The following is a 71,096-nucleotide window of genomic DNA, read 5'->3' as shown; positions in this document are numbered from 1 at the left end:
CATTTCTTCCAGGTTGTCCAATTTCTTGACATATAATCATTCATAGTAGTCTCTTATAGTCCTTTGTACTTCTGTGGTATCAATTGCAACATTTCCTCTTTCATTTTTTTTGGTGAGTCTAGCTAAAGGTTTGTCAATTTTGTCCATCTTTTCAAAGAACCAGCTCTTAGTTTCATTGATCTTTTCTATTGTCCTTTTAGACTCTGTTTCATTTATTTCTGCTCTGATCTTTGTTATTTCCTTCCTTATACTAACTTTAGGCTTTGTTCTTTTATTTTTTTCTAGTTCTTTGAGATGTAAAGTTAAGTTGTTTGAGACTTTTGTTGTTTCTTGGGGAAGGGATTTATTGCTATGAACTTACCTCTTAGAACTGCTTTTTCTGTTTCCCATAAGTTTTAGTATGTTGCATTTCCATTTTCATTTGTCTCAAGGTATTTTTTGATATCTCTTTTCATTAATTCTCTGACTCATTTGTTGTTTAGTAGCATGTTGTTTAATCTCTGCATATTTGTGAATTTTCCAGTATTTCTTCATGTAATTAATTTGCAGTTTCATAGTAGTCAGAAAAGATGCTTGATGTACTTTCAAGGCTTTTACATTTATTAAGACTTGTTTTGTGGCCTAGTGTATGATCTATCTTGGAAAACATTCCACACGCACTTGAGAAGAATATATATTCTGTTGCTTTGGATGAAATGTTCTATAAATGTCTGTTAAGTCCATCTGGTCTAAGAAGTCATTTAATGCCAATGTTTCCCTATTGATTTTCTGTCTGGATGATCTATCCATTGATACAAGTGGGGTATTTTTTTTTTCAAGTGGGGTATTAAAGCCCCTTACTATTATTGTATTGCTGTCAATTTCTCCCTTTAGGTCTAATAATTTTTGCTTTATGTATTTAGGTGCTACTATGTTATACTTTCTTGTTGTATTGACCCCTCTCTCATTACGTAACACCCTTTTCATCTCTTGTTACAGTCTTTCTTTGTTTTAAAGTCTATTTGTTTGATATAAGTATAGCTACCCCAGCTTTCTTTTGGTTTTCATTTGCATGGAATATTTTTTTCCATTCCTTCACTTTCAGTCTATATGTGTCCTTACATCTAAAGTGGATCTCTTGTTGGCAGCATATAGATGGGTCTTATTTTTTTAAATGCATTCAGCCACTCTATGTCTTTTGATTGGAGAATTTAATCTTTATACATTTAAAGTAATTAATGATAGGTATGTGCTTATTACTATTTTAAAAATTGTTTTCTGCCCGTTTTTGTATTTTCTCTCTGTTTCTTTCTTCTCTTGCTCTCTTCCTTTGTGGTTTGATGACTTTCTTTAGTGGTATGCTTATATTCCTTTCTCTTTCTCTTTTGTGGATTTGCTATAGGTTTTTGCTTTGTGGTTGCCATAAGGTTTACATATAACAACTTATACCTATAATAGTCTATTTTAAGTTGATAACAACTTAAGTTTGATCCCATTCTAGAGTTCAATATTATTACTCTTCTCTCTACACGTTTTCTGTTTTTGATGTCACATTTTACTTCTGTAACCTCATGCTTTAAAAACAAAATGTGAATTTCCTAGCTCTTGCCTCCGAAAAGGATGGAAATGTATGCTTACCCAGCTGCAACAAGCACTGAGAGTACCTAGATTCTGGTCTCTAAATTCCTTGCCCCAATTTTTAAAAGCTCATGGCCAAAAGGTTGATTTCACATCAGAGGCAGGCAATATTCAAGGTGAGCCTGAGACCATCCTGTGCTAAAAGTGAAGGAAGGCATCACAGACTACTGAGGTCATACTAAAAGGACACAGGGGCCTTTCACTGGCCAACACCAGGCAAGTCATCAGAGAAAGCAGTGACTACACTTGACTGAAACACCTTTCAGATATAAAAATCCATTTGTTTCTAATGACCCTAAAAAAGAAAGTAAAAATAAATGTTTAAATCACACTTGTTACCATTGGAAGTCATTGTTGTACCAACTCCTTACTCTGAAAATTAATAATTAAAGGGTAAAAGGGAAATAATTAAGTATTTATCTTATCTTTCCTATACAACCTATATTTTGGGATAACCAAATAGCCCTAGTTGATACAGTGAAAAGCTCTTTTTTTTTTTTTTGGCTGCGCCGCGCGGCATGCAAGATCTTAGTCCCCGACCAGGGATGGAACCCGTGCTCCCTGCGGTGGAAGCGCAGAGTCTTAACCACTGTACCACCAGAAAGTCCTGAAAAAGCTCTTCTTTACAAAAGAATTCCAGCTAATAAATCTCGAATGAATGTTGGAATATGGAAAATCGGTACTTTGCAAGTTCTTACGAAACAACGACCCAAGCAACCCTCACCAGCAGACTCTAAAGCCATTAGGTAAAGGCCACCAGGAGCCTGGATATTCATGGTGCCCACAGGCCCTTGCTGGTCGAAGGGGGAGCTTGCAGCTGTATGGTGGAGGGACCAGGCTGCCACTGCAAGCATCACCGGTTAGTCCTAGCATCCTTGCGGCCAAACAGCAAGATGCCTTCTGAGCAATGTAACATCTGTGAAGTTCTCCTGCCAAAAATGATGAGCCCAAGTCTAATGGAGCCTTTAGATCTAAATTCTCATTTACACAGGGAAAGGGAGATGGAGGACAGTTCAACGTCATCACAACAAGCAGAGACATCCTGAATGAGGGACTTTTGACCTGGTTTCTTGAATAAGCCTTGGCATGAAAGAAAAAAAGGGAGGGACTGTTTACAGATTAAAAGAAACGTAGGAGACATAAAAGCAAATGCAGGGTGGGGACTTTGTATCATTATTCAAACAAACCAGCTGTGAAATAGAATCTGGGGGACTGTGGGAAATTTAAATGTGGGCTACCACTGGACGGCATGGAGCTGCCTCTGGTTAGCTGTGGTGGTAGCATAGATAGCGTATGAGAAGTCGTTTGTGTCTGTCAAAGATTCATCTAAAATAGAGAGGTGCAATGCCATGATGCGTGTGATTTCCTTTAACACATTTCACATGCACACAAACAATAAAGCAAATGGGTCAAAAGGTCAATAACTGTTTGTTGATGGAGATGAGGGATATTATACCTAGTCCTGTATGTCTGAACATTTTCACGATAGAAAGGATTTAAGACTCCGGGAAGGAAGGGCCCTGTCTCCCACAGCTCTTGGTGGTCCTGGGTAGGTTGGTGAAAGCACAAGGAAGTCTGGGCCCCAGGGGTCTCCCTCGGTTTACAGACAACCAAGTGGGACAGTTTACCAAGAAACTAGGGCTAGGGCTTTTGGGGGTCTTAGAGTTCTCTGTGTGCACTGTGCCACAAACGCCCTCCTTTTACACAATCCAAAGTCTCATGGCCAGAGAGCAAAGGAATGCACCCAGGGCCACCCATGTCCCGCGGCAGCTGCGCTCCCAGCAAGGACAGCAGTGTCGGCAGGCGGCTGGGCGACCTGGCAAACTGGTGTGTGCGGGAGGTCACTCCAAAGACATTTCCCAGGCCTGACCCTTCCAGGCTCGGCGCTGCACTCTATAGTGACACAGCCTGGGATCTCTGGGTCCCTCTTGGCCTTGGGGCCTGTGAGAGGGGAGGGACAGGTCAGAGTCTGAAAGCAACAAGGGGGCATGAAGGCCTCTGTGGATTTCACTTGGAAATTTCGCCTTAGGAAATGATCTTGCAAACACACAGATTATTTTCTAATGATATTAATGACAATTGTTATAAATCTATGATAGTGAAAAATGGAAAACAATCCAAATTTCCTAAAGGACAGTTTCAAAGGACAGCAGCAATACAGTATGGTCCCGATTTTTAATTATACTGTATTATATTGATAAGATGGAAGAGAATAAACTGAAACTTCTCAGAATGCATGAGTGATGGATGGTAGAATTGAAGGTGACTTTTGAGCTGTGGGATTTCCCGTATTTACTTTATGGCAGCAGTATTATTTATTTGATACCTGTTGTAGTCCCAGCACCACACCTAGGGCTTTAGGTGCAGACTGTGTGTATTATTGACACTTTGCAGACGAGGAAACTGAAGTGCAAAAACATTGAAGCGACGTAGCTGGTGATGGTAGAGCCAGGGTCCCAGACTAGAACACAGAGCCCAGAAGAACTGCAAATTCTGGGCCTTGTTAAAGATGCAGCTTCCTGGGCCCCAGCCCGCCTTCTGACGGGCTCTGTCTGGGCAGAGCCCAGGAATCTGCATTGACTGGCTCCCGGGTGATAGGGTTCTGCTTAGCATCGAGGTCAGACGGGGCCCAGAGTGCCCACCTGGCATGGTTGCAGGGGCGTGGCTCCCAGGAGCTGGAAGATCCAGGGCTTGAAACCCACCCACCCCCGAAACTCACCTTGCTGGCTAAGTGCCCGCTCCCTTGCCTTGGTGTCTGTGCATACGAACCTCCCTAGAGAGCATTCAAGCCTGTGGTCTCCCTGACCCTCAGCAGCCTGTTTCACCGACAGGGAGGTGGGGGCCTAGGCTGGGGATGGGCCCAGGAGGGGGCAGGATCTGAACTCAGATCTGTCCACTCAAAGCCCGGTGAGTTCCCAGGAGCAATGGAACCAGGAGCAAAAGGAGCACGGAGACCGAGGGATGACAGTGTCAGAAACAGGCCATGACCCGAAGGGTCGGGTTCCAGAAGGTTCCCTGGAGACCGGATCAGAGCCTGACTCTAAGTTGGGGGATGGGAGGGGTAGCTCCCTGCCCTGCTTGGCCTGACGCGTTGACCCAACTTTGCTCCCAGGTGGTCACCCCAGGTCACGCTAGCTCTGCCCTTGTTGGGGGAGGTCCCCCGGCCAGGCCAGAATGTTTGCTGCCCTTCAGGGGAGGGTGGAGGGGCTGCTTCATGACCCACCCCGAGAATTTCACTGGGCAATAAGGGCGTTTTAGCCCTTCTCGTTCAGAGCTGCAGCGTCCCCAGTGCCAGCAGCGGCCCGGCCGTAGACAGACTCTCCGGATGCCGGCTCCAGGTTTCCTGTCCGGAAGGCCGGGCTGACGTCAGGCTGTGTGCAGGCAGGGGCGGGCCCAGAACTGGCGGTGCTGGGAACCTGTCCCCTGAACCCGGGGTGAGCCCTGGGCCTGGGACCACGTGGGCACGCCTGGGAGCCCCTGGCCCACACCTGGTAGTGTCCTGGCAGGTTCAAGGAGAGAAAGCTGACATCAACAATCCCGGGGAAAAGGGAGGCTCTTCCAGCCCCAGACGGGAAGCCGGCCGGACAGGACAGTGAGGGCTCTGGGCTGGTAAGCTGGCCGCTCAGGCACGGCTGGAAGTCCAGTCCCGGGGGGCACTGCCCCCTCCAGCTCCTGCCCCCGCTCCTTCTCACCTTCCCCCTTTGGCTCCCCTTCCGCATGCTTCCCCTCCTGCCCCTCCTCCTGGGTTTCAAGCCCATGGGGTAAAAAGTTATAATAAACCTCAAGACTGCCTGCCCACTGCCCAGATGAGCAAGGGGAGCCCCTCCCTCCTCCGGAGGTTCTCCACCTGAGCCCGCCGGAGGGCCCGGCTGGAGAGCCCAGAGGGATCGACCCGCCTCCTTACTCCCACAGGACAGCCTGGCTCAGAGGGAAGCGAGACTGGACCCCAGGCGGCTCTCAGCGCAGGCTCTTGTGCGGGCACCCGGTCTGGGTGGAAGGAGGCTTCTAAGGGTGGGGCCTGCCTGCTCACGGCCCGGCAGGTGCCCAGCCCGAGGCGAGCCATCCATCACCACCATGCGCGCTGCCAGCAGGTGGTTTTATCCTCCAGGCAGCCCTGGGTCCAGCACAGCCCCTGCAGGCCCCCTTGGGACAGAGGAGGACTGTGGAGGGGCTGGGAGTGGGCTTGGAGGCCCCCCCAGGCTCCTGCGGCTCCGTGAAGCATGCGACACCCCACGCCGTTTGTAAGGTGCAGGCGCAACGTGTGGAGACCCCGAGGGTGGTCGGAGGCCTCCTGACGCTTTTCAGGGCCCTGGCACGTTCGTGTCGCAGTCACCTGTCCAGAGCATGGATGGCAGGACCTATCTGAGCCTGGGAACCACCGTCAAGGAAAGCTCTTTGCTCAGATCACGCCGCCAGGTGTGTGGCTGTGGGTGCGTGTGTTTCTGTGGTGTGTGTCTGTGTGTGAGTGGAGGCTGTCTGGTGTGTGAGTGTGTGTGCATCTGTGTGTGTACACCCTTCCTCTCAGTGTGGACAGGGAAGACCTTGGGGCCTCACAGCCCTGCCTGGGCCAAGAGGGCAGGTCCACGTGGACACCGACGGGCCTTGGAGAAACACACCCTGCACACGCATGCACACGCATGCACACGCTTGCACAAGCTTGTCCAGAGCCTGTGGATGGTGGCGACCCATAGGGATGACAATGACCTGAGGCCTTGAGAGCAGCAGGAATGGGGACACTTAAATCCCTGTCACTTCCTTCAGGTGGAACTCCTGGCCCCCGCTGGAGGCCGCGCGGTGTGACCCTGGGCCGGGGGAGAGAGCCAGCGCCCAAGAGGCTGCAGTCATCCAGGGACATCGGGGGCCTGCAGACGCTGCCCACAGTCAGGGCCTTCGGTCTCAGGCCAGCCTCAGGTCTGCAGGGCGGGGAACGGGTCACCGGGGCCCTTCTCTGGGGGCAGGAGGGGCCGCTGGTTAGAGGGGCTCAGAGCCCCAGCATCCGCAGGCTCCAACGGTGCGGTTTGTGGGGCTCCTGGGCCCTGTATACACCTGGCCTCGGCAGACGGAGGCAGACGGAGCTTGAGCAGCCCACAGGGAGGGCCCCTGTGATCAGAGAGCAGGCTGAGCCATGGGGCTGCCCGCCAGGGAACGCCGGCCGAGACAGGGAGGGACCCTCCCCTGGAGCCTTGGGAGGGAGCCTGGCCCTGCCGACACCTTGATTTCAGGCTTCTGGCCTCCAGACTGCGAGACAATAGATTTCGGTTGTCCTAAGGGCCCCCCAAAACACACACACCTGCTTTGTTTGGTTTGGTTTGGGGTGGCTTAGCGAGAGCCACCTGCCCCTGTGGTGTGCAGTCTTTGCAGGAGGGGTGGCTCTTTTATTAGGGGTGGGGCCCGGGACTCCCACTCTGTGGGGCTGAAGCTCCTAAACCCGGTGTAGAACAGCATGGCCCCAACAAGACCAGGGCCAGGGCCAGTCCTTGGGAAGGGGACGTCCAGGATGGAGCCCCCGGCTCAGCTCACGTCCCGGGGCTTCTCCCAGGGCAGCTCCTGGGATCCCACCCTCCTGGGGCCATCCCACTGTCTCTCATGTTTCCACCCAAGACCCATCCCGGCCTGAGTGAGCAGAACGGCCCCAGGCTCCTCCAGCACAGACAAGCTGGGGCCTCGCATGGACCGGGCCCCCTGTTGAGCTGCAGGCCATCTGGGGCTCTCTCGCTGGAGAGGAGCTTAGAGGTCATTCATGGCCTGTGGCTAGAGGGCTCTTCCCTCTGGCCTCCTCCTTCTTGAGTGCCACCCCCTCCGAGCAGTCCTCCCTGACTATCTCACCTAAAGCGGCACCAGTCACTGTTTTCCGTATCACACTCTTGAGCACTCTGCACAGTGCTTGTCCCGGTGGGCAGGGTGGCATAGTGGTCAGGGCATGTGCTCGGCGTCCAGGGCGCCGGCTTTTGAGTCCGGCTCCTGTGTGACCTTGGGAAAGTTGCCTAACTTCTCTGTGCCTCTGGATTATGGTGGCCCCTGCTTCATGGGGCGGTTTAGAGAACTAAGGAGCTCAGAACAGCGCTGGGAAAAGGAAGTTCAGCAGGCGCAATTACCTCAGGGGCAAAGTCTGCCTCTGCTCTAGACGGCGAACTCATCGAGAGTGGGGACGCTGCGTCCGGCACCCCGGCCTGAAGCTGCTGCCCTGAAGGAGAATGTGGATGGGTGAACGGCCTGGTCTGCTGCTTCCCAGCCCTGCTGCATGTCCGTCCCCCCAGGGGATCCAGAAAACTACCTGGAAATGTAACCCTCCAGCCCCCGCAGGGTCTCAGGCCTGGGCCCCCAACTCTGTGTTAGCAGTTCCCACCTGACTCCTGTGGACAGACCCACTGCCCATTCCAGGGGCCAGCGTTCCAGGGTCGCTGGCCCAGTGCAAAGCCAGTGGGTGCAGAGGGTGGGCCCGGCCTCTGGCCACATGGGCATGTGCCTGTGCATCCCCATGAAACTGCCGGAATGATGGCGAGGCCAGGAAGAGAGCAGGCACCCCTCAGACAGAGAGCAGGGGGCCCATCCCCCAGCCCTCCTTCCCTCCCACTCAGCTCTGACTGCGCTCTAAACGCAACTGCACCAGGGGGTCCTCTTGAGCTTTGGGGACTCAGGCCCACCCAGGCTGTGGTGGTACAGTTGGTTTGTATTCTTTTCTTTTTTTTTTAACATCTTTACTGGAGTATAATTGCTTTACAATGTTGTGTTAGTTGCTGCTGTATAACAAAGTGAATCAGCTATATGTATACATATATCCCCATATCTCCTCCCTCTTGCGTAGTTGGTTTGTATTTGCAGCTCAGAAAATACTGAGAGAAGCCACTGAAAAGGCAGCAAGGTGACGCCCCCGTGCTCCCGGCATCCCCTTCCCTCAGGAAAGGGGGGCAGCATCTGTCTCAGGCTGGTCCCCCAGGGCGGCGGGAAGCCCCACAGCTGACATGCTGTCTGAATGACCGACATGTGTCCCCTCAGCAGCCAAGCTGGCTGGCTGTGACAGCAAAGCCAGGCCAGCAGAGCTGACCGTTAAAAAGCGGTCCGGAGGCACTTGCCCGCAGCCCTGGGCAGGTGAGCCTGAACTTGGCGACGCAGGCCACTCGCTTCTTAGCAGAGCCCACAGGCCTCCTGTCCTCGTTAGCCGGCTGCAGCGGGGACTGGACGTTTAGGGTCTGATGGGCGGGGGCAGACGGGACTGAGTCATGGCAGATAAGAGGTCACGTTCCGAGGAGAAAGTAGGTGACCCGCATTGTCCCCAGGGTCCCCTCCGCTTGGTAGAAGGCGCCAAGGACCCTTCCCACACTAGCCCCTCCCCTTTCCTCCACGGCCTCTGGACGGCCGTGGAGCCGGGCAGTGATGCAAGGCCGTGGGGGCAGGGAACGGCGTATGGAAAACAACAGTGAGAGCAGTGTGGTGCGTGACAGAGGGCCTGCAGGCCTGGCTGTGCACCGCGGGGCCGTGGCTCTGGACGCCTGGACCCAGTATAAGGCAGTGAGATGACTGGGGGCTTGGAGAGAGAAAACACACAGGAGGGTCTGTCCTCTACGTGTGTCACCCCAGGCCTCCGAACCACAGAACCCAGAGGTAGAGCCAGGAACGTGGATTTAGAGGCACTGCCGAGGCTGTGGTTTAGCCTCCACCTCCAGGGAGCTAATGGGCCACAAGTCCCCATGGCTACACTGAGACCACGCTCCCCAAGGGCTGCTGTCCAGTGTCCGTGGGACACACGTGGGGATGCCAAGGCGGGCCCACTCCTAGGAGACCCAGCACCCCCAAGCTGGCCAAGCACAGATCGAGGCCGCCCTGGGGCCCTCCCTCCCTCTGCCCTGCACTGGGGTCAGAGCTGCTCCGCCATCTCAGGCCCTCCCAGCTTTCCCCAGAACCCCCTCACTTCCTGCCACACGGGTGTTTCCCTTAACACATCCACCTTGGTGTCTGCTTCTCCGTTGCCCAGACTAACATCCCCCCAAGCATTTTAGGCCCGGCCAGTCTCAGACCAGAGTCTGCTGGTCCTCTGACGGGGCGATGAGGTGGCTGGAAAAGGTCACTGGCTTGGGCAGAAGGAGACCCGGGCTCCAGGCCAGCCCTTCCATTGACCAGCTTTTTGTCTTTGGACAACACTGGACCCATCTCCAGGCCTTGTTTTCTGGAGAAAAGGGGGAAGCAGGACCAGATGTTCCCCAAGAACCCTCTGGCACTCGGCACGGCATAACCTGTGCCCTGGTTTCTGGCCTGGGACCGGGGCTCTGCCTGCAGCACTGAGCACACGTGGAGTCAAGGTCAGGAGCTGCTCCATGTGAGTCTGTGCACCCTCCTCACCCCCGGCTCATGTGGTCCTCCCCACCCTGCACCGTCGCCAATGTCTGGAGGGCCTGTTAGGGAAAATGGTCAGCTACAGGTTGAGTCAGGCAAGAATAATCTCTATGCCTGCGACTTTGAGACCCCGTCAGTCTGCCCCTATCTTGGAAACCTTGTTTGTATTTTTTTTTTTTTTTTTTTTAATTCATGGCTGCGTTGGGTCTTCATTGCTGCGCGCGGGCTTTCTCTAGTTGTGGCGAACAGGGGTTACTCTTCGTTGTGGTGCACGGGCTTCTCATTGCGGTGGCTTCTCTTGTCGCGGAGCACGGGCTCTAGGCGCACGGGCTTTGGTAGCTGCAGAACACAGGCTCAGTAGTTGTGGCACACGGGATTAGTTGCTCCACAGCATGTGGGATCTTCCCGGACCAGGGATCAAATCCATGTCCCCTGCATTGGCAGGCGGAATCTTAACCACTGCACCACGAGGGAAGTTCCCTTGTTTGTATTTTTGATTCATGAGAGTCATGAAGATAAGACTGGCTCTGAATCTACTCAACCGGGGTCAATGGAATAGAGCCACCACCTCCTGTCTGGTTTCCATGGGTATCAGAAAGAAATGTGCTTTGCTGCAAGTTAGTGGTAGGGAGGAACCTGGAATAACTAAACAAATAAGGTTCTTTTTTTAAAAATCACATTGTGAGAAACCAGAGACAGACAATTGTTATCTGTGGTTCACAGCTCAATGAACCATTGCTGAAGTCTCTGCCATATTCTTGACCTTCACCTCACTAATGCAAGATGGCTGCTGTGGCACCAGCTATCCCATCTGCTTTCTGGTGACAGAGTTAGGGGAGGGTTTATATGTGGGGGATGGAAGAAGGCCTGTATCAGGGAAACCACAGCTTGCCAGGACCTCCTAGTAGACTCTTCTTAGGTCTCACTGGCCAAAATGTATCAATGGGGGAGGTTGTGAATGAGGAAACCCTTGTGTTCACCCCACCAACACACCAGGTCTCGGCCCTCCTTCTTGGGAGTAACCCTTACCCAGATCTCATGTGAACACAAATCAAGTCTGTGAGGCTGAACTTCATAGATTTCAGTGCTGACTCATCTCCAGCCCCCTCATCACCCAGGACATGTGCTGGCCTGGTCCTAGCTGTGGGTCTGGTAAAAGCAGTGGTGGGGGTCTGCCCCCAGCTCTCCCTGCTTGCTGTGTGACTTTGGGTAACTTTTAAGCTCCCTAAGCATTGAGTTCCAACTGTAAGTTTGGGGTAACTAGACCTACAAATAATATTCTACTCCCTTGGTTCCAAGACACCATCACTGTGACATGCGCTGTCACTGTTAAAAACAGACTTTGGGGAAAACTGCGGGTCTGTCTGAGAAGCTTCCCAACTTCAGTAATGTAAAAATGAGAAGAATATCTGCAAACTCAGGGAAGAGCAGGCCAGCAGCAGCAAGTATTGCCTGAGGGAGCCTGGCGTGTGCAGGGGTCTGAGGGCCGTGGGTGTCGGCCCTGATGCAGCCACCTGGGCTGGACCCCGCTGCAGCCACTTCCTGGCTGGTAATCTCTGTGCCTCAGTTTCCTCATCTGTTAAGAGGGGGAGGTTAGCAGTGCCTCATGTCCAGCTGCGAGGGCCAGTGGGCTGACACACACCAGCCCTCAGCCCGGCCCATGGAACGTTCCCATGGTCACCATGTCCCGGGGTAGTGCCCGGGGCTCCCCACATCTTGGCCACGGAACCCTCCCCTCAGTCCTCCCTGGGAAGCGTGCCAAGGCCCATCTCGGAGACCAGAAGCCTGATCCCTGGGAAGAGTCCTTCTGGGGCCCGGGGCCCTGTGCACATGCACTTTGCAATGACCCTCTCCCCCGGGCCTCCTCTGGTCCCTAAACTAGTGAGGCCGGTGGGTCCTGACTCTGCAGCGGGTGGATACCATGGATGCAACTGATCGAAGTACAGGAGTGTGAATTTAGGCGCCAAGGCTCCAGTGAAATCTAGGAACGTTAGAGGATTTGAGCAACTGAGCTGGGACCATCCCCAGGCGGGGTCAGCCCCGTGACCGTGTCTCCAGATGGCCTGCGGGACAGTTGTGCTGGCCACCCAGACAGGGCCTGGTCCCTCCGTGGTGCCCTGGCCCGCGCCCCTGCTGCCTGCGGGCACCTTGCCCTGAGCCCTGGGTGATGGGCTGTCACCCTCCCCCGTGAACCGGGACGCTTGCCATGCAGCCAGACCCCATTCCAAATGCCCGCACAGCACCCCCAGCCGACACGTCATGGACACGGTCACCCCAACGTGTCCTGTTGGCTCTGAACCCACTCGACTCGGTCCCTGCCAGCGCCGTCCCTTTGGTAAGTCCGCCCAAACCCTGAGGGCCGTCTGCCTCCTCGATTCCCCTCCCTCCCCACCGGCAGGAGGCCCCACCTTCTCACCCACGGGGCAGCTGGTCATTCTCACCTGTGCCCCTGCCCTGCTCTGAGGGGCCGTCACCCTCCCCAGGCTGTTGAGGTCGACTCCTGACAGGTGTGCTGTCCCACCCTTGCTTCCGGCTGGTCACCTCGCTGTCAGCACAGCAAAGACAGCCTTTCACAGTGGAATCAGGTCTTTCCCCAGCGCCAACCCCATCCCGGCTGCCCTGGCTCTGAGGGCCAAGGCCCAGGGGTCTGCCTGTGCCCCTTCCTCCCTGGCTCCTCCTCCCACCCGCCCACACCCAGCAGGTGCCCCCTTGCTAGTGACCTTGCCTGGGAAGCTTCTCCCCGACGACGTCTGCCCGCCCACGCTGCCAGCGCTGAGCCGCCGTGGTCCGTGCGGCTCCTTTGTTCGGCCTGAAAGAGGCGGCCTGGCCGGGGGGGAGAATGGACGCTGCTTTTTCCTTCCTTAAGTCCACAGACTGTTTGAACCTGAGCGCCCTTAGTTCACGCTGGCTTGTCCGCTGTCCTTGAGCCTTGGGTCTCCACCCCTGCAGAGGGGCCTTCACCGGGGCCGTGGACAGACAGACAGAGTGGGGAGAAGACCCACGAGCTCTGCTCCTAAATAGACCAGAGGTGATGACTGCCGGACTTGGAGGGCATTTCTGGAATCGGCTGGCTGCTCTGAATGGGCTGTGATTTACTTTAAAGTGTGCATCTTCAATGTCAAGGCTGCCAATTGTCCAGAGCCAGAGTCACGCTGGGGAGGTGGGCGGGGTGATGGCCAACAACACGTAACCCGACACGGAAGGGGGGTGGGTGTCAGGGTGTCCTGGCGGCCGGTGCTCCCGCCTTGGGGAGCTGTGGCCCACCCCATGGTGGCTGGATCACCCACACGACAGATTGCCGGAGGGATGGCTGCGGCCGCGGAACAGGTCAGTCTTATTTCTCATCTGCTCTCCAACACAGGCCGGTTCACAAAGCATCTCTAGTCAGACAGGGAGGTTGCGGAGGTCACTAAGCCTCAGTCGCTCCACCCTCTGGGGCCACTGTCACCACGAGACTTGTCCTGGCAAAACCAGCGCAGGTCAGTTCACACCACCATTGTCACCATTCTCACCTGGGGGAGTCCCTGAGGAGGAGGAAGGGGAACTGGCTGAGCCCTGGAGGCCGAGCCCGAGGGAGGAAAGGTCTCGGGGCGCCACGGGCCGGTGGGCCTGAGCCGGGGGCTTCATCCGGAGGGCTCCCTCGTCTCCCTGTGTTGGAGAGAAAGTAGGGGCCCTGCCTGTGGCGGGAAGGAGCCATCAGGCAGCTCAGGCGGTAGGAGGACGCACGGACACCTGGCCTCCCAGAGCTGACACTGACACCCCCTCCTCCTCCCTCCCCCCCACCCGTGATCTCCAGGGTCTGCTTGAGCTCTCCAGACTCTGCTACAGGATGCTCGCACCTGGCAGGTCCCCGTGTCACATCCCGCTGTCTGCAGCGACACCCTATCCCTTCCCCACCCACTTGGCCCTTGGGGGCCCGCAGCTCTCAGCGCAACAGCTGGCATCCAGGCTCTGTGATACGTGTCCTCACCCTGGAGAGATCCCAGGACTGTCCTATCTCAGTCACGCTGCCCACTGTCGCATAGCTGACTTTCCCCTCAAACGCTGCCATCCGATCCCCAGGCTGGACCTCTGAGGCCACCGGTCATCGTATTGGCCCAGCCACCGCTTGTCCTGCAGAAAGCCCGGCCCCCACCCGGTGCCCTGAAACCTCCCCAGCCAGGCGGCCACACGCAGGGGACACTGCCAAGGGCGGAGGGCCTGTGGGGAGCTGGCACCCACTGACAGCTGCAGCTTCTGGCTGGTCCCCAGGGCTGGCCCCTCGGAGGACAAAAGCCAGGCGCTGGGTTGTCCCGAAGTGTGAGAACCCCGCCCTGGGCTCCTGTGCGGGGACCGGGGCCTGGAGGCTAAGACGCAGGGGCAGGCCAGCCCACCGGCCCCTCTCGGCCCAGCCAGCTCCATCCGCCAGCCCCGGCCCTTACACTTGCCGCCACATCTGTGCTCCACCCGCCGACCGGAGACGAGGGGCACAGCCGGGAGGGGCCCAGGCAGGCCTGCACGGGTGGGAGGCCCTGAGGCAGAGACCAGAGTGTAGTCAGAGCAGGGGGTGGGAAAGGAGGGCCCGGGCCCCAGCCAGCATCCGCCTGGCCCCGTGGGAAAGAGGGGGTCTCTGGAGCTCGGACCCAGGCCCCACGAGCCAGTTCTAAGGGAGGGGCCGCTGTGATGGCTCTTGGGGACATGGAGGCCTGACGGCCTCTGTCCTCCGTAAAGGGGATCATCGGGAAGGGTGCTCTCACAGCGCTGAAGGTGCCCGGGCAAGCTCGGCAGCCTCCGGAACTCACTAAGGGCCCTGGGGTATTTGCAGAGACGGCCCTGGGCCTCCGAGGAGAGACAGCTAGGGACACTCCGGAGCCAGCGGCCCCTCTATGCTCCCCCCACCTCACTCCCCCAGATAAGTGCACTCAGAAAACAAGGCCAGGATGGCCTTGGCTGGGCGCAGGGCAGGTGAGGAAAGGGGGCCTCGGCTGGGATTGGGGCGCTGGGAGCTCCAGAGGACCCCAGGCTCCCCATCCTCCACAGGGGGTCTCCAAAGTCAGAAATGCTGGGGACAAAGTCTCTGTCTGAGGTTTCCAGGGGCAGCGGGGGGAGTGACCTAACGGAGGTCGTGGAGGCAATGGGAACACTGAATCGTCACCCGGCCCCCGGGGCTGAGCGACCGACCATAACCCACAGCGATGACCAGGAGCCCTGGGCACTAGCAGGACCCTGGGGTGGGCTCTCTTGGGGCCAGGTGGCCGGATCCCAGAGAATGGACCTGGTAACACATCCAGGCTGGGGGAGGGTCCCGGGGCTGCCGTGACAAACCCCACAGTCCGAGCGGCCCAAACCACAGAAATGTGTTATTGTCTCACAGTCTGGAGTCTGGACCCCAAGATCAAAGTGTGGGCAGGACTGGTGCCTTCCGAAGGCTGTGAGGGTTTCACGCCTCTCCCGGCTTCTGGAAGGCTCAGTGGCCCCTTGCAGACGGCCATCTTCTGTGTCTTCACAGCATCTTCGCTCTGTGTGTGTCTGTGTGTCCAAACGTCCCCTTTTTATATAGACTCCAGTCATACTGGATTAGGCCCCTCCCTAGTGACCTCATCTTATGTTGATCATCTGCAAAGACCCTACTTCCACATAAGGTCACATCCACAGGTACTGCGGGTTAGGACTGCAGCATCTTTTGGGGACACAATTCAACCCCTCGCCTGGGGGAAGGTGCAGGAAGCCGCAGGGCCACCTGTGGGGGGAGAACTGAGTCCTGTACCGCCTAGAATGAGCCTGTTGTGCTATGGCTACTTCCCCTCTCCCACCAACCCCGCTCCCAGCGCCTCTCTCCCCCCGCCGCTGCCACACGCGAGCATAAACTTGCATCTAGTTTTACGAGCTGGAAATTTAACATCAAATCCTTCCTGCTACTTCGATTTCTACATTAGGACCTGGCAGGATGGGCATATTTATTTCCCTGTTTTACGCTGGGCTGATTCAAGTGGGCACGGGGCCAGGGAGAGCACTAATGACAGTGAGCCTTTCTCCCTGCCTCGGGAAGACACAGCGTCATTCTACATCCTTCTCCATCTGGCCAAGCACAGCCCTGAACACTCTGATGGTGAGCCAGGGGGCATGGTCTCCTTGGTTTCCTCTGGGGGTGGAGCTTTCTGGAATGGCATAGAGCAGACACTGAAAACATCACAGGGCTAGCACTCCCCTGACATCTTTTATTGTTTTAGTATATAAATTGGTTATTTTAAGAAACGAGCCACAAATCTCATGGTGTGCCCCTTTTACGCGCATGAGCGCTGATTACTTGATATTCTGTAAGTGCCTGAAAAATTATATTTCTAATTCCTCCCAAGGCCCGTCAAGAAAGAGCTTATTATAACCGCTGGCCCTTCCCCCAGGATTCAGGTGCCGCTGAGGGCAATAAAGATGCGCAGGGCTCCTTGCAAGGATGGGCCTTGCAGCCTTCCGCATTTACAGCTAAACACAATGTGTCCACTAAGGATATCTGTGTGTATTTGCATCGGTGATGTTTGCAGGCCGTGGCGGGCAAGGACCACCTCACCACCCACAATTTCATCATTGCAGGATTGGGTCACATCACCAGGCCCAGAGCAGAAAAAGAACTGCCCCCCTCACCTCCAGCTCTGGTGTGCAGAAACGGGGTAAGGGGGTTTGGGGGGGAGCCCGCAGAGCAGGCTGAGCCATCTGGAAACCCCTGGCTGCCGAGGAATGGCTGGGGGCTGTGTCCCTCCCTGCTCCCCATTTCTTGTCCCCTCCTGGGGCTGTGTGTCTGCCCTTTATGGCCTTCTCCCAGCTCTGGACAGTGCTTGGCTGTTAAATGTCTCAAGAATGCCAGAGAGTGAAACTTGCTGCTGGGCAAAACGTTCCTTCCATGTGGGATTTATTAGAAAGAGTTCTGAAACCTTACAGAGGGGAGCCAGGCTCATAAAACTGTGAAATTGGAGGAGACTTGAGGAAGGAAAAGGCATTAGAACAGCGTGGTAGGTTACCTCAAGGTCAGACGGTAACTGCCGGCCGCTGCTTCCCGATTCCACAGCGGGTGCAACTCAACTTCAGCTCAGCAAACAAATGCTAGGCCAGTGATTCCTGTTGCTTACTAGCTGGCAGTCCACATCTGCAAGGAATAGAAGAAAAGCTGTGACTCGTGCACTTGGGAAGCTTGCGGTGTAGACTTAGCAGAGATGGATTCTGAACAGGTTATTTCGGAACACGAGGGCACTATTATACATCAAGCTCTAGATCAGATCCTTTAGGGAACCAAGAAGGTGGATGAAGAAAAGACTGCAAGCTACCCCCAACATCCTTTCCTTCCTTCTCCCTTAGTAATTAGAACCCCAACTTTTAGCTGGATACACTGCATTCAGATAAAAGACTACATTCCCCACACTACATTATGACTAAGTGAGGAATGTCCTCTTGGTTGGAATGCAGAGGAGGTGGCTGCCACTGAAGCAGCCATTTTGGACCACGAGGTGGCATGGTCAGGATGAAGGAGCAACATGGGAAGAAGTCTGAATCCCAACTCTTATCTGAGCACATTGTAAAATTAATCCCCCAAATTAGTTGGGCATATTCCCCATTCTCTTTTGCAGCTAGATGTGGCCATGCGCCTAAATTTTGGCCAACAAATTTTAGACAAACATGTTGTATGCAACTTCCAGAAAACATCCTTAATGGGAAGGGCCATGCCCTCCACTACGAACTGAATTGTGTCCCCCACAAAATGTGTAAGTTGAAGCCCTACCCCCTCAACGTATTCGGAGGTGGGGCCTTTGAGAGATGCTTAGGTTTGGATGAAGTCATGAGGGTGGAGCCCCCATGATGGGATTTAGTGTCTCTATAAGAAGAGGAAGAGACACCAGAGCCCTCTCTCTGCCATGTGAGGGCACAGTGAGAAGACGGCCATCTGCAAGCCAAGAAGAGAGCCCTCACCAGAACCCTACCTGGCGGGCACTCTGATCATGAACTTCCAGCCTCCAGAACTGTGAGAAATAAATGTCAGTTGTTTAAGCCCCTGGTCTGTGGCATTTTGTTACAGCAGCCTGAGCACACTGAGATATCCTCCTTCGTTCCATCCCTGCTGGCTGGGTTGCCCAGGCAGCCATGCTGGTCCTGATGAGAGCCTGCTTATGACGGAGCAGTTACAGAACCAGACGTTGCTCTGTGTGGGCCAGGTCACCCCCCCAACAAGTTACCTTTGATTTGCAATATATTCTGAGACAGAACATACATCTAAAACCTGAACTTGAGTATGGCTTTTGCTTTGGTTTTCCGATGAAAGAAAAACCAATTATTTGCCTGAAAATTCTCACCCCACAAGCTAATACACGTTTTCCTGCTCTCCTCTTCCCCAAATAGGCAATGTTGCCTGAGGTTGCCCCAATAAGTTATCACACGCATGGTGGCTTAAAACAACAGAAATTTATTTTCTCACAGTCCTAGAGGCCAGAAGTCTGAAATCAAGGTGAAATCAAGGTGGCAGAGCCATGCTCCCTCCGGAGGCTCTGGGGGAGGGTCCTCCCTACCTCTTCCAGCTTTTGGGGCTCCAGGCGTCCCTTGCTTGCGGCCGCATCCCTCCAGCCTCTGCCTCCGTCCTCGAATGAGCTTCATCTCTTTTCTCTGTCTCTCCCTGTGTGTCTCTTATAAGAACACTTGTCATTGGATTTAGGGCCCATCTGGATAATCCGGGATGGTCTCACATTGAGATTCTTAACTCAATTACATCTACAAAGACCATTTTCCCAAATAAGGTCACAGGTACGGAGTCCGGAGATTTGACACGGACATACCTGTTGGGGGGCCTCTTATTGGCCCATCACCATGAGTAATTGCAAACAGAACACAAATGCCCTTGGAGAAGGCCTTCAAGACCCTGAGAAGTCTCCAGCCAGCACGTGGCAGCCCTGGGAGGCTCCCAGTCTTCTTCCCGTGGCTCTGAAGCCCCTTGGCCTGGTGGGCCTGGTGTCACCTGGGGCCACACACCTGGACCCTGCCTCCCCGCCTGGCTGAGTGGGGTCAGCCAGTCACCTGTGCTGGCTTCATGGACTGAAATATATCCTTCTGGGCTTTTCCTCGGCACCCCAGCTCCCCTCCTGCTGCCCCCCTCCGACTCCGAGTTCTGCAAAGCTGTTGGAGACTCCGCTGGTCTCAAGTCCCGGGCTCCCTTTTGCCTGGGAGGGACTCCTGATGGCATCCCTGATGTCCTGGCCCCCTCCTACCTGTGCGCTCTCCCACCGTCTGGGGTCCTGTGCCCCCGCTGGCTCTCTTCCCCCAACGCTTGGAAGACTGGCGTGGGCAGCGTTTCCTTTCCAGGGCTCTTCTCATCCTTCCCACTGCTTGGGACCCCAGGGGGCAGAGGAGTGGAGGGGATAAGAACCCCAGCTTGACAGGCAGGCCAGCCCTGGATTCCTGACCGCCCCCCGACCCCAGGCAGTGTGAGCAGACCTCGAGCACGAGGGAAGGGTCCCCTGATGTGGGAAAGCTTTCTCCCTGCCCCCTCCCCATGGCCAGCACCGCCCAGCCCTGTCCCCCCAGCCTCCCTGCGGCAGCCTCATAACCTTCGCCAGCAGTGCCCCCTGCAGTTGTGTAAGGGGACGCTTCTCACCAAGGCCACTGTAAAGCCTCTCCCTCTCTCCCTGGCCCCATTCTCCCTCCCATCCTCCTCCTCCTGACCGCCAGCCCAAGGTGCCTCTGACAGCCACTCGGGATCACCCTGGGGACCACCGCTCAGGAGCCCTGCTTGAGGTCCAGCCCTCTGGTGGAGTATTCTCCTGTCCCCGGGGTCACACGACCTTCTTGTCCCAGGCTGCAGCCATCCCATCCGGCCTGTCACTTCTGGAAGCCACTCCCTGGCACCCTCGCTGTGCCCTGTGCACCTGCCACCTGCATGCCTTCATTCCCACCCCCTTACCTGAGCTCCTAGGGCCTGGCCCTCCACTTTGCGACCAACCAGGTACCTCAGAAATCTCCCTGCCTCCTGCATCGTGTCCCTGCAACAAGCAGGACCCCACCCAGGTGGAAACGCTTCCAGGGGAGCTCCTGCAGGGGAAGCTCCAGGCGTCAGCAGCGGAGGTGATATCACCCCAGGGATGCAAGGCAGGGCACCCAAGCCCACCCTGACCTCCCACCCTCCGACCTCCCACAGTCCTCCCAGCAGCCGATTGCCACGGAGAGTCGCCCTGCTCGGGGCCCTGGGTGACTGGCCGGAGGAAGAGACCCCTGGGGATGAACCACAGAGCCGGCGAATGAAGACAGGCCAAGGGCACCACCCAGATTCCCCTGGAGAAGGCGCAGGGGAGGAAGGAAGCCGCTCTCCATCAGCAGCTCCTGGCTTTCCATGGGGGCAAAGTCAGGGGTTCCTGTGTTGGCTGTTGCCGGGTGATGCGCACATGGCCTTAGCCACGGCTGGGAGCAGAGCCTCCAGCCCGCCCTGAGACAGGCCCCCAGTCCTGTCTGCTCTGGGAGATGCTGCCTTCCCCCACCCCGCCCCGGCCCGCTGCCCCTTTGCTGGGCCAGGACTGGGAGAGGCTGAGGAAAACCTGCACTGCTTTGGAGGGGGCTGCAAACCACAACCTCAGGTTCCCTGATCGCTACCTGGGCGGCCTCTCCCAGACAGCCCGGGGGGGCCACGGTCCACGGCAGGCCCGCTCCAGGGACTCCCTTTAGGGCAGTGGTCCCCAACCTCTTTGGCACCAGGGACCGGTTTCGCGGAAGACAGTTTTCCCACTGATGTGGGGTGGGGGCTGGTCCAGGTGGTGATGCCAGTGACGGGGAACGATGGGGAGAGGCAGACGAAGCTTCGCTCGCTCGCCCGCCGCTCACCTCCTGCTGTGCGGCCCGGTTCCTAACAGGCCGCGAACCGGTACCAGTCCTCAGCCCGGGGGGTTGGGGACCCCTGCTTTAGGGCAAGAGTCAGGAGTACCTTGTGTAGCGCGCTGTCACGCATCCGCACCCCGCGTGGACGGCTCCTGCCGCCATTGGGATCAGCCCCATTGCTATCCCTGTTAGTACCAGACCACCCTCCGGGTCAGCCCAGTAACCATTACTACCAGTACCCAGCCCTACTGGTCAGGGCCGACCTGCCAGCTGGTCTGTAATCCTTGAGCAGGAAGGGGCACCTGCCGCTCGATGAGCAGGGCCCGGACTGGCCAGAGGACCCGGGAGAGCGACACAGTGACGCGTACCTCCCTGGTGTCAGCGCCCCCCAACCAGGTAAGAGCCCCCCATCTTCCCCCTTCAGGAAGAGGGGAAGAGAAGCACAGCAGGTGGGGAGCAGACCTCAGAGTCAGGGAGGGATGAGGGCGCAGAAGGGACCGCGCGGGCAAAGGGTCTTGGCTGGTCTCCCGCGTGGTGGCCCCCTTCCTCGGGCCGCGTGCAGAGTGCGTCCCCGAGAGACGACCAGCCACCAGAGTGGGCGCTCGCAGGCGCTCGCAGGCGCTCTCCCCTGGGAGGGTCCCCAGAAGGGGTACATCCTCTCACACTCCCAGGAGACGGTGGTTCCTCCGAAGGGCTTGTCTTACAGGCGCGCAGGCTCTCCCCTGATGTCCGTGGAAGGAAAATCAAGCTGAAGTCGGTGTTGCTCAGAGAGCCTCTCAAACGGAGCCAGGAGGCCACTGAGGACGGACTTTACGCTCATCTCAGCCCGGACGGAATCTGACCCTGTGACCACGTCCTGTCCTGACAAAGGCATCCAGGACACCTGCCAGAAACTCAAGATGCCTGTGGGACCCTGACCCTAAAACAACTCGTGACAGCCATCCCTTAAGGACAAATATCTCCTTTCTTGCGTCAGAGCTCAGCCTCGTGGCTTTCGCCTTTATTATGAAGCCCCGGACTCTCTTCCCCAGACAGCTCTGTGCCTCCGGGATTGTAATTCTTAGGGCCCCAAGTAAAGCTCTTCTGCTCTTCGCAGCCTCCATACTGATTACTGGTTGGCATGCCTTTAACACCTGCCCTGATGCTCGTGTGTCTGTCTCAGTACAGGTCAGGGTTTCTCCACGCAGCCCTCTGAACATTCGGGGCCAGAACATCCTCTGTGTGGGGCGTGTATGTATGGTGTATATGCGTGTGTGTGTGGCATGTATGTATGGTGTATATGCATGTGTGTGTGTGGCGTGTATGTATGGTGTATATGTGTGTGTGGCGTGTATGTATGGTGTATATGTGTGTGTGTGTGGCGTGTATGTATGGTGTATATGCATGTGTGTGTGTGGCGTGTATGTATGGTGTATATGCATGTGTGTGTGGCGTGTATGTATGGTGTATGTGCATGTGTGTGTGTGTGGCGTGTATGTATGGTGTATATGTGTGTGTGGCGTGTATGTATGGTGTATATGCGTGTGTGTGTGTGGCGTGTATGTATGGTGTATATGCATGTGTGTGTGTGGCGTGTATGTATGCTGTATATGCATGTGTGTGTGTGTGGTGTGTGTGTGGTGTATATGCGTGTGTGTGTGTGGTGTGTGTAGGTGTGTGTGGTGTGTGTTTGGAGCTGGAGCTCAGCTAAAACAAGAGATGAGTAAGTCAATATAAAATGGAAAAGTGTTTGAATTAATGAATATTCGTATTGTTAAAAACAAGAGATTTAAGTAAAACACGTACATTTGAAAAGAGGTGGCCCCACACTGCGATGTGAGGGCAGCGCCCCAGCAGAGGAGGCAGCCTGCACGCACCAGCTGTCCTCGGGGCTCGCGGCCTGTCCTGAGCCTCAGTGACGCCGCCGCCTCTCCTCCGTCAGGAGAAGCCAGGACGGCCCGGAGGATTCCGCACAGACCTCCTCAACACCAGAGGCATTTTTACCTACTGATATTGATAATAGGTAATTCTAAGACACGACGTGAAATCCCAAAGAGAATGCCTTTATCTTTCCTCAGTTTCCAGCCGTAGTGGGTGGAATGGTGGCCCCCAAAAGACGGGTCCACTCAGAACCTATAAATGTGACCTCATCGGAAAAAGGGTCTCTGCAGATGTCTGGATGAGGTCATCCTGGGTTAGGGTGGGCCCTAAATCCTGTGAAGTGTCCTTAGAGGAGCAGATAAGGGAAGAGACACACAGGGAGGAGGCCACGTGGAGACGGAGGCGGAGGTTGGAGGGATGCGGCCATAAGCCAAGGGTGTCTGACGCCACCAGGGGCTGCAAGAGGCGAACACGCATCCTCCCCTAGAGCCCGGAGCGGGTGGGGCCCTGCTGACACCTTGGTTTCTGGGCTTCCGGCATCCAGAACCATGAGAGAATAAATGTCTCTTTAGTCACCCAGTTTGTGACACTTTGTTACGGCGGCCCCAGGACACCTGCACACCAGCCGTCTCCAGAGCTGCTGCTCCTGCGGTGTTCTGTGTGTCCCCAGGAGCACGCCACATGCCCCTCGGGGTTCCGTGTGTCCCCCAGTCCCTGTTCTGCACCTCGCTTTTTGCATTTGGCAGGTAATAAGGGGATGCATTGTCTATACGGAATTTTAAAACAATAGTAAAACCAACTATTACTACCACGTGCTGTCAACTCTGAATCGTCCGTGAAAGAATGCAGCCCCTCCTGAGAGGACCCCTGTTGGCACACCACCGTTGGGACATCATGGGAGCTCACCCTCCTCCACAAGCCAACACAAACCCCGAACCTCTGCCAGGGACCAGGGCCTGGTCTCAGAGCTGGGTTAGTATGCATTTACACCGTCTTCAAATCGTATAATTTATCCCCCCAGAATGAGAAAATAGAGGACAAGAATTTTTGTCATATTAGTTGTGAGACATTATCATAAAAGTATTAGGGAAACTTCCAGAGAAACCCCAAACCTTCATAAAAGTTAAGCATGACAGTTCCTCAAAAAATTAAGCATAGAACTACCATATTATCCAGCAATTCCATTTACCGGTATAGACCCAAAAGAATTGAAAGCAGGAACTCAAACCCATATTTGTACATCTGTGTTCGCAGCAGCATTATTCACAATAGCCAAAGGGCAGAAGCAGATGAATGAATATGACAAATTGTGGTCCATCCATACAATGGAATATTACTGAACCTGGAAAAGGGAGGAGATTGATACCTGCTACGACGTGAGTGAACCTTGAGGACATAACGCTTGGTGACATAAGCCAGACACAGAAGAACAAACACTGTGTGATTCCACTTATATGAGGTCCCTGGAGGAATCAGATTCATAGGGACAGAAAGCAGGACGGTGGGGGCCAGGGGCTGGGGGAGGGGATGGGGAGTGAGTGCTTCATGGGGACAGAGTTTCAGTTTGGGAAGATGGAAAGTTCTGGAGATGGACAGTGGTGATGGCTGCACAACGTGAATGAACTTAATGCCACTGAGCTGTGCACTTAAAAATTGTTCAGATGATACATTTTATGTTGTGTATTTTACTACAATTAAACAAACAGTCCTCTGACTTTTTAAAAAGGAAACAGAAAAGTTGTTGTTAGAAACAAATTTTTAATTAAAAGGCAAGAAGACGTCGGCAAGGTAAGAGCCGGGGCTGTCGGGATCGTGTCTGTGACGGGGACACCTGGACACGTGGTGTCTGAGACGCGGACTACATCCTGGCCGGCCACCCCACTCCCCGCACACACCCTCTGCTGGAACCCAACCAGAGAAGCTTGCAAGGAGCCTCCCAGCTTCCCGCACCTGGTTCTGTGTGGCCCGTCGTGTTCCTAGCAGATCTTTCTTCCACTGGCGGGACGCTAAGCTGACCTCTTTCTGGACCTTTCCACCAACACCATCTTATCAGAATCTTCACCTTTGGCCTTGTCTCATAAATGCACGCGCTCTGGGGTTACTCTGCCCTGAGAAACCCTGAGAAACGGGGTGCTTTCTGCTCAGGATGAGGATCCTCATCAAGAAGAGGTGTGGCCACCCTGGAGAACGTCCTTCCAGGCTGGCGGGTCCCCGGACAGTCCCCAGAAGGGCCCAGGAGCCGTTGGGCAGCCCCACGGAGGCCTGAGCTCCCACCTGCAGCAACAGGCCGGTCTCATTCCCAAAGGGTGGGGCTGGATCAGAAAGAAATCAGCACAGAGCCTCCGCGTGCAGCACACAAGGTCCTACTCGCGTTTACACACACGTCGCCTCCCCACACTCAGGAAGCGAGGTGGATGGTCATGGTGCAGACGAGCCCCACGCCCAGCTGTCTGAAGAACTCAGACACTAGAACAAGCAATGCCTCCGTTCCCAGTCCTGCCCACTTAACCGTGCTCTTCGTTTCATAAACAGAGTCCCTGAAACAGCTCTTTCCCAGCCCAGGCATGGGGAGAGGAAAGCCGGGGCAGACTAAACATTTACGGAGCCTGTAAGATCACTCAGCGCTGACACGCTGTGGAAGAGAATCTGGCACGTGAGGTGTGAAAAACCCAAGATGGGTATTTCCTTTGCAGAATTTTCTTACATCGGGAAGGTAAGAGGGTCTGCAGGTGCTTTGGGTGATCACACCAGGAACAGCTTCCTATGTCACTGGGCTGAATTCCAAAGCGCATCTTAGAAATGTCGTTTAGACATTGCAAACAATACACTGGAGGTGGAAATGAAGACGCGTGGGCGTTCTGAAATCTGCAGCCTGTTCCTCTCATCTCCTGATGCCAGCGTGCCTGAGGCTGTGCGTCTCCATCACGCCGTCACGGGTGGCCAAGGTGAAGTGGCGGTGGGGAGGGACGAGAGCTCTCAGCTGTGTGCCGGAGACTTGCAGGCGCATTCTGAACGCACTTAACTGTTTCACAGCTGCTGTCCTCCCTCGGGTCAATATACACACACTGGCACGTGGACAGACGATTGGCCGGCCCCTGGACCTGTGTTAATTACTGCTGCACCCCGTCTGCCTTATTAGCCTTCAGTCACCAGCCCGCAGCAGGCGGACCCCAGTCCCCACGCCAACAGGCGACCCCCTGTACGGTCAAGCTCGACATCCAGCCAAGCCTGCTCTGTTCAAAGGAGGGTTCCCATGAGGGCCTCTCCCCACAGCTGCCCGGCGGCCACTGTGAAGCTCACACCCGCGCAGGAGCTTCCGGGTTTCCGGGCCCGAGGGCAGGGCTCCCCCATCAGTCAGGCGGAGGACTCCACCTCCTGGTCCCTCCTGCCCCGGAAACACCAGGGGCCCCCCCTTCCTGCAGTGAGCAATGATCCTCCCAGGGCCACTGCCCACTGCTTCCTCTGAAGGAGGCTCCCCCTGTCCTGGGGGCTGGGGAGCAGACGGAGAAACGCTTCTCCCTCAGGGACGTCCCCCTCCCCTGCTGTCCTCGCCTCTCTTCCGCCAGCCCCACCCCAGTTGCCCAAGGCCTGGGATGCCAGCGCGTCCGTGTAGCAGGGAACCTCTGCCCCTGCGCCCACGTGGGCCCTGGGGGAGCGGCTGGTGCTGCCCCTCTGCAGTCTGGCTGGTCCAGCTCTGGGCCTCACATATGCAGGTGGAAAACAGGCCCACCGTGGGGGGTTCCCCAGTCGGCCGTGCCTGGATGGGCAAGAGAGGTCCAAGGGGCTGGTGGAGGGAGCAGCTGTCCCGTGGGCCTGTTAGAAGCTGGGTCTCATTAATCGGGGACGCCACACCCCTCCCTACCTTCCTCCAAAAATCAGACAGAAAGGGCTGACTCTGAGGCAGGGGGACTTCCCGTGGCAGCTGTGTCAACGCGCAGGGGCTGCCAGCTCCGGGCTGTGGCTGGACCGTGGCTGGACGCCCTTCCCTTTTCTCGGGCAGGGCCATTTGCATTCCCGGTACAGCCTGTTCGGTTTCTGTCCCGCCCGGTCCTGGCTCAGGAGCGCTCTGCAGGGTGTGACGGCGAGGTCTGGGAGCGAGCTCAGGAGGACATCCGGGTGCCGGGTGGGGAATGGGGTCCACCCCCCGGGCTCAGCAAACGCCCAGTCCCCTCCTGGCTGGGAGTCAGTTTCCTGCGCAGCCTCGATTCCAGGTCAGCTGGGATGCGGCACGTGGTCCTGCAGCCCGGTGGCCACGCGGTTTTATCAGCGATGATCGCACGCGTCTACGAGGCGCCTCCCTTGCACGGGCATCTCACCCGCTGCTCCATATGCGTCCGCTGAAGATCTAGCCGCGCTGGGAATCGGGCATCTTCGCGTCCACATTAAAGATGAGGAAGTACTTTGCGTGTGACCCACCTGGGAGCCTCTCACACCCGCCCTAGTTTCCCAAGGGAGCGTTTGCAGGGAGATGTCCCTACTGGGTGGTGCTGGAGCTGGTGTCTGCCTGCAGTGGGGCGCGCCCAGGGCCCCGGCTTCCTGGGGCTCGGAGGTCCTTCTGATAGACCAGGCTGCTGGCGATGAAGAGGCAACAGCCACGCTTGGGTGCCCCGCCGAGCCTGCCTTCAGGGCGCTGGTGGGAGGAAGGAGGGAGGCACCCTCAGAGCCCCACCCCCTGCGTCAGACAATGCGGTGCCCCCCGGGCAGTGGGCTCGCACCCTTCCCTGGCGTCCATCAGGCCGTCCCTCACTGCATGAACTGATGGGAATGTGCTCAGGACACGTGGCCAGCTGCCTGCAGGGACCTGCTTCCACCCTCCCTGTTGGGGGCCGGGATGGGGTCCCTCGGTGAATCGGCAGTGCACTGGCGACAGAGCCCCCAGGGCAGACAGAGCTGACCCTGCCCACGCTCGTGCGGGCCGTGCTTGTCCATCAGTTGGTAGAGGGATGGCCATAGGTGCCTGGGCTGTACCTGCCCCGTATTCCCCTGCGGGGCCTCCTCTTCCTCTTCTGCATGAGACGTCCGAACTCTGTCAGCCCGGCCACGCCGCAGGGCCTCCGAAGTCCCAGTCGGCATCCCCCCATCTGCCTGGTGTCAGGTCTGTGTCACTGCATTCTGATGGTTTCCCCGGGCACTCCTCGTGGCCCCCGCTGGCTGCACAGGGACCGGGCACCCCTGGCCGGGCTTGGGAGTCAGCACCCTCCTTGCCAAGGCTGCCCCGTGTAGTGCCTTGGCTTGGCCTGTTCCTCTCAGGCCTGTGGAGCCTCGGGAAGCCCGTGCAGTGGACGTTCCTCAGTGCCCACGTGACACAAACACTGCCCGTGTCCTCACAAAGGCACAGAAATGGGCAGCCCCGGGGACCCTCGGATTAGCCATGCAGCATGGGGCCAGGACGACTGTACCGATATCCCCAGGGTGGAAACAGCTGGCACAGTCCACGTCTGGTGACCGGCAGCAAGGACTGAGCCACAGGCCACGTCCCCATGGCCCACCTTCTGCGTTTCCCCCCCCCAGACCGGCTCTTTAAAGGGAGGGGATCACTTTGCCATCTCTTGTGGGTTGCACTGTGTGTCCCCCAAAAGATATGTCCACGTCCTAACTCTGCACCCTGGCTGTCCATGTCCTAACCTCTGTACCGTGACTGTAACCCTCTGTGGAAATGGGTCTTTGCAGGTGTAATTAGTTAAGATGAGGTCATACTGGGGTCAGGTGGGTTCTCGTAGGAAGAGAAGAGACAGACACAGGAGAAAACAGGCCTGCCGTGGCCGAGGCTGTGCTGGGAGTGATGTGTCCACAAGCCGGGAAGACGAGGATTCCAGCAATACCCGACGCTGAGGGACGTGGAACAGATTGTCCCCTAGACATTTAGGAGGGAGCACAGTCCTCTGACGCCTTGATTTTGGACTTCTGGCCTCTAAAACTGTGATAGAAAACGTTTCTGTTGCTTTAAGCAACCCCATCTGTTGTCATTTGTTTCTGCAGCCACAGGACGCTAATGGGCCATCATTCATGTCCAGTCCTGACCCTGGGTGGCCCTGGAGGAGGCCTCAGGAAGGACCAGGACTTCTGTTCTCCCTCCCTTCCCCCACAGCCTCTCCCACTCTTCCCCAGGGGTCAAGTCCTCCACCATGCATCAGCCACTCATCCCTTACTGAGCCCCTGCCCTCCTGGGGGCACAGACCTGACCCGCGCCCCCCTCCCCCCGGCCTCCTCTTGGGGCTCAGACCTGCACGAGGCGGACAAAGGCCGCAGAGCCTATAACAATGGGCTCCGATGGAGGCCGGGCCTGGGAGGACCAGGCCTGGGCTTGGAGCAGCTCTGTCCCAAATGCCCTCCCCATCCCGTCTCTGCCGGGAGAGCTCACCACGGAGATTCTTTGAGGGTCACTGTCCGGCTGGACCTCCCTCTGCTCCCAGACGCTGACCTGCCCCAGGAACTTCTGTTCTCTCACCCCGACCCGGTGCCCCGGGGCATCCAGGGAGCAGCGAGTGACTGAGCAGACTGTGTGGCGGTCCAGGCGGGCGTCAGAGGTGGCGGCAAGCTTACGGACACGCGGGAGGGCCACCTTCCCTCCCGCCACCCAGAGGGACATAGTGTGGGGGAAACATCACCTGCCCTGCCCTCCCCCCATGTCTGTGATGAGCTTCGCCCTTTTCTGTCGGCTCAGCTCTGGGATCCCAGCTGAGGTCACAGACGTCCACACGGTCACTTGGGACCCAGAGTAAAATCGTGCATCTCAAGGAGGTCAGAGGAAACACCGGAGGCACCGGTTCTCAGGAAGGACCCGCAAAGCTGCAGAGCCACGCGGCCAGCCCTGCACAGCCACGGAGGAGGCCACGGCCAGCCGGCCGCTGCAGAGTGAGCTCCGGTGCTGCCCAGATTCGTGCTGAAATGGATGTTGGATTCTTGTCTTGTGAAGGGAGGCGGGAACTGTGCTTTGTAAGAGTCTCCCCCCTCCCGCCACGGCACGGAAAGGGGACAGGACTCCCCGGGAGGGAAAGGACGGGCCGTGCCGGGAGGAGCCCCGAGAGCTGGACAGCAGCCGTGACCGAGGACCGCCGCGGGCCCCTGCCTGCCTGCGTCACTGCTGCAGGGATGGGGGAGGAGATTACCGCACAGGCAGTGGGGGGAAAGGCGGGGAAGGCACGCTCTTCTCTCTCTTGCCTGGGGACAGTCGTCTCCCGGCTGGGGCGTGCGAGGGCGCTGCGTACAGGAAGTGTCGGAGTTCCCCCAGGACAGCCCCGGGGACCCCCTTCCCGGGGCGGGCCCCTCCCCCCTCCCCCCTCCCCCTCCCCCCCACACGTGCCGGGACACCCACTCACGCTGCAGAGGAGGTCGGGTCCCCTCTGCACACACAGGCCGCATGGGATCTGCCCCTCCCCACTGCCCAGCCCCAGCCTCTCCCCCTCACTCACGCCCCTGCAGCCCCGCTGACCCACTCTTGCCCAGCTGGGCACCCGCCCTGCCCTCTGCCCTGAGGGGGCCCCAGAGCACCTCTGCATTCCTTCTTGCAGATGTCCCCCGCCTCGGGGCCTTCCTGGCCACCCAGCTGAAGTGCTGTCCTCCCACCCGCCTCTCGCCTCTCACTGTCCGCATGCTGCACTCACCCTCCCCTTCGTGATTTTTTTTTAACGTCTTTATTGGAGTATAATTGCTTTACAATGGTGTGTTAGTTTCTGCTGTATAACAAAGTGAGTCAGTTATATGTATACTTATATCCCCATATCCCCTCCCTCTTGCGTCTCCCTCCCACCCTCCCTATCCCACCCCTCTAGGTGGTCACAAAGCACCGAGCTGATCTCCCTGTGTTATGCGGCTGCTTCCCACTAGCTATCTATTTTACATTTGGTAGTGTGTATATGTCCATGCCACTCTCTCACTTCATCCCAGCTTACCCTTGCCCCTCCCCATGTCCTCAAGTCCATTCTCTACATCTGCGTCTTTATTCCTGTCCTGCCCCTAGGTTCTTCAGAACCGTTTTTTGTTTTTATTTAAGATTCCATATAGCTTTTGCACAGCAAAGGAAAACATAAAACAAGACAAAAAGACAACCCTCAGAATGGGAGAAAATATTTGCAAATGAAGGAACTGACAAAGGATTAATCTCCAAAATTTACAAGCAGCTCATGCAGCTCAAATACACCTTTGTGATTTGACATTTGTGCATCTCCCTCACTGGGATCTAACCCCTGAGGTCGGGGCGGTCGAGACCCCAGGGCGGGGCACAGGGTTGGCCTCCATCCAAATTCTTTGAACAGCCAAATGAATGAGTGACTCAGCCTCCGTTTAGATATTGCTGGTCCCAGGGAGCCCAGCCGGGTGGCAGGCAGTGGCCGCGAAACCTCTCCCTGCTAGCCCAGCCCCGTCTCAGAGCTTGTGACACGGCATCTCAGCACAGGACACGGTCTCGGTCACCCCATGGGCCCCTCCAGGCCTGGAAAGGGTGGGGAACTGACGGCTTTGGCCCAGTGTGAGGGTTCCTGCGAACACCCACGGCTCTGCTCCCGGGAAGTGCACCCACCAGAGGGACCCCAGGGGGACCGCAGCCCTGGGGAGCGCCCTCGGCAAGGGTGTGGCGAGTTGTGGTCAGTGTTGGTGACCACGGGGCCACCTGGACGGCCGAGAGAGGACGCCTCATGGAAGAGGCCTGGACAAGAGGACACGCTCAGGGCAGCAGCCGAGTGGCATCGGGAGGAGCCCCAGGAGAGCCAGGTGAGACTCCGGGGCTCCCACACCTGTGACGCCGTTCCCACCACTGCCAAACCAGGGCGGCCTGGGGGACCCCGGCCACCAGACAAATAACGAAATGCCAACATTTCTGAGAATGTGTTTTCTAGCTCCCTGGAGACAGATGCTCAATTACAGCAATAAGCCAGTTACAAATCCTGCTATGGTTCCCCGGACGCTGCTGCAGGATAAAGCCATCGTCCCAGCGGCTGTCCACGCCCTGGAAGCCCTCCAGCCTGCTTTGTTTTCAACTCTCCGTGATTCAGCCTTTCACTACTTCTGACCTGCTTTTCCTCCCAGGAGCCCAAATCGATGGTGGTCACTCACCATCCAGGAACACGCCTCGCGACCTGGCCTCTCTGCTGGAATTTATACCAGTGACCTTGGTTATACGTCACCCCTTAATTTTTCATTGCTTATCTTTCCCAATTCTTCAGAAAGCCCTCCAGCAGGAATGCAGTCCTATTAGGGATGTTGTTAACCACTTTTTCAGAGTCTTCTTGCTTTAATTTGCTGAAAGGAGAGCAGCCCCTGCTTGCGACTTCCAACTGAGGTTTGGACAGTGCTCTTCAGGGGACGGGCTGGTCCTCTTTTCCTGCTGTTATTTTCCTTCGACCTTTTAGCGGCAGCGTGTGATGGGGACAGGGCAAGACCTGTGAGCAGGCAGGCACAGGGACCAGAGTGCCATCTTCCCCTCCTCCTGGTCCTCCTGGGCAGTGGCAGGGCTCCCAGGGCGGGAGCAGGGCTCACACATATTCGGTGTGGGCCCACAGACGAGCCTTCCCCTCACTGCGCCCGGGAGAGGGACCCCTGCTCCACTCAGCAGCGGATGGATAGAGAAGGCCTGTGGCTTCTCTGGGAGCCCCAGGCCAGGGGAGCTAAGTGATCAGTCCACTCGGACATCAAAGCCGCACGGAGGCAACAGCTTCTGTGCCAAAGCTTTGCACGTATCAGCCTGTGTGATGCTCTCAACGCCCTCTGAGGTAGGACATATCAGAACCCCCGTTTACAGAGTAGGAAACTGAGCACTGATGCATGAGCAGCTTTCCGACCGAAGGCTGAGTCTGCAGGTCCCTGTTCAATAACCACTGCCCGGTGATACGACTCTCGCCTTATCATTGACACATCCCTTTGCAATGTTATTCAAAACGGATTTCCTGGGACTTCCCTGGTGCTCTAGTGGTTAAGACTCCATGCTTCCAATGCAGGGGGTTTGGGTTCGATCCTGGTCAGGGAACTAAGACCCCGCATGCCGCGGGGCGCAGCCAAAAAAAAAACGTATTTCCTGTTGGACATTGACAGCGCTCAGACTCACCCCCAAGAGTCAAGGGAAGGGCAGACATTCTGATGTGAAGTATGTGTTGGGCTTGCCCAGGCTTCTAATGCCCGAGGGTGCAGGGATACCCAGGCAGGCCGCTCTGCGTTCCCCCAGGGGTCCCTCCAGCAGCCCCCAGGGCTCCCAGCCTGGTGTCTGGGACTCTCCTCCCCCAACAATAGTATCGAAAGAAACCACCAGGAGAGTCTCAGAATTCTCTAAGTGGAATTCTCACTTGCTCGGGGGGTGTGTGAGAGTCAGGGGTGATGGACGGTTGGCAAAATCATAAAGAGCTTGAGCTCCACGAACTTGGTCCATCCCAGCGTTTCCCAGACTGACCAGCCTGTGGAACACCCGGAACAGCTCAGGAAACAGCAGGTGTGCAAATTACAGTGAACAACCCCAAAATTAGAGTCAACAGCCCAAAACCATGATCAAAATATTGCTGCAGGAAATGGTCAAAGCTGGATTAAATACAATAGCGGGTATTTAATTTTAGGATTAGTAAAGGCAGAGACACACAGGCCTGCACACACAGGCACATACACATCCTGCTCTCCTGGCTCTCGGACGCCTGGTCTGAGACACAGAAACTGGGCAGCTTGTGTCGTCACTGTGGAGACAGTGTGTTCTCAGGGGCCCCATGGCCGGCAGGTGAAGGGCAGGAAGGCCCTGGGCGGGTTCCATGCATCTGCTGAGGGGCACCAAGGAGAGGCTCCCAGCTGCCAGAGGAGGGGCCCAGAGAGCCCGGTGCCCCCGGTGGGGCCGGCAGAGCCGCTCCGGCAGGTGCGCCGGGGCGGAGAGCAAGCTCCAACCACACGGGGCGGGCCCGCCGCGTCTGCAGGGGTGAGTGGGCCCTGGCAGGTGGCCTGAAAGGGGGAAGCGATGGCATCAAGGGGCATTCATGCCCCCTGACCCGCGGGAGCGGCCGAGGGCATGCTGCCCTCCCCAGCTCTGGGGCCACGTGCTGCTGGGTGAAGGGAAGCTTGGGTGCGGTCAGATTCCCAAATCCATCACGCAAATACTCAGCTCATCCATTGCTTTGAGTCCAAACCAGAACCGGGTGAGGGGACCTCCCCGGACAGGCACCTGCTGGAAGATGCTTCCTGCTGATACAGAACCCCCGTGAGTGAGTGCGGAGGCCGCGCTGGCCGAGAACGGGAACCCTGCTCTGGTGCGGCCGATTCCCCGGGCACCTCCCCGGAAACCTCCCCAGGGAGAGCCTGTCCCCGGCTCAGACCCCAGTGGACACAGCTACGCAGCATTATCGTGACGGTGGCTGAATGACAGGGCCTGTGAGCCCATTACTCAGTGCTACACTCCCGAGCACATCCGCCGAGTGGGCTAGAAGCTTCTGACGGACCCCAGCCCTCGGCCCGTTTGCTCCCCGTGGGCTGTCTCAGGTTGGGGACCGCCCGTGTTATAGGTGCAGTCCCCATGCATTCCATGGTTCCTGCTTGGTTTTCATTTCCCCAGCGACAAGTCCGAATTCACTTCCTAATGAGTCCTCTCAGGGAGGAAAACGCAGGCAAACTCGCCCTGTTCCATCAATTTGCCTCAAGTCCTGAAACTTCCCAAAGTCAGCAGTTGTCAGGTCTGAGCGCGCTCCCAGCGGCCGAGAAGCTGACGGCCGAGCGACAGGCCCTCCCGGGCAGTAGCCCCTCCACCCTCCCCCTCCGCCAAGGGACCCAGGGCTGCGCCACCAGGCTCCGGGGAGGGAGATGCCACAGACGTCAGCAACCTCTGCTCCGCGCCCGGCTCCTCCACGACTGGCAGGGGGACAGCAGCTCCTGCCGCTTACAGGTTGTCAGCCTAAAAAAAGCAGCATTGTTCAACCCCAAACGGGCAGGCGCTGCCTCTGGCTTTGACGTCTCTGCCTGCTGGTTTGTTTCAGATGACAAGTCCATGCAGCGTCGCTCCTGCACCCCGGGCACACGCCCACACACACGGCGAGGCATGTGCACACGCGGGCAGTCACGTACAAGAGAAGGCCATGGAGCCCTTGTGCGAAGGCAGTCCCCCTGGGAGACTGGGGGCGGCATCCCCGGGGGCCTCTGGAATGCGCCAGCGGCCGGGTGATGACGGGAACCGGCTTCCTGTGGGACGCACGCTGCCGGCCCTGCTGGCCTTGGGGACGGGCCTCTGAACTGGAATGTAGAACATGCGGGGGGTTCCCGTGTTGAAACAGCTCTGCAGGAACACACGTGGGGCCCTGGGTACGTGGGGATGTTCAGGCGGCTGGGCCAGAAGGGGACCCGGACCTGGGTGCCTCCTTCAGGGGCCGTGCGCCCTCTGTGTCACTCCCTGTCGCCTACGCCCTGACAGGCATTGAGCTCTCCTGGCCCTTTCCCTTCCTTACCAGCCATGACCACGGGCGCTCAGGGCCTCAGTTTCTGTACCTGCAGAATGGGACGGGTACACCAACCTTCCAAGATGTCATGAACGGAAGTAAGGAGTTCACGCAAAGCGACGGGCGGTAATGGGTGGCCAATGAATGCCTCTCTCTGGGCTTTATGTACAATTTATTTCTCATCCTTGCACCAAACACTTCCTCCCTGCAGCCACCAGCTGCCTGGAGCAGGGGGAAGGGCAGTGATGGGCTGGCGGGGGAGGGGCCCCAGGCCCTGAATTCTCACCAGGATGCTGCCCATCCACTCATGCCTCAGGCAGACCTGAGAGGCCCCGGGAGGCTGGGGTGATAATCCAACAGATGCAAAGGGCAGGGCCAGTCCCTGGTTCCACACGTGACCACAGGTCCTGAATAAAGAGGCCGGGCGGGGGCCAGGGCACATGGAACCCGTGAAGGAAAGAGGACTGCCAGGCGAGGAGAGTGCCATGGCGGCCAGCTCCAGCCACCTCCAGGGCCCACCGCGTGTGCCCAGCCCTCTACTGGATGGAGCCCCAGAGCCATTTCGTGGTGACCTAGGGTGGGGTACAGCAAGATGCGACAATCGGGCCCCCATATCATTGAACCCTGTGCCAGGCTACACGTGCCTGCCTCCAAATTCCTTTCACGTGAAAGAACCAGAACCTTCTATCTCGTGGTTTTAAAGGACGTTTTTCTAGGCTGTCGGCTCCGTACCGGTTGGTCTGAGCATCCCGCCTCCACGTGCCCACGGCCTCACACACGGTGGGCTTCACGGCCGCGGCGCAGAGACTTTCCTCTCGGCAGACGGGCCGGGGCTGCAGCCTCCCGGCCGCCCCCGCTGAGCGGTCACCGTCCCACGTGTCCGGAGGTGGGTGTGCAGCAGACAGAGCTCCGGGATCGTCATCCACCTGAACGTGGGCCAAAAGTAAATATAGTTCAAGAGTTTAAATAAAACTCTTTCCAGTGCGGTAGAATTGCTGGGAAGGAGTACTTTTTAAAATAATAATAAACAGAAGTTAAGTGGGTCCAGGGAGTCAAGCGGGAGAAGGAAAGACAGAGGCCCCTGGATACTTTGTTGGGCCGGGGGCTTCCAGGGCAGACACGGCAATGCTTCTGGGGCAGCCGCTCAAGCGTCCGATTGCCAGGCTCTGGCTGCGGCTGACGGGCTTCCTGAGGCTGAGCCTGGGGGGGAGCCCACTGTCCCAGTGAGGAGGCCCAGCACCTGGGCACGAGCTGAGGCTGGAGTGGCTTAGATCCCCACCTGGGGCGGCCTGCGCGTAAAGCCCCAGAACCTGGGAACCGCGGGAGCCTGGGATGCCCCAGCTGTCCCACCCTAACCGGTGCGGATGGAGACCCACCCCTGCTCCCCGAGGCTCTGAGGGCACAGCAGGCCTCGGTGAACTGATGACAAGCCGGGACCACGTGCCCGCCACATGGTCGCCCTCCGGCTGGGAGCGCTTAGTGCCCGCCTCCTGCATGAGTCTCCGGTCGGAATGAAGGGCAAACACCCCCAAAAGAAGAAGCCGCCTCCCCACGGGGCACTTCCAAGAGCCGTGCCCCTGTGTCTGCTTTACTGGCGCTGCCGGCTGTGACCCCAGCAGGGCTGGCGCGGGTCTGAAACGCGGGGAGGCGTGCGCGCGGTGCTTACGTGCCAGCGTCTGTGCGTGAGGGCTGTGAACGTGTGCATCAGTGTGTGCCAGGGTGCGTGTGGGTGATGGGGGGGTGTGTGTCTGTCATGTTTCTCCCCAGAGACGAGGCCACATTGCAGCCCACGTGGCCCGCTGGCCGGCCGACCCGCGGACAGCTGCAGGTGGCAGCTGGGCTCTACTCCCTTTGAGCCCGAGGCCGCAGAGCCCCTCTGAGCACAGCCCCTGGTGCCCAGGGCACAGCACCAGAGCTGGCCATTGAACGAAAGCTCTCCTGTCCCTCTCTGCCAACAAGCCCTTCTTGTGCTTTTCCGAAAAGAATCGCCAGTTTTCTCAACACTCCCACCAGGAGGATTTCCACCCCCCAGTGGCCAGCTGAGCCCAGGCTCCTGAGGGACAGCCAGGCCTGCCCAGCCACAGGGAGGGGTGCTTGGGCCCCTGTGGCCCTGCCCTGCCAGTGCCCCCCGCCGCCTCTGACCACTGCGCGTCGTCTGCCCCAGAGAGGTGGCCGGCTCAGTGAGCAGGCATGTGGGGGCAGCTGAGCCAGCTCCCCCCGGGTGGCCCTGGCGCCCTCTGCCCTGTCCCCTCAGACGCAGGATCTAGAGCCGGCCGAGGACGGTCTGCCTCCTGGACAACCAGGTCAGTGCCCGCGTACGAAGGCAGCCCCCGTCCACACCTCTGCTGGGGCCCTGAGCCCAGGTCCAGGGGTCAGCCATCCCTCCCAACCCCACCCCGAGGTGTCTGGGGTTCTCTCCCTCCCAGAAGCGGTGGCCTGGGGCCAGACGTCCAGGCAGATGGGGTGTGAAGCCCACCCCCGGGGAAGGCAGCGGGGTCAGGTTGGAGTGAAGCCTCGGCGGCTGCCTTGCAGATCCCACGGCGGGAGCAGCAGGGTAGCTGTGGCCACCGACGGCTGGGTCGGGGGACGCCCGTCAGCAGTGTGCTTGGCAGGGACGGGGAGTGGACGAGCCAAGAGCAGGGCAAGGGTGAGGAGCGTTTTAGGGTGAATGGGGCTGGTTCCAGCCATCACCCCTTTTAATCCCCACCCCCACCCCGAAATGCTGAAAGATCCACTCGACGACTCAGGCAGTCAGCTCGGCTCATCGATGCAGATGACCCCGGAAAGGACGCTGCCAGGACCAGGGTGGGCGTCCCTACCAGCAGGCCCCCCACCCATGGCTGAAGGTGTTTTCTGCTCTTGGGATGGGGTTTGGGGGAGGATGCCCAAGCCTCTGGGGAGGGGGGGCAGGGAGGTTGAGGAGGTGCCAATAGCTGGGTCCAGGCGTCCTGCAGAGCTGGGTGCTGGCCATATCTGATAGTTTGTGCTAATGCGGTGATCTGGATGGGGCTGGTCACACCAGAAACACCAACCGTGGGATTAGAATTTGGGATTAGAGTTGGGGCTTTGAGCGGGGTGCTATCAGCCGGACCCCTGGGGAGGAGAGGGGGCTGGAGACTGGCTCAACCACGTGGACGATGATTGGACCAATCCAACCCCGACGCAAACGGGGCCCTGAAGCTCAGTGAGCTCCGCAATTGGCCACCCCAGAGTAAGGTCACACATGGATGTACCAGGAGGGCGGCCATCCCTGAGGACGGGGGCTCTTTCCTTGCGGGACCCTCCCAGACCTGGCCTGATGCGAGGCTCCTTTTGGTTGACTCTGACGTGTAGCCTTTTACTACGATATCTTCTTGCTGTAACCTTAAGTATAACGCTTTCCTTAGTCCTGGGAGCTGTTCTAGGTAATTATGGAACCTGAGAGAGCCTGTGGGGACCCTGAATCTGCATCCAGCCAGTCAGAAGTGCAGGTGGTCCTGGGGACCCTGAACTGGTGTCGGAAGTGAGGGCGGTCTTTAGAGGACACGGCCCAAATCCCAAGTCTGCCCAACTCCAGGTCATATCCAACAGAAGAGTGTATCCAGACAACAAACTCCCACAAGTGAGAAAAAAGCCTGACAACTCAATTTTTTATTGAGGTATAGTTGGTGTACAATGCTATGTAAGTTTTAGGTGTACAACATAGTGATTCACAATTTTTAAAGGTTATACTCCATTTATAGTTATTATAAAATATTGGCTATATCCCCCATGTTGTACAATATATCCTTGTAGCTTATTTTATACTGAATAGTTTGTACCTCTTAATCCCCACCCCTATCTTGCCCCTCCCCGTTTCCTTGTCCGCACTGGGAACCGCTAGTTTGTTTCTGTTTTGTTATATTCACTAGTTTGTTGTATTTTTTAGATTCCACATATAAGTGACAACGCAGTATTTGTCTTTCTCTGTCTGACTTATTTCACTGAGCATAATACCCTCCAAATCCCTCCATGTTGCTGCAAATGGCAACATTTCACTCTTTTTTATGGCTGAGTAATATTCCATTGTAGATATAGACCACATCTTCTTTATCCATTCATCTGTTGCTGGACACTTAGGTCTGACAACCCAGTTTTAAATAAATGAGTGAAAGACTTGAAAAAGCACTTTTAGAAAAGTTACCCAAATGGCCAATAAACGTGAAAAGGGGTTCAGCACCATCAGTCACCAGGGACAGGGAGAGTGACACGTCACCAGGCACCCCCCCCCCCCGACCTGAATGGCTGAAAATTACAGGCTGCGGAGAGACGGTGCTCCTGCTGATGAGTAAAATCTACAATCACTCTGGAAAACTGTTTGCTGGTGTCTATTGAAGCTAAACATGCAAACATCCTATGACCCAGGGTGCCCCTCCTGGTATATACCCAACAGAGACGAGAGGCTACGCACACCAAAAAGTTGTACGAGAATGTTCATCACGATCTAAATGGAAACCTACCATTGTCTGTCCGGAGCGGGATGGACAAACTGCATGTCATACAACAGAGTACTGCACAGCGGTGCAAAACAGCAAGCTGCTGACTGTTCGATACGGGTCAGTCTCTCAGGATACGATATGGAACACAAGAGGCCAGACCCCAAAGCACACACCGCAGGCTTCCATTTAGGTATTCGGGTAATATTCGTGATGAGGCAGTCTGTGTCATAGAGATCAGGGCAGTGATTACCTTCAGGGCTTGGCAAGGACTGGAAGGGGCCCAAGGGGCCACCAGGTCACTGGAAACACCTCGATCTGGGGGATGGTTCCGCAGACGTGGCAGGTCGTATTGTACAAAGATGGCTGCGTCAATTACCCCCTTCCCACAAGGTTTTCACAACATGGACTTGAGGCTCCTGTTGAGGTGCGAGGTGGATAATCCCTCTCTTTGAACGTGAGCAGACCTTTGTGATCCCTCGATCAATAGAGAGAGGACCACGGAAAGACTCTGTGTGCACTTCCGCCTGGACACTCCCTCGGGGAACCCAGCCGCCATGCTGCGACGAAGCCCAAACCACCCGGAGGAGAGACCACATGCAGAGGCCACGCGGAGGGGCTCCGGCCACAGCCCAGCTGAGGCCCAGCCAGCATCAGCCAAAAGACGTGAGGACGGCTGCTCCAGCGGAGCGCATCCAAGCCTTCGGTGCATTGCAGCCCCCGCTCCTCACAGACACCCTGGAGCAGGGGCGGGCTGTCCCCGCACGCCCAGCCGGCTCCTGACCCGCAGAACCCTCACACCACGAAGGGGCTTCGTCCGCTGCTTCCGGAGGCTGGTGAGGCAGCGCTGGTGACGGGACCGAGTGCACACACAGAGGGTAAGTGAAATGTACACCTGGGGGGTCTGTGCACTTTGCTCTGTGTAAGCTACAGCTCAGTTTTTAAAAGAACCATCCAAACCCTCCTGAAGAAGAAAGAGAAGGCAGTGGGGCTGCCCCACCGGTTGAGTGGCGATTTGTAAAGCTACAATCAAGGGTGAAGTGTGGGGACTTCCCTGCGGTCCAGTGGTTAGGACTCCGTGCTTCCACTGCAAAGGGGCACGGGTTCGATCCCTGGTCAGGGAACTAAGATCCCGCATGCTGCGTGGTGCAGCCAGAAATAAAGGGGTGGGGATGAGGTGTGGTGTCAGCCCAGGAAGTGACAAACTGGACAACTGAACAGGATAGAGAACCCAGAAGGACACCCACCCATAGGTGGGCTTGGATAAATAAGGGAAGTGGCATGATGGGTCCTTGGAGAAAGACACACAATAAAGGAGCAGGAAAACCCCAGGACAAAAAATTAGATCATTTCTTTACACTCAAAAAGCACCTCCAAATGGATTAAGAAAGAAAATGTCAAAAGCAAAAGTTTAAAACTTTAGAAGAAAATACATGTGAATGTCTACGTGACCTCAGGATAGGGAAAAATTTCCTAAACAACACACTCACAAACCTTAACCATATAAAAGAAAAGATTGATACGTTTGACTACATTAAAATTAAGGACTTTACGCAATAAAATATACCTGAAGGAAAGGTATATTTTACCTTGTGAAGGAACAAGCTGCAAACTGGGAGATAATTCTCACTGCACCCAAAACCAACCAAAGACAAGTGTCCGAATTTACAAGGAATTCCTAGGGGTCAGGAAGCAAAAGCAAACAACCCAACAGCAAAATTGGCAAAAGACAGGAGAAGGCGCTTCCAGGACAGCAGAGGGGCCAACAGACGTGGAGAGAGAGGTCCACTGTGCTTACTGTCATCAGGGGACATGTTTCATAATGAGATGGAATTTTGCACACATCTGATTGACCCAAAAAAATGTGTTGATAATTGCAAATGTCAGAGAGGACGTTCATCACCAGAACGCTTACACTTTGCTGGTGGAGCATAAATGGATGAACCGCTTTGCAGAACAGTTAGGCATTACCTTGCCAAGTTAAAATGTTGCGTTCCCATGATCCAGATTCCGTTCTCAGCTCTCCTCCCAGCCGGGTCCCCCGCGGGTGTGGACAGGAGGCCTGTTCGTCAGAGCGAACGCCCGAGCAGCCCGAAGGCCCGACAACAAGAGAAGAGAACGGATGATGTATGATGTAATCACACAATGAAAAATTCTACCATGGTGACAGTCGCTATCTACAGCTGCTCACAGAATATAAACAAAGCTCAGGAATGTAATGTTGAAGAGGAAAAATCAAGTCCCAGAAATAAAAACAAAATGAACACCAAGTGCAGAATCATGTTTACCTCGGATGGAGGAGGAAGCGGTTGAGGTACTGGCTGTTCCAGCTCTCCGATTGGCCGGTGGTGCGGAGTGTTCATTATATTTTTACCGTAATCTTAAAGGAAAAGAGCATCCAGCGGGGACCGATGCAGAGTGTGCCGTGAACCACAGATGATGATAAATCCAGGCTGTGCACGTGAGGTCTGGAAGCTACGAAAGTATTTGTTACAAAGAGAGGGGGAAGGCTGAGTAGGCAGAGTACAGAGGGTTTTTAGGGCCGTGAAACTACTCTGTATGATACACATCATCACACATTTGCCCAAACCCCAAAGTGTGCAACACCAAGAGTGACCCTAATATAAACTATGGACTTTGGGTGACAATGATGCATCGGTGCAGGTGTATCATTTGTGACAAACACACCGCTCTGGCGGGGATGTTGATGGTGGGGGAGATTTGCGTGTGTAGGGACAGGGGGTGTATGGGAAATCTCTATATTTCTGCTCCATTTTGTTATGAACCTAAAACTGCTCTAAAAAATAGTCTAATAAAAAAAATTTTAAGAGAGAGGGCTGGGGAGAGAACTGAGGAAGAAGAGTTGCTATAAACATTTTACATTGTTTTTGGCTTGATCAGCCAGCATATCCATCACCAGACTCTCCTCTCTAAATCACAAGTGCTGTGTGTGTCAGAGGACCCAGCTATGTCAGGACCCAGCCCACCCACTACAGGGAAGGGCACCTGTGAGACACGCCCAGCTGGTCCTCAGCACCAGGTAAGGGAGAACATGGACCAGACTGCCCTGAAGAGCCAGCCCAGAGCACATCGCATGTCACACTGGTCCTCACGGCACCCACACAGCAGTTGTCACCATCCTATTCCTCAGCTGAACAATAGAGCTGCCTCTGCGCCTGCCCTCACAGCAGGGGGAAACACTCCAAGCTTGGTCACTTCACTCTCAATGAGCCAGGGTCCTGGACAACTAACACCTTGGTTTAATTCCCAGAGCAGCTGCCCTCCAGCTCTCTTTGTAATCAGGGCTTCCCTGGAAACAGGAACGCAGGAGTGAAGGCCTCTGCTCAGCTCACTTTCCCTCTGGCCATACGGGTCACTGTTGCTGGGACGTGAGGCCCTGCTGGAATCCCCTGGGATGGTCTGGCTGGGGCTGAAAGATTCTGCCCAGGCTGGAGGCTGCAGGCGACAGGGGTCAAGGCAACCCAGTGCCCAGAGCTGCCCCCTGCACCTGGCTGCACTTCAGCTGCCCCTGACAAGGGGCGAGGTCTGCCCGAAACTCTTGTGCAGCTTGGAACGTGGTTTCCTCCAGAAAGTGCTCCCTGCACAGCTTCGTTCACCAGCACCTCGCATCCGGATTTTAGACAGACCATCTGGGCGGTCACGATTCCTGGCTTCCTGAGGGGCCACTGCCTGCCCGGCCTGGCTGTGTCCAGGTGGGGTCACAGGTGGGGAGACCCTTTGACGTGTGACCTGAGGTGCAGGCAGGCAGGAAGGGCACAGGTATGTGACTGCGGCACCTGTGCCTCTGTTCCCGCCCCTCCTCACAGGCCTGGGACCCCAAAACCCGCAGCTCCAAGAGATGCTGAGGATAGCAGGGTCCCCAACCTTACCTCCGACACTCGGGCCTCTGGGCCTCATAAAGCAAGTCCGATCGAGGGCCCAGTGGGACTCCGCGGCCACATTCACATGCCTCCCGGGCCTCAGCCTCCCCCTCCTTCTGTCCACTTCCAAGAATGGCGCCCTCCCGGGGAGGATCGGAGCTGATGCAGTGAACACGGCGAAGCTGCCCGGTCTTTGTCGCAGGTGACTTTGTGCCGTCGCCCCCGGCAGAGGCCAGGCGGTCTCGGCAGCCCAGGCGAACGCCGGCTGGACGGATGCTGCTGGGGGCTCTGCACCCCCTGGACACCCACACAGCCCCGAGGGGGTGTCCTGAGGCCCCACCGCAGGGCGAGGAGGCCGGCGGCTCGCCAGGCTCACACCTAGCCAGGCCCGGGCCCACCCCCCTGCCCCCAGGGGACCGCTGGGCCTCGGGACCACAGCCACCAGGCAGCAGGAGGCGGGGAAGGTCGGCCTTGGCGTCTGCGGGACAAGCGTCATCGCATCAGCAAACCGCCCGCTACACCCCGCCTGCACCTTCACCCCGGCCCCAGCCAGCCTGGAACTTTCCAGGCTGGGAGCTGGGAACAGTGCAGCCCTGGGGCCAGGGGCCAGCCTCGGGCAGCTCCTCGGCCACCTTCCTGTCACGTGGCCGTGGCCGTGGCCCGTGTGCGTTATAGACCGTTCCCGTGAAGTGGGAACGGCCGCAGCACTGGCTTCAGGTGGCCGGGGCCGTGGCCGTGGCTGGGAGTCCAGGGGTGGCGCACACAGAAGTGCGATCCACACCTCGGCCGCTCCCTGGAGAGGGGCCGCCGTCACCACCCGTTCCCATTGCGGCCTCGGGGCAGAAGCGCAGGTGGACAGAAGGCAGGCCGCCCAGCCCCCTCGGGAGAGGCCCGAGCGCCCAGGAACGCCGGGCGGAAGGGGAGCTGGCGTCTAGCTCCGAGAGGACGGGTGGGAAGAGGGTTAAGCCAGAAGAACCCATCACGGGGGAGGCAAGCAGACGCATGCCAGATGGTTCTCCCGTTTGCACCCGCGTGTGGGATCCGCCCCCCTGCAAGGCCTGCCCTGCTTCCTTTCTCGCCTTCACGGATCAAAGGGATGTTCGCCTGGTCACACGGCTGAGGGGTGGGCGGGTGCCGGGGAAGGGAACCCGGCTTTGAGAGGGTCTTCAGCAGACAGGCAGGTCCACAGTCAGCAAGCACCTTCTGCAGAAAATAGAGCCCCTCAGACAGTCTGATGCCCAGAATCGAGAGATGAAAGTCTTTTTGTGTGAATGCCAGGGCTCCAGCCTGGCGTCCGTCCCACTGTGAGGCTCGTACGACTCCTGGAAACTGCAAAGGGAACAGGACCCACCAGAGAGGAGACCACCCTCCCCCAGACCAGGGCCAGCAAGGAAGGCCCAGCTCCCGCCCACTGCCGGGGGGTTAGGGGGTTAAGTGGGTGTTCCCCAGGAAAGAGAGCACGTCCTGAACCTCCAAGACTCAGGTCAACACCAGGTGCCCGCCCTCGACCTGCCTGAGGATTGAGGGTCTTCCCAGGGGAACCCGGGAAGCAACGTGCTCTGAGCTGAACACAGGTCTGAGAAACTGGCCGCCGCCCTCCAGGGAGGGGGCCCAGGACCACTGGGTCCTTTCCAGATGTGATTTCTATGAACATGGCTCAGACTCAACGGAAGAACCACTGGTTTAAAAGCAAGGGGGGTTAGCCTGTCAGTGCCCAAATCTTGACTCTGCTTGAATTATTTCTGGAACCTGGGCTAATGCCCAGTATACACAGGCCTAATGAGCAAAACCAGAAATCCTACATCATGTTACATTTTGTAAGAGCCTAGCCATATCGGTTTCTGTTTCATTTAGCTATTTGCTCAGTGACTTAGAATAAAAACCGACCATTTCTTGTCCTTCACGGTTCTGTGTGTCAATTTGGGGTCTGCTCTCTCTGGAGTCCCTGGGGTTCAGGGGTGTTTGGAAGGTCCAAAATGGCCTCACTCACATGGCTGCAGGTCGGGGCTGGCTGGTGGCCGCGAGGTCAGCGGGGCTGTTGGCTGGGGTCCCTGGCTCTCCTCTGTGTGGCCTCTCCTCGTGGCTGCTTGGACGGCCTCCCAGTATGGCAGCCGGGCTCGAAGAAGCAGGAAGTAGAAAGGCCTGGGCTTGGCAGTCTCAGAACGTCGTTTCTGCTGCATTCTTTGGGTCAGAGCCCGTCCCAGGGGCTGGGGGAATTCAAGGACCGGGGAATTAGCTCCGTCTCTTGATATGGGGGCCGCGCGTGTACTGGGAAGGGAGGGATTGTAGGGGCATCTTGATGACCAGCTACCCCACTCTCGTCCAGCTGTGTCCGTGCAGAACGGCCTTTCTCACTGTCCAGTGCCCACTTGCAAAGTCCAAGGTAAGAGTGTTGAGAGAAACTTGTGGACAGTCCTGACCACATACCTGCCTCTCAGCGTCCAGGTACCTGGGCCTCTGCTAGGTGAGGTGACGCCTCCCCGGGGTCCTTTGGAGAACACGACTCTTCTGTGCAGTGTCCCAGCAGCTGGTGGTCTGGGATCTGCGGTCTCATCCTTCTCCATCACCAGTTCCGGCGAGAGCTCCTTCCCCACCTCCCCTGGCAAAGCTGAGGGCTCAGTGGGAAGTTCCTGCTGGGGGCGGAGCAGAGAAGTCACAGGTGAGTCCCAGTTACTTCTGCCTCTTCCTCTAGGCCCGGGAGTCTAGTCCCCAGCCCTTTCCGCCCACCCCCTGACGGAAAACCCTCTCATCCTGGCCCCTCCCTCCCCACCCCGGCCTGCACACACACCCCGGGCACTGGCCTAAGGCAAGGGCTGCTTCCTTTGGTGGCAGGATTGGACCCAGTGCTGCTCCTGAGAGCTGAGCCTACCCCCATCTGCACACTGGCCTCAGGATTTGGGGTCCGGCTCAGGAGGCCAGGGGGTGGGTGGCTCCCGGCGTCTGCCGAGACGCCCGTGGTACTACCGTGGTCCAGAGAGGGTCCTCGCAAGTCTGGAGTCTGGGATGTAAGTGAACGGTCACTAGGGTGGACCTAGCGACCTAGACCTTGCAAATGCAAGTGGCATCTAGCCACCAGCCACTTCACTCACAAGGATGGAATCTAAGCAAGATATCAGAGCTGTGTGCAAAGACCTCTCGTGTGCACAGATATTCTACGTGGTCTCCTCTGTTCTCTGCGCAGCGGTGAACAGATGTGGCCCTGCCCGGGGGAGGCGGCTCAGTACGCCTCGCATAAGCCCATGATCAGAAATCAGCCTGACCGAGATGGGACAGCCGCAGCCAGCCCTCCGACGCCCTGGCTTATTGAACGTGTACGCTTTCTCTAGACCTCAGCCCAGACATCACTCAGGCAGGCACCTTCCCTGAATCTCACACCTGGCCGGACCCAGTGTGCAGCCTCAGAGCCTCTCACAGCTTGCTCACAGCACCCGTCAGTTTGTGATAAACGTGTTCTACTGTGGATTTGTTTTTTGTCACGGCCCCTAGCACCGGGCTTGTCACACGTCATGACACATGACATGTGTCCCATGCAGCTGACATGCAGAGGGAGCTATCAAACGAACCCATACTCAAGTAACGACCAGCTAAGTATGCCTGGTCACGTAAGTAAACTGTTGATCCACCTGCTGGAATACCCTTCGGCAACTTAAAGGAGTTGTAGAAAACTATAACGTGTGAGAAAATGCAGATAAGATCACATCAGGGGATATAAGGCCATTGTCAAACTGTACGTATAGGGACTTCCCTGGTAGCGCAGTGGTTAAGAATCCGCCTGCCACTGCAGGGGACACGGGTTCGAGCCCTGGTCCGGGAAGATCCCACATGCCGCGGAGCAACTAAGCCCGTGCGCCACAACTACTGAGCCTGCACTCCAGAGCCCGCGAGCCACAACTACTGAGCCCGTGTGCCACAACTACTGAAGCCCGCACGCCTAGAGCCCGTGCTCTGCAACAAGAGAAGCCACCGCCATGAGTAGCCCACGCACCGCAACGAAGAGTAGCTCCTGCGCGCCACAACTAAAGAAAGCCCACACACAGCAACGAAGACCCAACGCAGCCAAAAATAAATAAATAAATAAATAAAATTAAAAAAAAAAAAAACTGTACGTATAATTCGACCCCAAGGAGGACAACAGTCATGCCTAAGCATTAAAGACTCTCACATGCTGCGGTCAGGATGCAGAACGATGCAGCCGTGAAGGAGAAGATTTCGGCAGTTCTTTAAAACACGTGTGGCATTTATCCCAGGGAAATGAAAACTTGCGTCCACAGCCAAACGCATACGCAAATGTTCATGACAGCTTTGTTTGTCATCCCCCCAAACAGGGAACAACCCAGAGGTCCTTCAGCAGGTGAGTGGATGAATAAACTGCGACACCTGGAAACTATGCAGCAAAAAGAGAAACGATAGACACAGTTCCCTGAAAGGACCAAGCCTGACTCCGCGTATAGGACGTTCTTGAAATGACAGAATATGGGGATGGAGACAGATGAGGGGTGACCAGGAGTAGCGAGCGCCCCAGAGAGCATGACTGTGAAGGGGGAGCACGGGAAAGACTTTGAGGTGATGGAGCCCCTGTGTATCCGGCCGGTGGTGGTGCTTACTGGTCCACACATGATGAAATGCCATAGAGCTGGGCACACTTGCACTGTCACTTTCCTGGTCTTGATATTTCACTAATGTCAGATGTAACCATTTCAGGGGAAACTGGGGGAGGGTCCGTGACAGCTCTCTCTCCTCCCCTTGCAACTTCCTGCAAATCTATCATTATTTCAAAGGAAAAAAAAAATTTTTAACACCTTTATTGGAGTATAATTGCTTTACAATGGTGTGTTAGTTTCTGCTTTATAACAAAGTGAATCAGTTATGCATATACATATGTTCCCATATCTCTTCCCTCTTGCGTCTCCCTCCCTCCCACCCTCCCTATCCCACCCCTCTAGGTGGTCACAAAGCACGGAGCTGATCTCCCTGTGCTATGCGGCTGCTTCCCACTAGCTATCTATTTTACATTTGGTAGTGTATATATGTCCATGCCACTCTCTCACTTTGTCACAGCTTACCCTTCCCCCTCTCCATATCCTCAAGTCCATTCTATAGTAGGTCTGTGTCTTTATTCCCGTCTTACCCCTAGGTTCTTCATGACCTTTTTTTTTTTTCTCTTAGATTCCATATATATGTGTTAGCATACAGTATTTGTTTTTCTCTTTCTGACTTACTTCACTCTGTATGACAGACTCTAGGTCCATCCACCTCACTACAAATAACTCAATTTCGTTTCTTTTTATGGCTGAGTAATATTCCATTGTATATATCTGCCACATCTTCTTTCTCCATTCATCTGTCGATGGACACTTAGGTTGCTTCCATGTCCTGGCTATTGTAAATAGAGCTGCAATGAACATTGTGGTACATGACTCTTTTTGAATTATGGTTTTCTCAGGGTATATGCCCAGTAGTGGGATTGCTGGGTCATATGGTAATTCTATTTTTAGTTTTTTTCTTTCTTTTTTTTTTTTAAACATCTTTATGGGAGTATAATTGCTTTACAATGGTGTGTTAGTTTCTGCTTTATAACAAAGTGAATCAGTTATGCATATACATATGTTCCCATATCTCTTCCCTCTTGCGTCTCCCTCCCTCCCACCCTCCCTATCCCACCCCTCTAGGTGGTCACAAAGCACGGAGCTGATCTCCCTGTGCTATGCGGCTGCTTCTCACTAGCTATCTATTTTACATTTGGTAGTGTATATATCTCCATGCCACTCTCTCACTTTGTCCCAGCTTACCCTTCCCCCTCTCCATATCCTCAAGTCCATTCTCTAGTAGGTCTGTGTCTTTATTCCCGTCTTGCCACTCAGTTCTTCATGACCTTTTTTTTTTTTCCTTAGATTCCATATATATGTGTTAGCATACTGTATTTGTTTTTCTCTTTCTGACTTACTTCACTCTGTATGACAGACTCTAACTCCATCCACCTCATTACAAATACCTCCATTTCATTTCTTTTTATGGCTGAGTAATATTCCATTGTATATATGTGCCACATCTTCTTTATCCATTCATCCGATGATGGACACTTAGGTTGCTTCCATGTCCTGGCTATTGTAAATAGAGCTGCAATGAACATTGTGGTACATGACTCTTTTTGAATTATGGTTTTCTCAGGGTATATGCCCAGTAGTGGGATTGCTGGGTCGTATGGTAGTTCTATTTGTAGTTTTTTAAGGAACCTCCATACTGTTCTCCATAGTGGCTGTATCAATTTGCATTCCCACCAACAGTGCAAGAGTGTTCCCTTTTCTCCACACCCTCTCCAGCATTTATTATTTCTAGATTTTTTGATGATGGCCATTCTGACTGGTGTGAGATGATATCTCATTGTAGTTTTGATTTGCATTTCTCTAATTATTAATGATGTTGAGCATTCTTTCATGTGTTTGTTGGCAATCTGTATATCTTCTTTGGAGAAATGTCTATTTAGGTCTTCTGCCCATTTTTGGATTGGGTTGTTTGTTTTTTTGTTATTGAGCTGCATGAGCTGCTTGTAAATTTTGGAGATTAATCCTTTGTCAGTTGCTTCATTTGCAAATATTTTCTCCCATTCTGAGGGTTGTCTTTTGGTCTTGTTTATGGTTTCCTTTGCTGTGCAAAAGCTTTTAAGTTTCATTAGGTCCCATTTGTTTATTTTTGTTTTTATTTCCATTTCTGTAGGAGGTGGGTCAAAAAGGATCTTGCTGTGATTTTTAAAAAAGAAATGAAAAAAATTGAAAAGGAAGATTATAAACAGTAACAGGATTTATCTCTTAGTGCTGATATTAACTAACTTTTTGAAAAAAATCTGTTTGGGTTTCTATATTTTTCCTGCTTTCTCTCAGCAGCATGGATTACTTTCGTAACTAAAAAAAAATCATAGTCTAACATTAGGGGAAGCTGGGGGGAGGATATATAGGAACTTGCAACTGGTCCGTGAATCTAAAATTCTTTCCAAATAAAAGGTTTTTTAAAGCAAATAGCAAAAGAGATCAGATACTACATAGGTGTAGTGAAAAGGCAAAAAGTGAGTAACCTGAATAAAGTAAGAACTCTTTGCTTAGAGAAAAATCACTAATCACCAGTCTCCTCCCACAGCTGCTAAACCCAGCGGGGCATGGCGGGGGGTGGGGGTGATGCTTCCCCGGTGCCCCCTGGCACTCCCCCTGGTGCCACTCCCCCCGCCCTCGCTCTTCCAAGCCCCTTGTTAGCGCTCACCTGCTCCATTGCCCTTCCCCACGTGGCCTCGGGATTGGAACCCACGTCCTCCTGCCTCTCCCGAGCTCTGATGGCCCCTGGTCCGTGTTAGGATGACGGTGACTGACAGGTGGCTCGGCTGTGTCCCTGCCTCGTCCATCGTCCTGGAAACCCCCGGGGTGGGTGGATCGGTGGGAGTGACCAACCTCAGGGTGCTGGGCCCAGCCACGGCATCTTCTCAAAGCCTCATCTCCTTCTCTGTGGGGTGGACACTGTCCCCGATGGGGTGAGGTCAGTGAGAGGGCTGAGAGGTCACACGTGCAGGCACGCCTCCAGGGTCTGCCCGCAGCTGGTGCTCAAGACGCTGGTTCCCACCCAGCAGGGGGAAGCGGGTGGCGCCCCCGGACCCCGGCTCGCTCGGGGACGGGTCACGGCCCGAGGCCCTGCTGTGCTGCCCAGCGCCTCGCAGACACTTCTGAACCCTGCCTGCTGCTCCCGCGCTGAGGCTCGCCAGCTGCCCTTCCCCCCGCTTCCCCCTTTGCCAAATCCCTGGGTATCTCCTGCAGACAGCCTGTGCCCATCTGCCCCTTAGAAAACCCGCACACGGCTCGCGCAGGTGCCGAGGTCCCCGATGTCCATTCGCTGCCCCGGCTGGGTCTGCGGGCCTGAGGACGAGCCAAGTCCAGACAGGTCGGGGCAGGGCAGGAGGAAGGGGCAGCGCCTGCCAAGGCTGGGGCAGGAGGCAGCGTCCCGCATCCAACTTAGAGGTGCCGGGAGCCCAGGGGGATTGGACGGCAGGCCAGGGGACAGAGGACGGGGGAAAGAGGGAGAGACGGGTGGGCACGGGAGCAGGCAGACAGGTCGCGAGAGAGGCGAGCTGTGCAGAGGTCTGAGGCCTCCAGGGGCCGAGAACATGTAGGTTGGGGGCCCAGGGGTTGTCCTGTGGGTGCTGGACTTGGGGATGAAGAGGCACTGAGGCCAGGGGCTGCCACAATGGGGGACATGGGAAGAGGAAGCCAGGTTAGGAGAGGGTGGTGTCGGAGGAGGCCCCTGGGCTGCAGGGCAAGGGCTGGTGTCCTCAGAGCAGGGCAGCGCAGGGGGGACAGGGTGGGGTCGCTGGAAGGCTAGGGGAGGGGACCGGACGTTCCCAAAGCTGCGGGGCCGAGACCCGAGAACGAGTGACACAAGTCTGGTGGCCAAGGCTGGTCCCTGGTGGCCTTCGGTCCCTGGGGGGCAGCAGGTGGCTGGAGGGCCATCGCTGGCGCCCTGGGCTCGAGTGGCCTGGGGAAGCCTCTCGGGGCGGACTCACGGTCTCTGGGCAGGAGCGGGGCCACTCGGGTCCGGCCGGCTGTCACCGGCAGGTGTCGGGGTAAGCACCTCGGCTTCCATCTGGAAGTGGGGAACTCTTGAGGTGGGGCAGTCCCAGGGACCCCCAGAATTGGTGCTTTTTTCTACATTTCCATGCCTTTTGGGGTGAGCAGCAAGGGAAGAGGGGATCCCTCTGGCCACAGCAGCTTGATCTCCAGCGGGTGTAGACCCCAGGTTCTGCAAACCCTCGCTCCAGGGCCGGCAGCCCCAGACCACGAGCCCTCCAGAGGCGGCCCCTTGCCTGGGTTCCCCACACACACACCCGTGCCCTTCCCTACATCCACCTGTAAGTGCAGGCGAGGGGCGGTCTACCTCCTGTGCTGGGCATGCAGTGCCCTGGGACGGTCTGGGTCCCCTGATCCATAGACATGTCCCTGCAGGGCAGACATCAGCGTGGGAGGCTGAGGCAGGAACCGGGCCCAGGTCTGGCCTCCACGGCTGCCGCTCAGGGACCTTTCAGAACTGTTTTCTTTTATTTATTTATTTTTTCATTTTTTTGTTCTTGTTGAAGTATAATTTGTGTGCAATAAACTGCACCCCTTAAACTGTATTAATCAGGGTGTCTGATGAGTATCTACGCCCATAAAATCACCACCACAATCAAGATTCACCCCTAAAGTTTCCTTGTGTCCCTTTGTAACCTACGTCCCTCCCAACTCCTGCCCCAGGCAACCACTGACCTGCTTTTTGTTGTTGGGGGCAGGCACTGGTATAAGCCTCTTGGAGGCAGTGAGGCAATCACTATCAGAGACTTCTAGGGCCACCTGTCCTCTCCAGCCTCGCTGGCCTGCCCCCTGAGCACCCAAGCACACCACTGCCCCAGGGCCTTTGCACGTGCTGTTCCCTCAGCCTGGACGGCTCTTCCCCCAGGTGGCTGCCTCCTCACTTCCCCCGGGTGTGTGTCCACCTGTTACGTGGTCAGGGAGGCCCCCCCCATCCTGTCTTAAACGGTCACCCCAGCCTCTGCACACCACCTGCCCTGTGCTTTGCCTTCTTTCTCGCCCAGCACATCTGGTCTCACACATTTGCCGGCCCTTGTTGGTGAGCCTGGGGAGAGCGGGGCCTTTGTCTGTCAGGCTTGCTGCCTGAAGCAGCGTTTCAGCTCCCGCCTCCAACACAAAGCTTTGGGCGGCCAGTCCCATCTGATCCCCAGCACCTGCCACGGTCCATTAAAATGAAACACCACAGAGGGAGCCTCTCCATGGAGGAGAGGAGGTGGGGCAGGGAGTTTGGCTTCTCTGTCCTGTGGCCGACAGTCACCTCCAGCCTGGAACCCAGGGCTCTTGAGTCCAGGTTGCAGGTGCCTCCTGACAGACCCACTGCCTTCCCTGGGTGAGGGGTGCTCGCCCACCAGGGGCAGGGCCAGCCTCTGCGTCAGAGTGCCGGGGCTCAAATCCCGGCTCAGGGCAACCCTGGGTAACACGCTTACTAGTGACCGCCTCGCGGAGTGGTACAAGGACCCAGTGGTCCCAGCTGCAAGGGTCAGACAGCGCCTGGATGTGCAACAGTGAGCCAGATGGGGAGGGGTCACCAGACAGTGCGGGGAGGGGGCAGGGAGCTCAAAAGTCACCCAAGAGAGGTGGATGGGAGGCTGGAGCCCACAGACCCATCCCACCGGCTCCCCACCCACCTGTCATCCCGTGCACCCTCCACCTCCCTGCCCTGCACCCCCGGATGGATGGATGGTGCATGGCAGGTTCCAGATGGGTAGGCAGACGCCCCAGAGAGCAAAAAGCAATTATCAGCACAGACAGCGAGGCTGTGACGGAGCCACTGGATTGTGAAAATTGATCTCCTTCCACCAGGAGAGAGTTACCCGCAGCCCGCTCGCTGCTTCATGCCACCAACCGCCGTCCTCTGACCGGCATGAAACAGCTGAAGCGTGTTCTTCTGAATGACCCTGAGAGCCCAGTGGACAGAAGCCCAGCCACTTCATAAGGCGCTTAAATAGAGATTCTCCTTAAACACATTTAAACGTGTCTATTTTTACGTGAGTTACATAACCGTTTTCTCTCATTCATCGATGGCAAACACCTCCCTGTGAATGGTATTTCTGTTTAGGGAAGAGTTGACTCCTATCTTTCTAGCTGAAACCATAAACTAAGGCTTTGGGGTCCCCCAGGGTAAAGCCAGACGAACATAAAGCGGGCTTGGGGAGGATGGACCTCGTGCTGCCGCTGGCGCGCCACGCCCGGGCGGGGGGCTCCCTTTGGGGGTCGCCGGCCAAGGCGCTGCAGTCAGGAAGGGCTGCCTGTATATGGATATTGTGTGTATTACCCTGAATGCAAACATGAGGCTTCTGGATCAAGGCAAGGAATGGACATCGATCCATTTCCAGTAAAGGCCTTCGTCACTCGTTCCACATGCACTCGTGTGTGTGTGTGTGTGTGTGTGTGTGTGTGTGTGGCTTTGGTCCTGTGCAGCCCTCTGTCCCTCCACAAGGATCCCTCCTGCTGCCCCAGGGTCGCTGCAACACCCCCTCCCTCCCCCACTCCAAACTCCTGGCAACCACGAACCTGTCCTCCATCCCCATAGTTTGCTCATTTTGGTAGAATGCCGGAGAAATGGAATCAGACATATGTGAGCTTTGAGACGGGCCTTTCCCACTCAGCGCAGTTCTCTGCAGATCCACGCAAGGTGTTTCATGTGCCGTGTTTGTTCCCGTCACCCCTGACGAGGCTCCAAGGTGTGGCTGCACCGCGGTTCGTTCTGCAACCCACCTGTTCGTTCTGCAATCCACCTGTTCGTTCTGCAACCCACCTGTTCGTTCTGCAATCCACCTGTTCGTTCTGCAACCCACCTGTTCGTTCTGCAATCCACCTGTTCGTTCTGCAACCCACCTGTTCGTTCTGCAACCCACCTGTTCATTCTGCAATCCACCTGTTCAAAGACACTTGGGTTCTTTCTGCATTTCGGTGATCGTGAAGAAAGCTGCTCTAGACAGTTGTGCACGTGCTCTTCTGTGAACACAAGTCTTTTTCTCTGGGATAAATGCAGACTTTTAGTTTTGTTTAAAAAATAATAATAACCCAAACTCTTCCGGAGCAGCTGCACCATTTTCCATCCCTAGGAGGGACCTCCACACCCACCAGCATTGCTGCGCTCACTGTTTGCTCCAGCCACTGATGCTGTGCCGGGGTACCTCACTGCGGTCTTGCATCCCCCGATGCCGAGGATGGGGACCATCCTTCCATGCACTCTTTACCATCTGTAGATCCTCTTGGGCAAAATGCCCATTCATGTGTTTTGCCCATGTTCTAATTGGATTATTTGGGTTTTTACTGTTGAGTTTAAGAGTTTTCTGTATACTGGTCCTTTGCAGGATATGTGGTTGGCAAATATTTTCTCCCAGCCTGTAGCTTGTTTTTTCTGCTCTTCACGTGGGCATTCACTGAAGAGTTCTGAATTTTGATGAAGTCAGGTCTGTGGACAAAGTGAATCAGTAAACAACCTATAATAGGAATAGAAAAGAGTTTTATTTGAGCCAAACTGAGGACTATAGCCCAGAAGACAGCCTTTCAGATAACTCTGAGGAACTGCTCCGGAGAAGCAGGGTTTTCAGCACACTTTTCTTTTTTTTTTTTAACATCTTTATTGGAGTATAATTGCTTTACAATGGTGTGTTAGTTTCTGCTTTATAACAAAGTGAATCAGTTATACATATACATATGTTCCCATATCTCTTCCCTCTTGCATCTTCCTCCCTCCCACCCTCCCTCTCCCACCCCTCTAGGTGGTCACAAAGCACCGAGCTGATCTCCCCGTGCTATGCGGCTGCTTCCCACTAGCTATCTATTTTATGTTTGGTAGTGTATATATGTCCATGCCACTCTCTCACTTCGTCCCAGCTCACCCTTCCCCCTCCCGATATCCTCAAGTCCATTCTCTAGTAGGTCTGTGTCCTTATTCCCGTCTTACCACTAGGTTCTTCATGACTTTTTTTTTTTCTTCTTAGATTCCGTATATATGTGTTAGCATACTGTATTTGTTTTTCTCTTTCTGACTTACTTCACTGTGTATGACAGACTAACTCCATCCACCTCACTACAAATAACTCAATTTCTATCTTGTCAGAACAAAGGACATTAACAAGTCAGGGATACATTCCTTCAAGGTTTCAATAAAAACCAGGCCAGCAGGTACACAGCGAGTCAGCGTGGCCTTGGCACCTGGGAGGGAGGCTTATCGTCAGAGGAGGACCAGCGTTGGCCTCCCAGGAAGGGAGGCGTTTCATCTTTATGTTTAACATGGACATTCTTCCGGTCAGTGCGCCCTCTGCTTTAATAATTGCAGCAGGTGGACAGTGTGTGTTCGATGGGCCACAAACAGGCTGTTCTAGTCAACATCAAACGCAAGTTAGCTCATGCATAAGCCAGAACGCCTTCCCCAGGCCTCAGTATGTGAACAGTTCTGTTATCAGGTTTATCAATTTTTCCCATTACGGACTGTGGTTTTGGTGTCAAATCTAAGAACACTTCACCTAATCTTAGCTCCTGAGAGATTTTTTTATTTTTCCTAAAAGTTTTATAGTTTATGTTTTATGTTTAATCTGTGATCTATTTGGAGTTAATTTTTGCATTAGGGGCGAGACGTGAGTCAGGTTCCTGTTTCAGCCCCTGAATTCCCTCCCAATTTCTCCAGCACCGTTATTGACAAGGCCATCCTTCCTCTGTTGAACTCTGACCTTTATCAGCCATGGGGGGCGGCGGGGGGTGGCGGATTCCTCCGTGCGGTTCCTTTGATGCCTTTGATCTGCGGGTCTGCCCCTCTGCCAGCACCACGGGGTCTTCAACACTGCAGCTTTACAGCAAGCCTTTGCATCAGGGAGACTGCCTTCTGGATTTTGAAGCCTCTGAAGGTATTACCCATTCCAATGTGAGAAAATAAACATTTTTAATTAATAAAATCGGGATGTGGGAAATGTTCTCTTCTTGTAGCTTTTCTTTTTCCCTTGAACAGCCACCAGTTGGGAGGGTGTTCCCACGGAGAGCCGCATTTGAGGACAATTCAGTGCAATCGCAAATGTGCTTCTTCCTTTTACCTCCGGGAAGGCAGATCACTGGAAAGAGCAGGGAACTGATCAAGGGGGGTGCAGCCCAGGGCCCTGAAGCTACTTGGGACACTGCCCCTTCTGAACAGGACGCATTTGAGGACAGGATGTGCAGGTGCTGCTGGCTTCTCTGCTGGGGTTGGGGGCAGGGCAGCTATTCCAGCCTCAGAGGGGAGCATCAAGGCACAGAGAGCCATCTCAGGGTCCGTGGTCTAAACGGCTGCACAGCTCACAGCCTGGGGGCTGAGGCAGGCAGGTTCCCAGGGGGAGTCTGAGCTTCTGGGTGGACCCCCTCCACTCTAGTCAAAATGAAGGGACAGGGCTTCCCTGGTGGCGCAGTGGTTGAGAATCTGCCTGCCAATGCAGGGGACACGGGTTCGAGCCCTGGTCTGGGAAGATCCCACATGCCAAGGAGCAACTGGGCCCGTGAGCCACAACTACTGAGCCTGCGCGTCTGGAGCCTGTGCTCCGCAACAAGAGAGGCCGCGATAGTGAGAGGCCCACGCACCGCGATGAAGAGTGGCCCCCGCTTGCCGCAACTAGAGAAAGCCCTCGCACAGAAACAAAGACCTAACAGAGTCAAAAATAAATAAATAAATAAAAATTTTTAAAAATGAAGGGGCAGCTGGCTGCTGAGCTGGGCTTTGTTCCTGGCTCCAAACAACATTATCAGGACCTCAGCCATTATTCATCCTCCTCTGTCAAACAATCATGCAAGTGAGAATCGGTCAATACATGCATTCCCTGGGCTTCTTTGGGTGGTTTTACCACTTTTATAGTTCAAAAAAGGGAAGAGAAGGGCCAGTCTTTGATACCTTTGAGTCAAGGCGGCTCAGCCGTATTTCAGAAAGTCCAGAAAACTTAAAAGACAGATGCTGGCGTCCGCTGAGAGCAGCGTTCAGTCTCTCCCTCCAGAAGCTCACTGGCTGCCGAGCTACAGGCACTACTCAACACTGGCCAGGACGGGTCGGCATGTCTGCTCTGTGCTAAAGGGCCACCCACCGCGGACACACCACTCCCCACTCAGAATGGGACCAGCCTGGCCTTGGACCACCAAGTTAGGGTGTGCAGGGGAGCTTTCAGAGCCCCAGTGCTCAGGCTGCACCCCAGACGAGGCAATCAGAACTCCTGGGGGTGGGACCCAGGTGACAGCATTTGCTAAAGCCCCAGAAACAAAGTGAAACAAAGTGAGGCCAGAGAGCTCACACTCGGGCCCGCGCAGTGATGCAGCCGTGAGCACCTCAGAGGCAGAGCAGGCCGCGCTGTGTCTTTTTCAAAACTCCAACTGTGAGAGTAACCTTTTCGTGGTTGTTCTGGGTTTGGGGTGTTTGGGGCAAATTATCCCCAAGAGCCAAACCAAGAGACGGGCAAAGCTCCTCCAAACAGATACACTTTCTCCCTTTTGCAGCCCTTTTCCATGGGAAGAAAAGAGAGACGTCTCCATCAGTCTGTTACAGATTGCAAATCTGCTGTGTCCAGCGAGCGCAGTGAACGCCAGCTAGGCTGCAGGCGCTGGGATGCCGGACGGTGATGGCTGAGGGGGGGGAAGGGGTTCTGGGCAGCCAGGGAGGCCCCAGCTGGCTGGCTGAGCCGGGAGCACCCCAGGGGGGGCCAAGCGGCCACCAGTTTGGGGGTAATTACAAGGCCATCTGCCTGAAAGGGAGATCCAGTGGCGTTTCCAGGAAACCTCTGCACAAATAGCACCAGCGCAGAGACTTGGAGGAAAAGCACCCTTTCTGCATTCAGTGATCCTGCTGGTCCCCCGACAACTGCTCTTTCCCCGACGGGGAAATGATTTCTCACGCTACTTCCCCATGGGCTGACTTGAAAGCCACCTGCAGGCCTGGGTCCTGGAGGCCAGCCCTGGCCCCGACCCTCGGGATCCCGAGTCCTGGCCCTCATCTGCCGCCTGCCTGCCGGGGCGCCTTGGTGGGGATCGCCCGGCACCCCCCGGGCCACGCAGGGAGTGTCCTCAGCACCCAGCCCTCTCCCCTCCTCTTCCTCCTCCCCGCTGCCCACGCCCAGTGCCCGTGCTTTCTGGAAATGCTCTACGTGCACACGTGCACCCCCTCTGCTGGGGGGCACACGGGAGCTGGCACACAGCCTCCAGCCCACCGGGGCCGCGCAGCTTCAAACCTGGAACAAACGCTGAGCGGCCACCAGTGGGCCGAGCACTGCTCATATTCTGAGCACAGAGCAATCCCTCAGAGAGCTGGGCACGGGGGGCACTTTCCAACGCTGTTAGAGCACCTGGGGAGGGGGCAGGGGCGTGGTCAGAGCCAGGGCGTCCCGGGCCTGTGGATGACCTTCGTCCCTACCGCCAGCCTCCCGCTGTCCCCTCCTGCAGGAGGGGTGCTGCTGGCCTCGGAACAGGGAAGCCAAGAAGGACAGTGGCCACGGGGTGGAGGTAGCTCTCGTTCATGACCTTGACCCAGACGGATCCACAGGGGGCCTGTGGGGAGCAGAGTGGCTCTCCGATTCTATTCCTGGGGTCTGGCTGCGTGTGACTCACGTCAACACTGTACCTCTCAGAAAATGGGACATGACTCATCTCGACTCACCCGGCCCTCAGCTGTCAGCTCCACCTGCTGGGTTCTCCCCGAGGTCCCCACTCAGGCCCTGTGTGCGTGTCCCCCTCTGACCCAGCGTCTTCTCCTCGGCCCCCAACTCCTGGCCCACATGTCTGCAGGGCTCATCCTTCCCACCAGGCCCTGGCCCGGTATCTCCCCCAGTTCCCAAGGGGATGACCCCCTTGTTGATGATGGTGAAACCGGGAGCCAGCAGCCCCAGGACATGGGCCGGAATCCAGGGGAAGGCGGGGCTGCCCAGGCACATGACATGACAAGACCACACCTGCAAGGTGGGCAGTCAGCAGCAGGGCCCTGCGAGGGCCCCCTGCTTTCCATCACTTCCAGAGAAGGGCAGACCATCCCCCCCACACTGCCAGCCTCCAAAGGCCCTTGGTCCCAGCCTCCCAGAATCTCTGTCTCCCAGGCCCCGCCTCCCTCCAGGGCTCAGGGGCTCCCCTGGGCTCCTTCTCCAGCCCTCAGCTTTTCATGGACCTGAGGAAGCCAGAAACACCTGGCATCGGCCCTCCGTGACCATCCCTAGCAGTCAGCAGCCCCTGTGTGTCCTTCGGCAAAGGCTCGGCTGCGCTAAGCCATAGCGTCCACGTCCCTGTCCTCACCCAGGCCGGGGGTAAAGGGAGGTGGGTGCACATGGGTGCCCGTCTGCAGCCACAGAGCTCCTGCCCTGCAACGTGGACCTGTCCCCGAACCGAATACTCATGCAGGGCCAGCTTCCCGCTTTGTTCCTGCTTCTCTAGCTGCTGACCCTAAACACGCACAGCATTCGTGAGTGGGAAGCAACAGAGGTCCCTGGCCTGGCTGAGAGCATCTCCGTCCCTCCCTGTGGTCATCCCACCGGCAGTCCCAACACCCAGGAGGCACCGAAGAGAGGCAGGTGGAAAACCAAAGAGAGAGATGGACAGACCGGCCGAGGCAGACCCGCTATTGCGCTTCAGGCCATGAAGCCTCAGGAGGAAAGGGGCCTTTGTGACTTGAGGCAGAGACCCTGCCTTCACCACCTGCCCATTTGGAGTGAGCAGGGGGTTGTCCTTGCCATCACCCCCATCACCAGCTTAAGCCGTCCTGACCGTTGACCTCCAGCTGGACCACCAGCACTCCCACCTCCGGGCTGGGGAGATGGGAGGGGGCCAAGCCTGGTCCGCGGCCTGGCTGTCTGCTCAGGAGCTCAGGGGGTCCTCCACCAAGTGAGCCCCACTGCGGGGCCTTCTGTCTCCCAGAAGGACGGGGTACACGCCCGCCAGAGCGTAGTCTGAGAAGGACCACGTGCTCTCTGCTGATGAAGCACCACCCCTGGGTGGGCTCAAGGCGGGCGCTCCCATCCGGAGCTCAGGTTCCTGGGCCCCAGATGGGGCAGCACAGAAACTGTCCACTCCTGCCTTCATTCCTGCATTTCTTGGCGGCTCTACCGGCGGGAGCTTTCAGCCCTTGGGTCCGCCTTCCCCGAGGTTTGGTCTCAGGGATCTGCTGCTGGTTCGGAGTCGGCCGCGCGGACCAGGGTAACTCTGAGGCCTCTGGGGCCTGCGGGGGGCCCTGGACAGCGCCCAGCCTTCCCTTCTCCGCCGGGGTGGGCCCTGAAGGCCTGAGACACATTAGAGCTGGCGTTTGCCTCACCACTACCTCTCCAAAGGAGACTGCAAGGGACTGTCAGTACCCACGGTACGTGGCCCTTCAGAACCCTCGAGCCATTTCCCAGGTCCCATAGCCCAAAGCAAGCTCGGAGAGAACAGGCGGCCACCCCGCCAGGCCCTGGACCTGACCCCGAACAGAGCCCACGCCCAGCCAGCCTGGCCACCCGGAGCCCACCTGCCGCACGGGACTCCCGGCACCGAGACGTACCAGCCCTGGAGGGATCTGCGGAGGGGCCCCCTCTTTCTCCCTCCTGGTCAGCACCTGGCCCAGGTGACAGGGCCACCACTGCCAGAGGCCAGGAGAGGCCAGCATCCACTTCCAGCTGTGGGAAGGGAGGGCTGCCATCTGTGTAAACTGACACTTCCAATTGGCAGCCAGAGACCTCACAGCATTTGCTGAGCTGCTTGTTCTGAGATGAGGAAAGTGCAGGGTCTCTGAGGTTGGGGAGGGTTTCCCACAAGTTGTACGGCCGATGAAACAGGGAGAAATATGTGAGGTGGGAAGAGTCACCCACGACTGGGACGGGTGCAGCCTGGAGGGGTGGGCGAAGAGTATCTCTCCCTTCATCCTGCTGCCTCACTTGTTCCTGGAACCAGGTTCAAGGAGCCATTCATCGGGGGACCATGGTGATGAGCAGAAACGTCTGCAGGGTGGGAGTGGAGGTGGAAGGTGAGTTTACAGTCACTGAACTGAAAAGGGGATTTGATTCAAGCAAGCCTGGACCGACACGCTAAAAAGTAAAAGAAAACATAGCAGACCTAAGACCTCTAATGTTTAAAAAACAAAAAAAGTACACAAAATAAAATCAAGGCAATGACCCTTGGAATTTCTGGTTCATTCTCTGAATTCCAGCCCCACACTAGTTTTCTCAACACATGGAGCACATCTGGGGTCCAAGGTCCCCCCCAAGCCTGAGTTCCCGCTGCTGCCTGGACAGGCCAGGGAGTCCTAGACCAGCAACTTTCCGATACAACCCACATCCTTCTCACTTCCCTTCGGTGAGGTCTTGACGTGGGGAGAGAGCACAGGGCGGGGGCAGGGAGAAGAAACAGAAGGAGGGTGGGAACAGCCGGCAGCCTCAAGCTGGACACAGAGCTGGGAATCACCCCACCCCAGATCTCAGAAACAGAAGCCAAGAAACAAAGAAAGCAGAGGAAAGAAGAGAGAGGGAAATGATAAAAGGGAATTTTTTTTTTTTGAGAGGGATTAGGAAACTTAAATGCCACTTCTCGGGACTTCCCTGGTGGCACAGTGGTTAAGAATCCACCTGCAATATGGGGACATATGTATATATATAACTGATTCACTTTATTATAAAGCAGAAACTAACACACCATTGTAAAGCAATTATACTCCAATAAAGATGTTAAAAAAAAAAAAAAAAGAATCCGCCTGCCAATGCAGGGTATGCGGGTTCAATCCCTGGTCCAGGAAGATCCCACATGCCACGGAGCAACTACGCCCATGCGCCACAACTACTGAGCTGCGCTCTAGAGCCTGCGAGCCACAACTGCTGAGCCCGTGAGCCACAACTACTGAAGCCCATGTGCCTAGAGCCCATGCTCCGCAACAAGAGAAGCCACCGCAATGAGAAGCCCACACACCACAACGAAGAGTAGCCCCTGCTCGCTGCAACTAGAGAAAGCCCGTACGCAGCAACGAAGAACCAACTCAGCCAAAAAAAAATTTTTTTAAATGCCACTTCTCACCAAGAGTCTAATAAACTAAATTTCGAAAATAAAGTCAAGTGAGAATTTTCAAAGTAACATTTGCCTTCGGGTGGAGGTCAGGGATCACATGGCAAGAGGAGGGCTCAGACAAGGAGTGTTGGGCACCGTGGAAGTGAAGGTACAGCTGGTGCTGCTGTAAGGAAGAGCCCCAAACACAACAGCAGAAGCAAGACAGAGATTTCTCCTCCAGACGCACGTGCATGTGGACCCAGACTCCTTCCATCTCACTGTTCTGCCCTCCTCACAACGCAGTTTCCACCTCGCAGCCCAAGATGGCTGCCCCAACTCCGTCCTTCTCTTCTAGTTTCCAGGCAGCTGGAAGGGGAGAAGGGGAGGCAGACACAGCCTTCACCGTTACTGGCGCATCCCAGAAATGACCTCATCCCTCTACTCACAGTGGCTCACGTGGCTCACCTGCCTTCAAGAGAGGCTGGGAGGTGTAGTTGTTATCTGGGTGGCTGCGTATCCAGAAAGACGGGATGGACACTGGTTCCACTAGAAAGCTCAGCCATACTTGCCCAAAAAAGCTGTTTCCTGTGCCCCCGTGCCCTGCGCGTGCCTGCCTGACAGCTGCTCACTTTTTTTTTTTTAATTTTATTTATTTATTTATTTAATATTTATGGCTGTGTTGGGTCTTCGTTTCTGTGCGAGGGCTTTTCTCTAGTTGCGGCGAGCGGGGGCCACTCTTCATCGCGGTGCGCGGGCCTCTCACTATCGCGGCCTCTCTTGTTGCGGCGCACAGGCTCCAGACGCGCAGGCTCAGTAGTTGTGGCTCACGGGCCCAGTTGCTCCTTGGCATGTGGGATCTTCCAGGACCAGGGCTCGAGCCCGTGTCGCCTGCATTGGCAGGTAGATTCTCAACCACCGCGCCACCAGGGAAGCCCCAGCTGCTCACTTTTTCTCACTTAGCCCCAAGCGAACTGTGTTTACCAAGCGGAGGTTCACTCCTTTTCCTCTTGTTTCATGGATCAAACGTTGACTGTCAGTCAGCTTCCATCTCTGTGAGATGGCGTTACATGACAAAGATGATTAAGCTCCTCTAGGAGCAAAGACACTTGGCATTCTGACTGACCCCAGAAGCTTGATGTTGGGGAGTGGATGCTTCTAGGCTTTTCCCAAGACCCCAAGCCCCACGGTTTCCCATGAGGATCCTCAGCGAGCAGAGGCCCCGGCCGAGGACGCCCTTCGTGCCCCGAGTGCCACAGTTTTTTTTTTAATGTGTGGCATATTAATTTATTCAATAAACATTCATGACCACTATAAACCTCTGGAATGAGGTGGACATTAAATCAAATAAACACGAAGCAAACATTTATTAGGTACGTACCGTGTGCTGGGCTTTGGACTGCATATACAAAAACAAAACAAAACAAAAGACGGGGCCCTGCCCTCATGGGACAGCTCTGGGAACCTACACACTCAAGCGCTCTGCTGGGTACAGCTCCTGGGGACAGGTAATGATAGGCCGGCTGCCTGGGAACCGGGGTCTCCCAGCACCTAACGGGCAGCGGCTGCAGAGAAATTAACAACAGTCTCTGGACAGACTGTCGCCGGCCGGTCCCCCACCTGGCACGTGGCAGGAGCTCGTGATTTTCTTTCGCTTGTGAATTGAAGGATCGATTTAGAAAACTGCAGCCAACCAAGTCAGATGGCTGAATGGCGTCTCCCCGCTGCCCAGCGGCCTCCACACGGCCCCAGGAGCCAGGCTCACACCGCCCTCCTGACGCGGGGGCCCTCACGGCAGCACGTGGAATCATCTGCCAAGAGCGGGCGGGCCTGGCACGGAGGACCCTGCCCATGGAGCCACCGGGAAGGACCCAACGCCTCTCCCTCCCAGGGTTCAGGACCCGGGGCTTCCTAGGTGGGTGGTTGTGACTTCAGGGCACCTGGTGGCCTTGGACGCCCCCGAGCTGCCGCAGGATTCTGAAACTGAGCAGCTTGGAGACTGGGACCCCGATAAAATGAGTGGGCCTGGAAGGGGTGCCCCCAAGGATGGTGCTTGTGGGCAGGAGGGGACACTCTGGTCCTGATGGCCCCCAAAAAGCAAGCCTGAGAGTCCCGGGTGGAGGCAGGAGGCCGCAACTGCAGTCGGGGGTCCCAGGGGGCTCTGGTCGGAGAAGACGGGCCAGCACCCACCCTGCAGGGGACTGACCCGGGCGTCCCTGCATTTACCCCCGAGACGACTCTGACAGGTCAGACTCTCCAGCACCCCCCATGTTGCCCCCCAGATTGAGCCCATGGGCCCGTCTCATCTGAGCAGATTTACTGGCCGTGTCTGCAGGGAAATGATGAGATGATGACAGGTAACAGGGACAAAATTCCAGAATCGTCCAAAGTCAACCAGAGTAGCCTGAAGCCCCAATTCTAATCGTCCAGGGAGGTATCTTTCTTGTTTAAGGGGACCAGAGAACCGCTTTGGTGGCAGGAGGGGGACGGTTGGCTGGAGGAGCAGCAAAGCGGATGCTGGAAGGACAGGGCCTGACTGGCCCAGCCCCGCAGCAGAGCCGCCCGCGAGAGCTGGCTGACGGCGGCCACCGCGGAAAAGAGTGGTGATGGTCAGCACTGCGGGCGCAGCACCTGCTGGGAGCCGGGCCTTCGGGGTTTAGTTCTGTCACCCCAGCAGCTCGTGCTGCAGGGAACGCCCTTCCTACTTCAAGGTGACGTAACAGGCACAGAGGGGACACGTGCAGAGCTGGGCAGCCTGCGAGACCCCCCCACCTAGTGGCACCAGAAGCGGGAAAAAAGAAACACGGCAAACTTTCTAAAATGACCAGCTATTTTTCTTTCCCTTCATTCACCCAAACTGTCATTTTCTAAACCTTGGAAACCGGCAGGCCTGCTTTACCTCGACGGCCGAGCCCGCCCCGCAGGGGGCACAGGGCTCGGGGAACACTGCCCTGGGGTCCCTGACGTTCCCAGCAGTCACGCCCTCATCTTAATGTCCCAGGATGGGGTGCTGCGTGCTGTGTCCACCACAGACCCACAGGCTCGACCAGCTCCTGCTGGGCCGCCCCATCCCTCGGCTGACGGCGAAGGCAGGAGGCGTGACACAAAGGGGACAAAAGGAGCTCGGCTCAGCCTGCTTGTGAGAGGGGGGTGAAACCCCCTGCACGTGACAAGCCCATCAGCCAGCGGGGGGACGTGCCCAGGGCCCTTTAGTGGGTACTCCTCCAGGGGCAGCGGGGCCGCAGAGCTGAGCACACAGGGCCCTCAGCAAGGTCGCTGAAGCCGGTCACCCGGGTGGCCACGCTCCATCCACGTCTGCCTTGGGGAACCCCGGCGGAGGAGCACACACATTCGTGGCCCCGATGTCACCACTGGGAGTCCATCTGTATCACACACAGGGGACAGTTACAGTCGCCCGGGATGGGGGCAGTTGTTGGATTTGGGGTCAGACCCAGGAGGGCACAGATGGGGTCTGCCCCCAGCACCAGCATCCCCCCACCGGGCGGCCTGCTCACGTTGGCACCCTGACGGCGTTGGGTTAAGATCCGGTGTTGCTGAACCCCAAGTTCCTGGATAACACGTATGGGTTCTCTGCGTGCGCCCCTTGGTGGGAGTAATTCCTCCTGTTCTTTCCTGGGAGCCGGGGCTTAGAGGGCAGAGGACACAGGGGGTGACCATCAGGCTTCAGCCACTCCGGGGGTCAAGTCAGGGGCCAACACAAAAGTCTGCAAGTTCCCGGAACAAGGGAGCCCTTTAGAAGAGGGGCCTTGTGAGAAGGACGGAGCGGGCTGCGCTAAAATGAGCACGCCGCGCCCCCACACACACACAATCCGTAGCCGAACTTTGAAAATGGCTGTGTTTTCATGAACTCAAGAAGAGAGCTTTCTCCTTCCAAAGACGGAAAATTGAACTCACCGTCCAGAGCCCAGGAAAGCCAATATCGTCTGCCCCATCCATGCGGGTCCTCCTCCCCGAATTATTAAGGTACATTTGAAAGTTGCTCTCCAATTCAATCCTGCCTTCCCCGAAGCGCTGGAGACCCCAGTGTGCACCCGCCCTGGCCGGCCCTACACGGGTCTTTGACGGGGACACAGAGCAGCTGGCGTGAGTGTCCCCGCCGTGGCCAACGCGTGGCCTTCCCCACGTGGCCGTCCGGTCACTTACTGGTGAAGTTTGATCAAATGCCTTCCGTGTGGTGATAATTTGATTCCCTCTGAGCAAGGGAAGAGCCGCCCCCTGTAAGTTCTCCTGAGCGCAGTCAAGGTCACCCTGTGGTGTAACATCCAGGTTTTGCAGTGAAAGGTGATTTTCTGGTCGCTTGGAGACCCTGAGTGTGCTGAGTGGGCAGTGGCTTGTCCTGCTCCTGAACGCACGTGTATTTTATGAACAGCAGGGCGTGCGTCATCCCAGACAAACAGATCCGTGGATTAAGGTCCCGAGGAGGGAAAGCACTCTCCTGGGAAATGCTGATGGCGGGGGTGTTTGCATTAATTGGGAAATGGCTGGAGACTGTGCCGGCTCTGACTTTCTCCAGGGGGTATCAACGCATTTTCTTCTTAAGATACCACTGAGCACTCGCCCTGCCTTCTCGCCTGGATGGCTTTCCCATGGATACATGATCTCCTTCCCTTTTTCAGAGAGGAACTGTTTTCTCCCCTTGGCTGGGGGGGAGGCATGGGGGGTGAGTTAAGACTCTGTTCCAGGGCCCACTCCCCCCACTCACCCTGGAAGCGGATTAACTTCGTGGTGGGACTGACAGGCCGCACCTGCGAAGGCAGGGAGACTTTGCCACGTGCCTGGAGACAGGAGAAGATGCCCCTGGTCTCTGCGCGACCTTGGGGAGCGAGACACATTAGGGCCACCCCTGCCTTGTGGCTGGGAGCGAGGCCGGCCACGGGAACACCCAGGCATGAGCCAGACCACCCAAACGCTCACTCAGGATGCCAAGGAGGAGGGAAGGCACAGGAGGAAGAGCCCAGAGCTGAGAAAGCCGGGACACCGGAGAGAACGGGCTGGAGGCGCCAGACAGCGAGACGCCAAGCCTGTGGGGCCAGGGTTTGCGCTGAGGTCACTGCCAGGCCTTCCATGTTTAGGGGTGTGACCTCTCCACAACGTGAAGAATGGACCTGCAGGCAGCAGCGGAGGCCGGTGCGACTTTGGACGAGAGGTGATGGAGGCCTGCCCTACAGCAGTGCAGTCAGGGTTGAGCAAGGAGGCCCAGCCTCGGGCAGAGCAGGAAGAACAGCTCCGTGGACCACCTGTTAGGGTCATGCTAGAGTCGCCCCCACTCCAATTCCCGTCCACGGTGGGGTTTTTAGTTTAAAAGGGCACGGCTGATGGGCATTCCCCGGCGGTCCAGTGGTTAAGACTCTGCACTTTCATTGCCGAGGGTGCAGCTTCAATCCCTGGTCGGGGAGCTAAGATCCCACAAGCCATGAGGTGTGGCCAAAAATAAATAAAAATAAAAGGGCACGGCTGAGCTCAAAAGCAAGCTAAACATTTTGGAGTGCCTGAGAGGGAGCAGAAACTCTCCACAGGAATCAGAAGTTGAGGCTGGACTCGAGAAGTGCAGAAGAAGCCAGGGGACACCCCTTTCCCCTGGGCATTGAAGTCTCTGCTCCCAGACAGAGGCTGAGCCGGCCTTGCTGCATGGACCAGAAGTGTGCAGAGCCTGGGACCGGGCTGGTGTAAGGCTGCTCTGCCTGTAAACAGCGGCCAAAAGGGAGCTGCTGCCTTCAGGGCGCAGATGGCCATGGAACCAAAGTCTCAGCCACATCAGCCTCGGGGAGGGAACGTCCGTCTGCTGAAGTCACACCTGGTTCTGAATTGTGAACCCAATGGTGGCAGCTGCAAAAGTGCCCATGCATGGGCTTCCCTGGGGGTGCAGTGGCTAAGAATCTGCCTGCCAATGCAGGGGACATGGGTTTTAGCCCTGGTCCAGGAAGATCCCACGTGCTGCGGAGCAACTAAGCCTGTGTGCCACAACTACTGAGCCTGCACTCTAGAGCCCATGAGCCACAACTACTGAGCCCGCGAGCCACAACTACTGAAGCCCACGCACCTAGAGCCCATGCTCCGCAACAAGAGAAGCCACCACAATGAGAAGCCCATGCACCACAATGAAGAGTAGCCCCCGCTCACCACAACTAGAGAAAGCCTGCGTACAGCAACGAAGACCCAACGCAGCCAATAAATAAATAAAAATTAAATAAATTCTTTAAAAAAAAAGTGCTCATGCATGGGGCTGGCTGAGCAAGGGGGAGGGGAGAAAAGCAAAATAAAACAGAAAACACCTACTCGAGGTGAACTTACAAACTAAACTTTCAAAACGTGTTAGAAAAACTAATGCCATGATACTCAGCCAATAAATTCAACAGATGGGAGCAATGGAATCACAAAGCAATCAAAACAGACATTATAACATTCCCTAAACTTGAAATCCCCAGAGATAAGAAAACAAGCCAAGAAGACTATTGGTCAAGAACAGAGAATATAGGGGAGAACCAATTAAAAATACTAGAAATAAAAACTATGGCCATGAAAAAATTTTAAATCCTCAACAGTTGGGATAAACCCTACACAGAAGAAGAAATAACTAGTGAAATGGAAGTTAGTAGTGAAGAAATGACCAAGAGAATAATAGAGATGTTAAAAGATGGAAAACATGAAAGAAAAGTTAGAGGATGAGGAAGGCAGGTAGAGAAGATTTAGCACATGCCTTTCAGAAACTCCAGGCATAGAGAACAGAGGAAACTGCAGTTAGGCACTGTGATTCTCTGGCAAATTCTGAGGCAATGGCTCAGAACTTTTCAGAATTGAAGACGTGAGACAGATGGGCTGGGCACATCAGGTGCCAAACAGGATAAATAAACACAGAAAAACAAAAATCTTTTTTTTTTTTAATTTATTTATTTTATTTATTTATTTTTGGCTGTGTTGGATCTTGGTTGCTGCACACAGGCTTTCTTTAGTTGTGGCGAGTGGGGCTACTCTTTGTTGTGGTATGCAGGCCTCTCATTGCAGTGGCTTCTCTTGTTGCGGAGCACGTGCTCTAGGCACACGGGCTTCAGTAGTTGTGGCACGCGGGCTTCAGTAATTGTGGCACATGGGCTCAGTAGTTGTGGCTCATGGGCTCTAGAGCGCAGGCTCAGTAGTTGTGGCGCACGAGGTTAGTTGCTCCACGGCATGTGGGATCTTCCTGGACCAGGGCTCAAACCCATGTCCCCTGCATTGGCAGGCGGATTCTTAAACACTGCATCACCAGGGAAGCCCCAGACAAACAAAAATCTTAAAAGGTACTACAGAGAAAGATTTCCTCAAAAGGGGACACCAGGAAGCTGTCAAGAGCCACGTACGCCAAAAGACTTAGAAGTGAGAACGCCAAAGTGCTGAAGAAAAATAACTGTCAATCTGGAATTTTATACCCAGCCAAACTATTCTTCACAACAAGGATGAACCAAAGTCATTTCAGAAAAAAAGCAGAGACAAGTCACATTTGTTTTTCACAGACACTCCATGAAAGAACAACTTCAGGATGAACCTCAGAACCACAGAATGGGTCAGGAGTTGGAGGTACCACTATCATGCAAGGGAGGGTGATGTAGAGTACTAAAACAGGGGATTTGGTTGAAAGTGGGGAGGTCTTCCTCCAGGCCCCATGCCAGGCATTTCCCCACAAGAATCTAGAGTTTCATTATCTGAAGGTTTAAAGCAGTAACTCTCTGGATCCAGGGATATTGGGTGCAGAAGAGGTCAGGAGAGAGGCACATGGCTAAGAACAGGGAGATGAGGTGAAAGCTTATATAGTGTATGTGATGGTTAATTTTATGTGTCAACTTGACTGGGAAGAGGGTTCCCAGACAGCTGGAGAAGCATTATTTCTGGGGGTAGCTGTGTGGGTGTTTCCAAGGATATTAGCACTTAAATCAGTAGACTGAATAAAGCAGATGGTCCTCACCAGGGCAGGTGGGCCTCATCCAAACCACCAAGACCCAGACAGAACAAAAAGGTGGAGGAAGGGTGAATTTGCTCTCTCTGCCTGAGCTGGGATGACCATCTTCTGCTCTCAGATATTGAGCTAATTCTCTGGTTTTTGGACTCAGACCAGGACTTACATCGTCAGGTCCCTGATTCTCAGGCCTTCAGAATCAGACTGAATTACACCAATGGCTTTCCTGGTTCTCCAGCTTGCAGAGGGCAGATCAT

Source organism: Balaenoptera acutorostrata, chromosome 4 (genome assembly GCF_949987535.1).
Source record: "Balaenoptera acutorostrata chromosome 4, mBalAcu1.1, whole genome shotgun sequence".
NCBI lineage: Eukaryota > Metazoa > Chordata > Mammalia > Artiodactyla > Balaenopteridae > Balaenoptera > Balaenoptera acutorostrata.
The sequence above is the reverse complement of the archived record's forward strand: the minus strand, read 5'-3'. Positions refer to the sequence as shown.